Source organism: Neofelis nebulosa, chromosome 7 (genome assembly GCF_028018385.1).
Source record: "Neofelis nebulosa isolate mNeoNeb1 chromosome 7, mNeoNeb1.pri, whole genome shotgun sequence".
NCBI lineage: Eukaryota > Metazoa > Chordata > Mammalia > Carnivora > Felidae > Neofelis > Neofelis nebulosa.
Window position 1 is genome coordinate 23314980 of NC_080788.1, and position 72089 is coordinate 23387068.

At 41.7% G+C, this 72089-nt stretch overlaps 1 long non-coding RNA gene and 1 pseudogene across 1 annotated transcript; both read left to right on the plus strand.

The window, feature by feature from the left end:
* Positions 1–24226: 24226 nt before the first annotated feature.
* LOC131517896 (ATP synthase subunit gamma, mitochondrial-like) lies at positions 24227–25383 on the plus strand (annotated as a pseudogene).
* Positions 25384–39441: 14058 nt separating this feature from the next.
* Positions 39442–59386, plus strand: LOC131516172 (uncharacterized). The gene is made up of 3 exons (XR_009263924.1): positions 39442–39555; positions 56337–56430; positions 59232–59386. It is a non-coding gene; the product is annotated as an uncharacterized LOC131516172 (long non-coding RNA).
* The last annotated feature ends 12703 nt before the right edge of the window (positions 59387–72089 follow it).

Below are 72089 nucleotides of genomic sequence, written 5' to 3' on the forward strand. Positions count from 1 at the left end.
GGTTCTGGTTGGCTAATATCTGGTTGAGGATTTTTTCATCCATTTTAATCAGGGAAATTGGTCTATAATTCTCCTTTTTAGTGGGGTCTCTGTCTGGTTTTGGAATCAGGGTAATGTTTGCTTCATAGAAAGAGTTTGGAAGTTTTCCTTCCATTTCTATTTTTTTAACAGTTTCAGGAGAATAGGTGTTAACCCTTCCTTAAATGTTTGGTAGAATTCCTCTGGAACGCCATCTGGCCCTGGACTCTTGTTTTTTTTGGAATATTTTTGATTGCTAATTTGATTTCCTGTTTATGGGTGTGTTCAAATTTTCTATTTCTTCCTGTTTCACTTTTGCTAGTGTGTATGTTTCTAGGAATTTGTCCATTTCTTCAAGATTACCCATTTTATTGGCATATACTTGCTCATGATATTCTCTTTTCATTGTTTTCATTTCTGTTGTGTTGGTTGTGATCTCTCCTCTTTCATTCTTGATTTTACTTATTTTACCTTTTTATTCTTGATCAAACTGGCTAGTGGTTTATCAATTTTGTTAATTCTTTCCAAGAACCAGCTTCTGGTTTCATTGATCTGTTCTACTGTGTTTTTGGTTTTGATAGCATTAATTTCTGCTCTAATCTTTATTATTTCCTGTGTTCTGCTGGTTTTGGGTTTTATTTGCTGTTCTTTCTCCAGCTACTTAAGGCGTAAGGTTAGGTTGTGTATCTGAGATCTTCCTTCTTTACGAAAGCCTGGATTGTTATATACTTTCCTCTTATGACCGTGTTTGCTGTGTCCCAGAGGTTTTGGGTTGTGGTGTCATCATTTTCATTGACTTCCATATACTTTTTAATTTCCTCTTTAGCCCATTCATTCTTTGGTCGGATGTTCCTCAGTCTCCAAGTATTTCTTACCTTTCCAAATCTTTTTTTGTGGTTGATTTCGAGTTTCATAACATTGTGGTCTGAAAATATGCATGGTATGTTCTCGATCTTTTTGTACTTACTTAGGGCTGATTTGTGTCCCAGTATATGGTCTATTCTGGAGAATGTTCCATGTGCACTGGAGAAGAATGTATATTCTACTGCTTTAGGATGAAATGTTCTAAATATATCCGTTAATCCATCTGGTCCAGTGTGTCACTTAAAGCCATTATTTCCGTGTTGATATTTTGATTAGATGATATATCAATTGCTGTGAGTTCGGTGTTGAAGTCTCTTACTATTATGGTATTTCTGTCAATGAGTTTCTTTAAGTTTTTGATTAATGGATTTATATATTTGGGTGCTCTCACATTTGGCACATAAATGTTTACAATTGTTAGGTCTTCTTGGTCTATACACCCCTTGATTATGATATAATGCCCTTCTACATCTCTTGATACAGTCTTTATTTTAAAGTCTAGATTGTCTGATATAATTATGGCTACTGTGGCTTTCTTTTGCTGATTATTAGCATGATAGATGGTTCTCCATCCCCTTACTTTCAATCTGAAGGTGTCTTTAGGTGTAAAGTGGGTCTCTTATAAACAGCATATAGATAGGTCTTGTTCTTATCCATTCTGTTACCCTATGTATTTTTATTGGAGCATTGAGTCCATTGAGGTGTATAATGAGTAATGAAAGATATGAATTTATTGCCAGTCTGTTGCTTGTAGAGTTAGAGTTTCTGGTGGTGTTCTCTGGTTCTTTCTAATCTTTGTTGCTTTTGGTATTTATTTATTTATTTATTTATCTATCTGTTCTCCCCTCAATGAGTACCCTTTAAAATTTCTTGCAAGGCTGGTTTAGTGGTCACAAACTCCTTTAAATTTTCTTTGTCTGGGAAACTTTTTATCTCTCCTTCTATTTTGCATGACAGCCTTGATGGGTAAAGAATTCTTGGCTGCATATTTTTCTGATTCATCACATTGAATATATCCTGCCACTCCTTTCTGGCCTGCCAAATTTCTGTGGATAGGTCTGCTGCAAACCTGATCTGTCTTTTGTAGGTTAAGGACTTTTTTTTTACCTTGCTGCTCTCATGATTCTCTCCTTACCTATTTTGTGACTTTGACGGTGATATGCCTTGTTGATGGTCCGTTTTTTTGTTTTTTTTGTTTTTTTTAATCTAATGGGAGTCCTCTGTCCTTCCTGGATTTTGACGTCTATGTCTTTCCCCAGGTTAGGATAGTGTTCTGCTATGATTTGTTCACATAACCCTTTTACCCCCATTTCTCTCTCTTCATCTTCTGGGACCCCTATGATTCTGATGCTGTTCCTTTTTTTAGATTTGTTTTTAACATTTATTCATTTTTGGAGAGACAGAGAGAGAGAATAAGCAGAGGAGGGACAGAGAGAGGGGGAGACACAGAATTCGAAGCAGGTCAGCACAGAGCCTGATGCAGGGCCTGAACTCATGAAACATGAGATGACCTGAGCTGAAGTCAGACACTCAACCAACTGAGCCACCCAGGCTCCCCATGATTTTGTTCCATTTTAATGAGCCACTGATTTCTCTACTTCTTAAAACATGCTCTTTTGCTTTAATCTCCCTATTTTTTTTTCTGCTTCATTCTCTATAAGTTTGTCCTCTATATTGTGGATTCTCTCTTCTGCCTCATCCATCCTTGCTGCCGTGGCATCCTTCAGTGATTGCAGCTCAGTTATAACATTATTTATTTCATCCTAACTAGTTTTTACTTCTCTTATCTCTGTAGAAAGGGATTCTAATCTATTTTCGACTCCAGCTAATATTCTAATTATCATGATTCTAAATTCTGGTTCAGATATCTTGCTTCTATCTGTGTTGGTTAAGTCCCTGGCTGTCATTTCTCATGCTCTTTCTTTTGGGGTGAATTCCTTAATTTAGTCATTTTGAAGGGATAAAAGGAATTAATGATGTAGAAAAAATTAAAATTAAAAATATTAAAATTAAAAATTAAACACACACACACAAAATCGAATAAGTGGTGCTAGATCCTTGTGTTTTGGTCTGGGTGTTGAAAGTGTCTTGATAGATTAGACACAAAAGGGGGCAGGAAGAAAAAAAAGGAAATCATTTGAAAATTTGAAAAAAATGAATACACCAAAGTAGACTAAAATGATATGATGGAAGTAAAGTATAATTTGAAAAATTTACACAAAACTAAAGCATGTAGTAGAAAAAAAATTAAAGAAAACTATTTTCAATAAAAATTTTAAAAAAATGATTTTTTTCTCTTTCTGTATTCAAGAAAAAGAAAATAAATGAAAAAGAGAAAAAAGAAAAAAGAAGTTATTTAAAAATTTGGAAAAGTGAATACAGTGTAGTAGACTAAAATAAAATGATGAAAGTATAATAGAATATGAAAAATTTTTCACAAAAGTAAAAAATATAGTAAAAAAAATAAAGAAAAATATTTTTAATAAAAATTGAGAATAAAAATGAATTTTTCTTTCTGTATTCAAGAAAAAGAAAATAAATGAAAAAGAAAAAGAAAAAAAGAAATTGAAAATTTGAAAAAGTGAATACAGTGAAGTAGACTACAATAAAATGATGGAAGTATAATAGAATTTGAAAAAATTTACACAAAAGTAAAAAATATAGTAAAAAAATTAAAGAAAATATTTTTAATAAAATTTGAAAATAAAAAATGAATTTTTTCTATTTCTCTATTCAAGCAAAAGAAATGAAAAAGTGAAAAAAATAAAGAAAATGGAATAGATGGATTTGCTAACACACTGAAATATCACTGAAATTACTTCACTTTCCCCTAGAAGTCAGACCATGAAGCACTTTATACTCCATAAACTAAGCAGGTGGTGAGACTTGTGTTCTTGAAGAGTGAGGTTGGACCAGTTGGGCGGAGCTTAGAGTAACATCTCCGTTCTCCACTAAATGGCGGTGCTAGCCGACTGGGGTGGATTGTTGTGGTGCTGGTAGGTGTGTGTGTGTGCATTCCCAAGAGCAGTGAAAATGGCGTCACCCAGCTACCCAGTCTCTAGTATCGGAACTCTGTTCTCCCTGATCAGCAATCGTGCACCTGCCCTTTGTCTTCACCTCTTGTCCACTCCCTGCTTTTACACTGTCCATGACCAAGCCCCAAGTAGTACCTCTCTCCCAAGTTTTGTCTCAGGTGTGGCTGTTTTCCCTGGCCCCTTACTTCTGAGGGACTGTGGCTTTGACCCGTTCTGCCCCTCTGTGGAGGGTCTCACCAAGCAATGGCCAAATGCCAGCTGCACCCAGGAATTCTTGTGGAACTGTGCTGCTGCTGATGCACAGAGACTTGGCCAGGTGGCAGCCAACCCCAGAAAAAGTTTGCGAGATAGTGTAGCAGCAGAGTTTCAGGGATTATGGAAAATCACAACACACATCTGGCACCAGGCTTCACCCTTCATGACCTTGTTCCAGCACGAATGAATGTGGCCGTTCTCTGGGGTCTGCTGGGATGAGGTGGCCTCAACAGTCTCTACCAAATGTCCTTCCAGCAGTGGAACCGTTTTTCCCCATGTGGCCCAGGAAACTCCCAGACCCCTCTGCTCCTGGGGATTCACCCTTCCCACCAGTGCACCACCAAGTATGGAGCTGTGGAGTTGCAGACTCTGTGCTCCCCTTGTTTGTAGTCTTAATGGAATTTGAACCCTCTCTTTTCTCCTTTCTCCATTTTTAGTTTAGTCCCTGTGGCTCTTTCCAATTTTCCACTTTCTCTCCAAGCTGCTTTTGGGGAGGGGTGCTTTCCCCATTTTCTGCCCCTGCCTTGTCTCCATCCTCTCTCCACATGCAAAAGTGCCTCCCTGCCCTCCACGGCTTCTCTCTTCCCAAGTTTGCCTCTCTGTGCTGCGTACCTGCTGAATTCTGTATTTCAGGTTGTGAAGATTGTTGTGTTAATCCTCAGATCAGTTTTCTAGGTGTGCAGGATGTTTTAGTGTTGGTATGGCTATATTTCATGGATGCAAGACACACAAAAAACTTCCATCCAGTTTCCCCATCTTGGATCCCCTCCATTTGGCTATTTTTAATGAATGCCTTGGACAACAGTTCTTAAATGAAGAAACAGAGATAGTAAAACAGTCCCGTGTATTCTTAGAATGTATTTAGGGGCCCAGAATACTGCCAAAAGTCCCTGATCACACTGTCTCTACAGTCTGAAGTCTTAAAGGTCAGCAGGCTTGTATGGGAGAGCCTGGAGGACACTGTGCTGCTCCTAGAAACAAAGTTGGCAAAACAAACAAAGAAACCTGGAGGCTGGAGGCTGGAGGCAGGCTGCATGGAAACAGTGATCTGAAAAATGCCTGGGGGCACACAGGGAGATTATTTGGTTTCTTGGAGTGCTTCCCTGAGAGGCAGTGTTCACAGAGATACTTCTCAGGGGACAAAGGAGCTGGCTGGTGCCATTCCCCACCTGCTCCATAGCATAAACACAGAGCCACCTGTGGGAAGCAACACAGAGTTGACACTGTCTACCTAATTTACTCACACCAAACCCCCACCCTTGTGCTCTGGTGGAACTGGTCTTCTCAGTCAAGCTTCCCTCAGCCCCAGTACACAGAAGGTCCCTGTTTCAGAATACCAACACAAAACTCTTTCTACACTGTGTCTCCCAATCAGAGAGTTTTGCAAGGCCTCAATTCTAGTGGAAGTATTATCGGGTCTCATTTCACAAGCAGACTATAGCACACTCAGTTAAAGCTTGCAAAAATCTGGGCAGGGACCAAACACTGCCTACAGCAAATAAGGAGAGTTTCTGAAGAAAATTTGCTTGAAGGATAGAGCAGCCCAAGCACAACATCAGAACACACAAAAAACACACAAGATACACTCCCTGAAGCAACAGACCTTAGACATTAAATGATCTCACTTTCATAAAGCCATTATTTTCAAGATAAGGAAACATAACAGGCTTTTCTAACACAGAGAAGAAGGCAGAGCCTAGGAAAAAAATGCCAATACAGAGGGATTCATCCCAAATGAAAGAAAAAGATAAAGCCATGGCCAGATATATAAATAAAACAGATATAAGTAACATGCCTGATTAAACATTTTTTAAAGTTTATTTATTGTGAGACAGAGTGAAAGAGAGGGCATGCAACCAGGGGAGGGACAGAGAAGAGAAGGAGAGAATGAGAATCCCAAGCAGGCACCACACTGTTAGCACAGAGCCCAACTCAAGGTTCAAATACGTGAACCATAATAAGATCATGACCTGAGTCAGAATCAAGAGTCATATGCTTAACCAACTGAGCTACCCAGGTGCCCCGTCTGATGGAGAATTTAAAGCAACAACCATAAGGATACTTGCTGAGCTTGAGAAGAGAATGAAAGACTTCAGGGAGACCCTTACTGCAGAGATAAAGAGTTAAAAAGAGTCAGAAATGAAAAATGTATTGAATTAAATTGTAAACAGTCTTGATGCAATAACAAGCTGTAAGACATGGAGGAACAAATTAGTGATATGGAAGACAAAAATAATAAAGAATAATGACACTGAACAAAAGAGAGAAAGGAAAATTATGGAAAACAAGAAGAAACAAAGGGATTTCAGTGATTCCATCAAATATTATACCATTCATATTATAGGAGTTCTGGGAAAAGAGAGAAAAAAGGGGGCAGAAAATTTATTTTATCAGACTTCAGAGGAGTTAAGATGGCACAGTAGTAGGAGGGCCTTTGGCTAGTCTCATCCCTTGAACACAGCTAGATCAACATTATACCATTCTGAATGCCTAGGATATTGATGTGAGGATTAAGAGAACAATCTGCATAATCTGAAGGAGAGAACATGGCAGGTATGAGGTGTAGAGAGGAGAATTGGGGGATAGAGAAGCCACAGTGCTGCAGAGGGATGGGAGTCCTTTTCACAGAGGATAAAGAGAGAGAGCAGCAGGTCAGTTTCATGCAAGAAAAGCACTCCTCCAAAACCACTGATGGGGGAATCGTGAGGAACTATCACATGGTTTTGCAAATAGTGGAGCTGAACTTCTGAGTCTTTGGAAGTCTGCACCATTTGCTGGAGTAGATCTTGGAAGGCAGCAGTGTCCCAGGAGAGAAGCAGGGGAGGTCTGGGAGTGGATAGAAAACAGCACGATATGGGAATATCCTGGGTTTCTCTGCAAGAGAGCATTTTTCTTAATGGAATGCACTTGGAAGAGGGTATATTGCTTCTCCAAGGATAAAAGACCTGACTGTCACCTTTGAGCAGCCATTCAACAGCAGGGGACAGAGGAACATACAGAGGGCAAATAAAGTGGTCACAGTTTTTGCTGTGCTTCTTTATAAGCTCTAGGCACCTGCATGGCCTTGGGCTACTGCTTTCCTGGGACAAAACAGCTCTAGAGAAACAGTGCTTTGAGACTCTCCTCTGAAGGAGGAGAGTTGGTCTGCCCTTTGCTGGTTTCTTTAAGATTTGGAAATTAGAGTCAGTGGGGGACCAGAGATAAAACACAGGAGAGCTATGGCACTGGGTGTGTCAATAGCCTGGGCATAGAAGGGCTGAGGGAAGAGATCTTATGGAAGCTTGGGACACAGAAAGGAAAATTATTCATTTGTTTGTGAAGGCTACTTGAACAGTAGTGGATGCCAGCTCCCCTACCCAGGATGAAAGAGCAGTGTGACACCATTTTCCCCTACTCCCCAGCACGGTGGAACTTCAGCGAGCAACACAGAGACCCCAGTCAAGGCTGGGGCCACTTACCCCTAACCTCACCCTCCCTGGGCCCTACATGGACATCTTTACAAGGGCAGGTCTGATTTTGAACCAGCACAGAGGGCCTCTCCTACAGAGGACGGACACAGCCTTCCACCACATGCATCAAGTCTACTGATCATAGCGCACTCTAAAGCATCAGCTTCAATTCTTGTGGAAATAGGACTAAACTTTTTCTTTTTTCTTTCTTTCTTTCTTTCTTTCTTTCTTTCTTTCTTTCCCTCTTTTCTTTATTTTCTTTTTTTTTTCTTTTCTTTCTTTTTTTCATCAGGCTTATAATTCTTTGTTCATTTGGGTTTTCTTTGGTTAACTTTCTCCTTTGTTGGATAAGGCTTTTTCTTTTCTTTTCTTTTCTTTTCTTTTCTTGGCTTGGCTTTTTCTTTCCTTAGCTTTTATTTTTTTCTTCTTTTTTTTTTTCTTTCTTTTCCTTTGGAATCAGGCTTATAGTTTGTTGTTTGTTTTTTTGTTGTTCCTTTCCTCTCTCTCTCTCTCTCTTCCTCTCTCTCTCTTTCTGTCTCTCTTTTTTTGAACCAGGTTTTTTTTCTTTTGTTTTAAAAACAAGCTTATTTTACCAAACAAATCAAAGCACACCTAGTTAAAGGTCCAAACACTCCTCACTGCAAGCAAGAAGGAACTCTACAGAGGACTGACTTTAGGGAAAGAATAGCCAAAACACAACAGCAGAGTAGCAGAGTGCACATAGCACACACAAGAAACAGTAAAGTGCCATGTCATGGACATTGTATAACCCCTTCTTAATATGGTATTACTCTCAAAAACAGCGTAACAAGCTTTCATAGCACACAAAAGACAGAAACCTAGACAAAATGACAAGACTAAAGAATTCTCCCTCAAAGAAAGATTAAAAGCCACAACCAGGGATTTGCTCAAAACAGATAGGAATAATATATATGAAGAATTTAGAACAACAGTCATAAGAAAAGTATCTGGGTTTGAAAAAAAAAAAGCATAGAGGACGCCAGAGAAACCCTTGCTGTGGAGAAAAAAGACTTAAAAACTAGTCAGGCTGAAATAAAAAAATGCTATAACTGAGATGAAAAACTGACTGGAAGTAATCACAACAAGAATGTAAGAAGCAGATAATCAAAAAGGCAAATAGGTGACATAGAAGATAAAATTATGAAAAATAATGAAGCTGAAAAAGAGAGTGAAAGAAAACTAATAGATCATGAATATAGACTTAGGGAAACCAGAGATTCTATAAATCACAATAATATCCATATCATAGGAGTCCCAGAAGAAGAGAGGGAAAAAAGGACAGAAAATTTATGTGAACAAATTATAGTTGAACTTCCCTAATCTGGGAAAGGAAACTGGCATTCAAGTCCTACAGGAAAAGATAACTCCCTTCAAAGAAAAAAAAACACAAAAACAAAACAAAAAAACCCTCAATACCAAGACATATCAAAGTGAACTTGCAAAATACAAAGATAAAGAGAGAATATTGAGAGCAGCTAGGGACAAAAGGTTCTTAGCTTACAAGGGTAGACATATAAGGTTAGCAGCAGACCTGTCCACAGAAACTTGGCAAACCAGAATGGAGTGGCATATACATTTAATGTGCTGAATGGGATGAATATGCAACCAAGAATGCTTTATTGAGCAAGGCAGTATTTCAGAATAGAAGGAGAGATAAATAGTTTCCCAGACAAGCAAAAACTAAAGAAGTTTGTGAACACTACACCAGCTATGTGAGAATTATTAAAGGGGACCCTTTGAGCGGGAAAGAACAAAAGCACAAAAAGGCTAGAAAGGAAGAGAGACAATCTACAGGAAGAGCAACTTTATAGGTAATGCAGTCCAACTAAATTCATATCAATAATTACTATGCATGTAAGTGGGTTTATTGCTCCAATCAAAAGACATAGCATGTCATAATGGATTAAAAAAGGATCAATTGATATGCTGCTTACAAGATACTCATTTTAGACCCCAAAACACCACCATATTGGAAGTGAGGGGGTGTAGAACCATTTATCATGATAATGTGCATCAAAAGAAAGCTGGAGTACCCATACTTATCTCAGACAAGCTAGGTTTTAAACCAATGACTGTAATAAGAGATAAATAAGGTACTAAATCAAAATAAAAGGGGCTATCTAACAAAATCTAACAATTATAAATATTTATGCCCCCAAATTATGATAATCAAATACATAAATTAATAAAAACTTAAAGAAACTCGATCATAATACAATAATAGTAGAGGTATTTAACACTTCATGTACAACAATGGACTAATCATCTAAGCAGATCAACAAGGAAACAATGGCTTTGAATGACACACTGGACCAGATGGACTTCACAGATATATTCATAGCATTTTACCCTTAAGCATCAGAATACATGTCATTTTCTTTCTTTTTTTTTTTAATGTTTATTTATTTTTGAGAGACAGAGAGAAACAGAGCATGAGCAGAGGAGGAACAGAGAGAGAAGGAGACACAGAATCCGAAGAAGGCTCCAGGCTCTGAGCTGTCAGCACAACGGGGTTGAACCCACAAACCACAAGATCATGACCTGAGTCAAAGGTGGATTCTTACCAACTGAGCCCCAGAGCCCTAGAATATGTTCTTTTCAAGTGCACATGGAACATTCTCCAGAATTGTTCACATACTGGGTCATAAATCAGCCCTCTACAAGTACAAAAATATCAAAATCACATCATGCATATTTTTAGATCACAACACTATGAAACTTGAAATCAACCACAAGAAAAAATTTGGAAATCCCTCAAGTACATGGAGGTTACAGAACATCCAGCTAAAGAACGAATGCGTTAAGCAGACAATTAAAGGATGAAAAAAATATAGGTAATCCAATGAAAATGAAAAGACAACAGTAAAAAAAAAAGAAATAAAGAAAAAAAAAAGAAAGAAAGAAAAAGAAAAAGAAAAAATTAAAAAAACCTTTGGGCTGCAGCAAAGGCGACCATAAGGGGGAAATATATAGCAATACAGGCCTTACTCAAGGAAAAGAAAAGTCTCAAATACACAACTAACCTTACCTAAAGGAACTGGAAAAGGACAGCAAGTAAAGCCCAAAACACCAGAAGAAAGGAAATAATAAAGATTAGAGAAGAAAACAATGAAATAGAAATTAAAAAACAGAGTCGAACAGAATAATGAAACTAGAAGCTCTGGTTCTTTAAAAAAAATAACAAAATTGATGAACTCCTAGACAGTCATATCAAAAAGAAAAGATAAAGAACCCAATAAATAAAATCACGAATATAAGAGGAGAGATCATAATCCACATCAAAGAAATACGATTGTAAGATAATATTATGAGCAATTATATGCCAAAAAATTGGGTAATATGGGAGAAATAAATTCATAGAAACATATAAATTACCAAAACTGAAACAGGAAGAAATAGAAAATTTGAACAGACCCATAACCAGAAAGAAATTGAGTCAGTAATCAAAAATCTCCCAACAAACAAAAGTACAGGGCCTGATGGCTTCCCAGGGGGAATTCTACCAAACATTTAAAGAATTAATACCTATTCTTTTGAAACTGTTCCAAAAAATAAAAATGGAAGGAAACCTTCCAAACTCATTCTATGAGGCCAACATTACCTTGATTTAAAAGCCAAGACCCCATTAAAAATGAGACTTACAGACCAACATCACTGATGAACATGGTTGCAAAAATTCTCAACAAGATACTAGCAAATGAAATCTAACATTACATTAGAAGAAATATTCACCATGATCAAGTGGTAATTATTCCTGGACTGCAGATCTGGTTCAATGTCTGCAAATCAATCAGTGTGATACACCACATTAATAAAATCAAGGATGGGAAATGTATGACCCTGTCAAGAGATGCAGAGAAAGCATTTGGAAAAAAAAAAGCATCGTTTCTTGATATAAACCCTCATGAAAGTAGGAATAAAAACATTCCTTGACATCATATATTAAAGAAACACAGTTAATATCATTTTCAATGGGGAAAAACTGAGAGCTGTTCCCCTAAGGTCAGGAACACAACAGGGATGTCCACTCTCACCACTCTTGTACAACATAGTACTGGAAGTCTTAGCCTCAGCAATCAGACAACACAAAAGATGAAGGGCATCCAAAATGGCAAAGAAGCAGCAAAATTTTCACTCTTCACAGATGACAAGATGCGCTACATGGAAAAATGCAAGATACTCTACCTAAAAACTTCTAGACCTGATGCATGAATTTTGCAAAGTCGCAGGATACAAAAGTAATGTACAGAAATCAGTAGCATTTCTGTACACCAATAATGAAGCAGCAGAAATAGCAATCAAGGAATCAATCCCATTTACAATTGCACCAAAACCCATAAAATACGTAGGAATAAACTGAATCAAAGGGGTAAAAGATCTGTTATAGAACACTTATGAAAGAACTTGAAGACAGAATGAAATGGAAAAACATTCCATGCTCATAGATTAGAAGATCAAATATTGACCCAAAGCCATTTCCACATTAAATTCAATCTCTATCAAAATATCAACAATAGTTTTCATAGAGCTGTTACAATTTTAAAAATATATATATGAAACCAGAAAAGACCCTGAATAACCAAAGTAATGTTGGAAAAGAAAAAGCAAAGCTGGAGGCATCACATTTCCAAACTTCAAGCTGTATTACAAGCCTGTAATCATCATGAGAGTATGGTACTGGCACAAAAACAGACACAAAGATCAATGGAACAGAATAGAGAACTGAACCCAAATATGGACTCACAAATATATATAGTCAACTATTCTTTGACAAAGCAGGAATGAATATCCAGTGGGAAAAGACAGTCTCTTCAAGAAATAGTGTTGGGAAAACTGGACATCTACATGAAAAAGAATGAAACATTTCCATTTTTTTACACCACACATTTAAAAAAAAAAGCTGAAAAGAAGTGCCTGGGTGGCTCAGTTGGTTAAGTGTCCAACTTTGGCTCAGGTCATGATCTCATTACTCATGAAGTTGAGCCCTGAGTTGGGTCCTGTGCTGACAGCTCAGAGCCTGGATCCTGCTTCAGATTCTGTGTCTCCCTCTCTCTTCCCCTCCCCTACTTGTTCTCTCTATCTCTGTCTCTCTGTCTCTCTGCCTCTCTGTCTCTAAAAAATGAATAAACATTATTATTTTTTAAATAAGCTGAAAATGAATTAAGGACATAAATGTGAAACCTGAAACCATAAAAATTATAGAGGACAGCACAGGCAATGATTTCTATGACATCAGCCTTAACATCATTTTTCTATATATGTCTCCTGAAGCATAAGAAACAAAAGCAAAAGTAAACTATTGGGACTATATCAAAATAAAATACTTCTGCACAGCAAAGAATGCAATCAGAAAAACTAAAAGGAAACCTACCGAATGGGAGAAGTTATGTGCAAACGTAACATCCAAGAAAGGGTTAGTATACCAAAGTATATAAAGTAGTTATACAACTCAACAATAACATAAAACAAATAATCCAATTAAAAATGGGCAGAATATATGAACAGACGTTTCTCCAAAGAAGACATCCAGATGGCCAAAGATACATGAAAAGATACTCAGTATTGCACACCATCAGGGAAATATAAATCAAAACTACAATGAAATATCACCTTATTCATGTCAAAATGGCAAAATACACACACACACACACACACACACACACACACAAGAAATAACAGGTGGTGAGGATGTGGTGACAAGGAACCCTCTTGTGCTATTAGTGAAAATGCAAACTGATATAGCCACTTAGAAAACATAATGGAAGTCCCTCAAAAAATTAAAAATAGAACTACCATATGATTCAGTAATTACACTATTTACTCGAAGGATTAAAAAAAAAAGCATTAATTAGAAAGGATAGATGCACCCCTGTGTTTATTGCCACATTACTTACCTTAGCCAAATTATGGAAGCAGCCTAAGTGTCCATGGATAGCTGAGTGAATAAAGAAGATGTAATGTATAAAGGGATGTTATTCAGCCACAAAAAAAGGTATGAAATATTTTAATTTCCAACAAAATGGATGGATATATATAGTAAAATGCTAAGTGAAATAAGTCAGTCAGAGGAAAATACCATATGATTTCACTCACATGTGGAATTTCAGGGGGAAAACAAGCAAAGGAAAAAAAAGAAAAGACACAGAGAGAGAAACCAAGAAATTGACTCTTAACTATAGAAAACAAATAGGTGGTTACCAGAGGGGAAGTGGGTGGAGGGATGGATAATATAGGTGAAAGGGATTAAGAGTACACTTCTCTTGATGAGCATGGAGCAATACATGAAACTATCGAATCCTTGTATTGTACACCCAAAACTAATATAACACTGTATGTTAACTATGTTAAAATAAAATTTAAAAAGAAAGGTTAAAAAAACACAGCTCCACAAAGACTCTTGAACCTTGCTAAAATTTCTAAGTCTTGGTAACCAGCCCTTATTTTACAAATCTCCAGGGAATATACTCTTAGATTCACATGACACATTTAAGAAAGCACCAAACCGGGCATGCACACCATCTTGTGATCTAAAAGTAAAGATGTTCTGGAATTGGAGCAGACAGCATCTGATAAGACAGCTTTCCCAAAATGCATGAACCAGGCTTGTGTACTTTTTTCCACTGTTGCTTATACTCTGTCTCTTTTGTAGAAAGACCATGCCCTTGTCCATATTTACCAAACACTGTAAAAGGAGAAACCTTTCCCTTTCATTGAAACCTTTCGGAAATAGCCTCATCATAATCCCATGACCAAGTAATCTTTTTACTTCCTTTCTTATAAAGTGTTAAAATATTCAGAATTCACAAAGGTTTTTCTTTCATCTTGATTATTAATGCACTCTAGATTCTTATCCAAATTCATGTTTTTTAACTTATAACTTTATAGACAGTATTATTGATAATGTATTTTGTTTCAAAACATTCTTTTATTTTTTTTAAAGTTGATCTATTTTTGAGAGGGAGAGAGAGACAGAGCATGAGCAGGGGTGGGTCAGAGAGAGAGGGAGACACAGAATCAGAAGCAGGCTCCAGACTCTGAGCTGTCAGCACACAGCCTGATCTGGGCTTGCACCCATGAACGAGGAGATCAAGAGCTGAAGTCAGACACTTAACTGACTGAGCCACCCAGGCGCCCCACCAAAACATTCTTTTGAGATAACAATACTTATGTATTTGTGTTTATGTTTTAAAACATCTTTAATATTTTTGTTTTGCAAAAAGTGTGTCAGTTATTGCTTTATTTATACTCTTGTACTGTATCTTCTGAACTTGTTCTTCTCTTGCTGTATTCAACTGTTCTATTTTCTTTTTATAACATATCAGAAAACTCCCATTGGTTCACCTAGTTAACCCTCTATTTATCTGGTGACCTACATGTTTGAGTTCTTGGTTTATAACCATCCTGCAATTTAGAATTCTCATTGTATTTTGATTTAATACTTGTTGTCTGTCAAACATTTGTAAAAATGATGTACTCAATAAGAGATGCTGGTGGAACAATTTGACATAATCTCCAATCCTTACAACCTTGAGAAACTATAGGTTTTACATAAGAAGTGTCAGAGTGTCCCCCTTAAGCTTCTTTTTTACTTAAATATGGTCTTTAGTGGTTTACAACTGCAATGTACTTTGCCTCTGACATGACGACCAGGAAAATCTTCCCTGGAACTGAAGAAAAAAAACACTAAATAATGAAAACTTGACACTTTATCAGTGATGCTTTTGAGGAAAGATCTTGATCAAAAGGGGTAAACATAAAAATTAATAGAGAAAAATCTCACTAAAATGGACTCAGGAGTTCAGACCAGGGAGAACTCATACCATACCACTGCTTATCAACCCTTTGCAGACCCAAGAAGAAAAGGGGTGTCTTGCATTCCCAACAGGAAAAAGACTATAATGTACCACTACAGGAGGAGGAAAGGTTTATTTGTTTTCCTGGTGAGCAATAACTCAGCGAGTTTGAGACCTTCACAACTTAACCAATGAAAAGCTTCTGCACTTTGAACTCCCAGTTTATTCCAAAGACTTTCTGTTAAAAAATAAATAAATAAAAATAAAACCTCTTCCAATACCTCCTTTCTTCTATAAGAGTAGCCCTTTTGGGGTTCCTGAGTGGCCCAGTCAGTTAAGCATCCGAGTTCAGCTAATGTCATGATCTCATGGTTGGCGGGTTTGAGCCCCATGTCTGACTCTATGCTGACAAGCTCAGAGCTTGGAACCTGCTTCAGATTCTGTGTCTCCCTCTCTTTCTGCCCCTCCCCCTCTCTTTCCCTCTCTCTCTCTCTCAAAAATAAATAAACATTATATATTTTTTAAAGTAGCCCTTTTGCTGTTGTTGTTGTTCTCCAGATTCGTCCATGGTTTTGCAGTAACTTATATGTCCCAAATTGCAATTATCTGTTATTTCTGAATAAAATGTTTTTTTGCTGGTAAAATAACTACTATTTTTAGTAGTTATTAGAAGTAGTAGTAAAAATACTACCATTTTTTATGTTAACACCACAAACTGGTGAGTGGGGCCATTTGGGCAAGCAATGAGGTTTCTGACATGGTTACATGTCCCTGGAATGTCATCTCTACTGACAGCTCTACATTCTTGAGGCATAGGAAACTAACAGAAAACTTTTGGGCTTGGGTGATGTCATCTGAGATAGTGTCCCACCAGTATTGAGTCTTTCTCACTCAAAGGGAAGGTCCTCCAGAGTGTTGTCAAAATAGAATATGTGTGATCCATGTGGTTATCCAGTTGGGGTATTGGTCATGGGAGGGAGGTGGGCTGGCATAACATAACTTAGAGGCTTCCCTGAAGAATGAGCTGCATATCTGGTACAGATGATTATGAGCTTTCTGGGATCAAAGGTATATTCAGCAACAGAATCAGTGGCTTCTAATTCATTTCCCAAGGAGCTCACCCAGGGCATATAAAGATTCTGGACACGTTTATATCCCAGACTAAGAGAGATGTGGAGATGCTATTTAGGAAATCCTGGAAACAAACAGTGATGGCGATGGACAAATCATGGGGGCACAGCCACTGTAACCAGATAGGTTTTTGTATGGACAATCATAAAGCCACTTAGCTTGTAGCAATATTTGATGTACAAAAAACAAGGGAAAGTCATTTACACATTGCTGCCTTTAGAAAGCCCATTGCCTGAAAAAGAATTCAATCCATCTGCTCTCATACTCAGTTGTATACTTTCCTAAACCCTTCTTTGTTGTATTTTTTTAATGTTTATTTATTTTTGAGACCGGGGAGGGGGGCATAGAGAGAGGGAGACACAGAATCTGAAGCAGGTTCCAGGCTCTGAGCCTGTCAACACGGAGCCTGACATGGGGCTCAAACCCACAAACTGTGAGATCATGACCTGAATCAAAGTCGGACACTTAACTGACTGAGCCTCCCAGGCACCCCCTCAGGCATTCTAACAGGGCTTTCCAACATTCCTCACTTTTCTACCTAGTGGGTGCAATTGTGGGCTGGAATGATGTTCCAGCATTATATCTGGGTGATTGTTAGGCCTGAGGTATTTACCAACAACCCTATCGCTCAGGCCATATAAAGCCGTAAGAATAGCCAAAACCAAATCAAGTATTTGCATTATATGAGCTTGGGTTGATTCCCTTCTGGCTGAGCTATTTGTATGTTGATTGAGGATGAGTGTGGTTGCTCTCAGGGAGAAAGTCATGGGTTACCTCATTCAGTGTGGTGTAAGACTTGCAGGGCTTGTAGCTGTCTTGCACACTCTCATCTCCAAATATGGAGAGTTTCTTTCCCTCTTTAGACACCCTAAAGACACCCTCTTTAGACAACTGTACCACTTGGTCCCAGGGTAATGGCTTCCACTTTTTGTAAATCTGTAAGGGAATTTAGTGTCATTAGCCAGCCCTTGCAGTAACTATATTTAAGGAGAGTGGCTGGCATGAAGAAGGCTCCCTCTGGAGAGTCCTCATCATTTTCAGTGTTTCCAAAGAAATTATATGACATTAACTTGGTGGGCTTTTGGCCTGGAGGCATCCAATAATGAGTGGATGATATTGGGTTATCTAGTCTTAATCAGGTTATGAAGCATGAAGCAGAATATAAGATAATTGGGAAATCAGAGCAGAAGGGGGCAGTGGAGTCAGAGAATAAAATAAAAAGGACATTGTATTAGATAATAAAAGCTTGAGGCTTGCCAGAGATGACCCCAAGTGGAATTTTGAGGGATACATAATAATTAATATGTGGGGTTAAAGGCCCTGGGGTTGAGAGCTAAATAAGATGTGGGCTTGAGAAAGTTTAATTTATTTCAGAGACCACTTGTGTAGAAGTAATTTAAAGAGAGTCTCATTAAGGATGCCATTATGACACTCAATCATGCCAGCTGCCTGGGGGCAGTAGCCTAGATGAAAGTCCAAAGAATATTAAATTTGACATCCCACTGTTGAGTTTCCTAAGAGGGAAAGTAGGTGTCCTTGTCATAGGCAATAATTTTTAGTGATACAAAGCAACCAAGAATAGGGGCACCTGGGTGGCTCAGTTGGTTAAGCATACAACTTCAGGTCAGGTCATGATTTCATGGTTTGCGGGTTTAAGCCCCATGTCAGGCTCTGTACTGACAGCTCAGAGCCTAGAGCTTGCTTTGGATTCTGTGTATGTATGTCTCTCTCTGACCCTCCCCTACTCATGTGCTCTCTCTCTCTCTCTCTCTCTCTCTCTCAAAAATAAACAAACCTTAAAAAATTCAAACCAAGCAAGAATAAATTTAGTAAAGGAAGTTATTATTTCCTTTGAGGAGGAATTCTGTGTAAAGTTTACCAAATAAATCTTATGTAAAAATTGATGATTGTGCCTACATACCTGGAAGCCTCAGCTGAAGGGGGCAGTGGGTTGATGAAATCAATTTACCAGCTGTCGTATGGTCATTCTCCCTAGGGAATGTGTCTCTATTTAGATAGTCTCCATCATTGGGTTTGGGAGTAGAGAATAGACTAATTTGTCACAACCTTGCCTGCCCCTGAGGAGAGGGGAAGGACCTTGCTTGTGCCCTGTTAAGGTATGGGTTTCCTGGTAACTCCTGGTTGTGTGAGACCATTTTGTAAGCTGGTAGGAAGGGTTGGTACCCTTAGAAGTCTGTGCCAGGCGGATTGTAGCAGGATAGTGGTGAAATTTGCAATATTGTTGACAATGGCTTCCAATGTAAAGCAGTTATTGTGAATAGAAATATGAGTAACAATGATATGAATGGGGAATTTTCTTATTCCATCTATATCTGGGTACCCTTCATGTGAACCTGTCTTTTATGAAATGATCTTGCTTTGTATAGCTAATCCCCCCTTATTGACCAGATCAAACCAAAAGATCATTAACCACAACCCAACATTCTGTGAAAATGTGGACCTTCAAAAGACCCCTTTTTATGATCTTCTTAAAGGCTAGGTGAATAGCTACAAGTTCTGCCAATTAGACTGAGCCAGGATGGGAAGGAGGAGGGCATCCTTGACTAGAGGTGACCAAGGCCTTGTGGAATGCCATGGTCTTCCAGCAAGCTTCATTGTGTACAATGATGGCACTATCATTGGGGAAGAACAACAACTTCCTGAAAATTTCAGAAGTTGGTCTCAATGGGATACCCAAGTAGCAAGAGGAGGAGGAAGTTGGAGTTCCCTAATGCTTCCAAAGGAAGCTTCCTAAGTCCCTAAGGAAAGGGGCTCAGCATGAGGGAAGCCACACCCTCCTGTATTTGGAAAAGTCTTGGTAAGGGGTTTATCCCTGTCTTGAAGGTACCATTTCAATTTTAGCAAGGAGGCATCAGTAGCCATGATGAATTCCATTGGGAAGTGTCTCTAACCCATGGCATTATAGGAACTTTTATAGGGAGTAAGTAGTAACAGGAAATTATAGTTAGGAAATTCTACACCTGAAACTAATATTATACTGTATGTTAACTAACCGGAATTTAAATTAAAACATATATATATATATATATATATATATATATATATACTCTTTAAATAGAAAAAAAAAAGAGCCCAATAGAATGCCAAAATTGACTCAAAGGGAGTTTATCAAGTTTCCCCTGGAGTTAGATGCTTAGTCCAGAATTCCTTAAGAAGCCAGGTAAACTCATGTTTGTTCCAGAGACTCTATGGTATGGACAAGGACGGCTCAGAATATGGAGACAGGTGGGACTAAAAGTTGGGCCTGTTAGACTGCCTGCTGGGCAGCTTCCAAAACACACTATTGGGCTTCACTCTAATTGAAAGTGGCAGACTTGCATGTGCTTGCATATATAGAGCAAATAATTAGTGAGAGATGGGAGATGTTGCTCCAGAACAGGAAAAGACCTAGTATGCCATTATGCCTATCTAAGTGCAGTGGATGGTTTAATGGTGCATAACTGATTTTTAAATTTTGGTAGGGGAATTTAGGGCCCCTAGAGGATCAGATGATACCCAGAAACTTGACAGATGAGACTAGACTTGGATCTAGAGGGGATGATTGCCCAACCACATTCATGCAGGTGGTTAGTGAGACTAGGCAAATAGGGCTATACCACTTCCCTTGAGGGATCTCCAAACATCATGTCATCAATATAATGCCAAAAACGGCACTTTTCAAATTGTGATATATTCAAATCCTGATGGAAGAATTTATGTGACACTGCAGACTGGTTTAAATATACTATTGGGATCTATGTAAATGTATATTGAGCTCCTTCAAAAATTAAAGCAAATAGGGCCTGAGATACCTTTATGATATAAACAGAATACATCAGCGATGTCAATGACCACAAAGGATGCTTATTGGGCCTAATATACGTTTTCAATCAATTCTATGATATTAAGAGTTGGAACCTTGATTTGGGAAATCTGAGCATTGAGATTTCCATAGTCAGTAGTCAGGTGACATTCATTAATGGCTGGCTTAACTACTGGCTAAATAGAGCCATTGAAATGGTATATTGTGGGATTAATAATTCCTTAAAGCATATTTTTAATAATGACAGGGTGTAGATCTTCAACGTTTTATTTAAGAATTTAAGTTGAGGGGGGCCTGGGTGGCTCAGTTGGTTAAGTGTCCAACTTTGGCTCAGCTCATGATCTCATGGCTTATGAGTTCAAGCTCTGCATTGGGCTCTGTGCTGACAGCTCAGAGCCTGGAGCCCACTTTGGATTCTGTATCTCCCTCTCTCTCTGCCCCTCCCCTGCTCATGCTCTCTCTCTCTCTTTCAAAAATAAATAAACATTAAAAAATAGAATTTAATTTGGTACTGTGGAGTGTTTACGATCTTGACCAGGGGAAGATGAGATAACAGAGGCCATTTGGCAAATCCCACCAGGAAAGCCAAGAGTGGTATGGCATCATGTCAATGTATCCATATGTATAATTAAAAAATAAAAGAGCCATCTGGGTGGCTCAGTCGGTTAAGTGTCCAACTCTTGGTTTTGGCTCAAGTCATGATCTCAAGGTTAATGGGATCAAGCCCCGAGTTGGGCTCTGCACTTGCTGAGTGGAGCCTGCTTGTGAATCTCTCTCTCTATCTCTCTGTCTCTCTGTCTCTCTCTCTCTCTCTCTCTCTCAAAAATAAACAAATAAACAAAGAAACAAACTTAAGACAAAGAAAAAGCCAAGTAGACATCACCAGAGGTATCCATTAAATAGTTACATCCAAATGGGTGTGTTCATCTTTGATTGTTTTACTGGAGTAGGTAGAAGAAATCTCTATTGGGGGAGCTACAGAAATTTTCTGGAATGCCAATAGCTTGAGCCCTGGTGTCTTACAGGGCCAAAAAGCACTGTGCACTTTTATTGTCCCACTGAACCACCAATGTAGTATAAAGGTGATTATCCCCAGGACATGGGACAGGCTCCAGGGAGCTACTAATTTTCTAGAATAGGTACATAGGTTCTAACTATCCTGGAGGTTAGGGAAGGGGGCAGAGGAAGTGGCAGGGGATGGGTTAGACCCAGAATGGTTAGTGTGTGGCTGTGGGACAAGAGAATGTATGGCAGAAGGGGTTATAAGCTGTTAGAATGCTAGTTTCAGAGCCTGGAGTTAAGAGACTAGCTGTTTAGAAATTCAGTGACCAGTAACTCAAAATTTTGTAACTCAGTAAAGGTTGCCTGTGTGTTCTCATAAGGGGCAAAATTAGGTTAGAGGTTTATTGGAAAAAGAATGGGGAGCCCTTTCCACTGAGAGAATTTTGTTGGAGGGACCTTCCTGGGGAAGTGGTAATGGAGGGGCAAGAGGCTGAAGTAACTGGGTGTCTGGATAAGAATCTCCTTTACACCTGGCAGCCATGTCAATGCCTTCCAGTACCTTTCGGATAGTTTTGGCAGTCCTAATAAAACCCAGTATTGATGTCCTATAATTAAGAGTAGAACCCTATAAAAATAGTTCTCTGTACTGAGAGTAAAGTGGGTCTTCTTCAGGGTTAAAAATAAGAGAGATGATTGAGCTTGGGAAGATGGCAGACTAGGAGAACCCTGAGCTCAACCCATCCCATATTTACAACTAGATATCATCCACATTCAAGTCAATAACCTTAGGAGTGATCCAAAGACTGGCAGAACTACACGAGTAAATACAGAGAAGAATCTGCATCTGAAACATTATGAAGGTCAGAAAGGTATAAGAGTGCTGTGTGAAGGAGGGAAGGAGCTAGCTATGAGTGAAGAAGGCAGAGAAATGGACCCCTGAATCATGGAGCTCACATGTGGAAGACAAATCCCTATAACATTTGGCTTTAAAAACCAGAAGTGCTGGGAGGTGGGGAGTTAAGATGACAGAAAAGCAGGGAAATCCCAAGTTTGTCTCATCCCTTGAACACAGCTAGATAGTTATCAAATCATTCTGAACACCAAAGAACTCAATTAGAGGTTTGAGAGAACAAAAACTGCAAGTCTGCCTGTAAAAAGGTGAGCATTTCCTGGAAAGTAGGAGGTGTGGAGAGTTGATTTGTGGGAGAGAAACCTGCAGGTATGGTGGCATTGAGGAAGCCTGCTTACGGAGGCTACCACAAAGTATTATAAGCAGTGGAGCACAAAATCTGAACTTTTAGAAATCAGCTACAGTAGGGGATGTATCTAAAGGTTCTCAGGTGGAGAAGTAGGGAGGAATCCCAGGAGTGACAGCGTGGTCTGAGGATCCCCTGTATCACAAGACAGGTGGCCCCAATGTGCTATGCTGTTTCCAGGAATAGGAGTGGGTTACTGGTGCCCACAGGGGGGCCAGATTTCTGCTCTGTTTTTGACATAAACCGTGAACTATTGGGCAGTCCTGTGACCACTTACCTCACAGGGGCTGGCAAAAACGTGCTGAGACCCTCCCCCAAAGGAACAGAGTGGATCCACACCAGGCAATCCCTAAAATTTGGAGTTTTGAAACTCAGTAGTGCACCTGAGATAAATAAAAAAAAGCTTGGACACAGGCAAGGTGAATGCAGTGTTCTGATGAAAACTGGGGATACAAGAGGGGTGACTGATTTCTCTTCTGTGACCATTTCCTAGAGAGTGGCGGGGCGGGGCCACTCTCCAGAGCTGGAGGGTGGGGGGCCTCCATGTTCATCCTCCCCACTAGCACTGAAAAACTTCAGGAAACAAAACAGCGCCACCTAGTGGAGGCTGGAGCCACTTACATAAACCCCAGACCCTGCACCCTGGAGGCACATTTCCACTGAAACAAATCAGCCTGAGAATCCATGCAGCAGGCCCTCCACCAGAAGACCAGCACAAGCAACTTGCCTACACCAAGAGGCTGAGTAATATTCCATTATATATATTAAAATAAATAAATTAACTTAAAAAAAAAAAAACAGATGAACATAGGGAAGGGGAAGGAAAAATAAAACAACATAAAAAAAAAAAAAGAGAGAGAGAGAGAGAGGGAAGGTTCCTGTATGGCTCTGTCAGTTAAGTGTCTGACTCTTGATTTCATCTCAGTCATGATTTCATGGTTCCAGAGTTTAAGACCCACGTTTGGCTCTTCACTGACAGCACAGCAGAGCCTGCTTGGGATTCTCTGTCTCCCTCTCTCTGCCCCTCCCCAATGCGCTTTCTCTCTGTCAAAAATATATAAATAAACTTTAAAAAAAAACAGAGAGAGGGAAAAGCCATAAGACATTCTTAAGTATAGAGAACAGACTGAGGGTTGATGAAAGGGAGATGGGTGGGGGGATAGGCTAAATGGGTGATGAGAATTAAAGATGACACTTGGGATGAGCACAGGGCATTATATGTAAGTGATGAATCACTAAATTCTGTTCCTGAAACCAATGCTCCACTATATGGTAATTAACTTGTATCTAAATTGAAAGAGAGAAGAAGAAAAAGAAAGAAAGAAAGAAAGAAAGAAATGAAAACTTAGGCTCATAACCTGCAAAAAAATTCTATCAGTAATCAAAAAACTTCCATGAAACAAAAACCCAGAGCCAAATCGCTTCACAGATTATTTCTACCAAATATTTAAAGAAAGTTAATGCCATTATTCTCAAAGTAATAAAAAAAAACATAAAAGAAAGGAAAACTTCCAAATTCATTCTATGAGTCCAGCATTGCCTTGATACCAAAAGCAGATAACACCACTAAAAAAGAGAACCACAGAGGCCTATCTGAATGACCTTCATCATGTCTGGTACGACCATGTTCTCTCAGATGAGCATCACTGGGCTATTGGCCTGGGCTGTGCAGATGCAATGGATCCAAGTTCAAAATGGCAACTTTAAAATGTACTGCCTGTAGGGTTAAATTTTAGGGCTAAGCTGTAGCCTTGAGAAATAACAGCTTTGTTTTGACACTGTAGGTTAAGAGATAACAGCCTTGTCCTATCAATCAAGGGGACAAAGTTCAAGGAAAATCAACTGGATTAGTGTTTGATTGGATTGGGGCAAGGGCATGTTGAGAACTTTGAAAAAGTGGCCCCGGAGGCAGGGTCAAGGAGGTCAACTGGTTACGGCTTAACGGCAGAAGGTCTGAACTGTTTCCACCCCCATCTGGGAACTATTTCTTTGTTCTGTTCCCAGGTGATGATAAGACGAGGTGGTTGGCTATAAAAACTATGTACCCAGGCTGTTCGAGGCCACACTCTGATTAAGAGTGTCCCGATCGGTCGGCCTTGCCTCTCATTGCAATAAACTTTTGCTGTGACTGTCACTGGTACCCGTAGCATTGTTTCAGGAGTTGTGTAGATGCAACAGTGCCAGGTAATTAAAGTCAATCAAAAGCATCCAGAAAATTACCAAGTCTATGAAAATGGTTTCAGCAGCAACATATACCCAAGCAGATAGGGAGCTAAAACCAGCTCAAGTGTATTGAAGTAGGATCTTTGGCTCTCTATGAAAAAGCTGATATTAAGGTGCCTGAAGACAAGAAGTAATACCTTCTTATTGATATGTCCTCAGATTGAGGGTACTGTGGTAGTATTCATTCCTCAGTTCCTAAACAGATGAAAACTGAGGTGGCCACATTCACAGCAGCTGAGAAAGAAGTTACACTTGTTGGAATTTGTGGTAAAATCATCAATATACTTCATAGGACTCACTCTGACAAGTTTGTGGTGACCTTCAAAGAAGTGGGAAGAAAACTTCCTGTGATTGGAGATGCATCTGTCATTGCCCTTGAATTACTAAATTCCAGATATGAATTTGGTGGAGTATATCATCTTTAATCTGTTTAGGTCTGTTATCTCCTACAAGATAGAAGAAAAGGTCATCTTGTCCCTTGATATCATTGCAAGTGCTGAGAGCACTTCTTGAGGAATGGCCTTAGATACTTCCCCTAGGTTCTTAGTTGCCCAAGAAGTCCTTTCTGTGGGAAGGAACAAGTGTCCCTTATTCTTTAGAAGTGAAAATCAGTCTCTCATAAATGCTACCAGCCTGGTTCCCAGTAGATCAGGAAGAGAGAGTAGAACAAGGAAAGTATGGTTCCTAAGCAACTCTTCAGCACAAGAGAAGAAAGAGTTGAAGACTCACCAATGAAGAGTGCTGCTCAACATACAGTTATCTGGTCCCTTGTGGTCACAAAAAAGATATTGCTGGGTGGACTGGGGAGACTCTCAGGCCCTGAGCTCTCGACCCAATCTGCCCCCTGGGACTTCACTGGAAGATTGTGGTCTCCTGGCAAGAAAGAATTCAAGAATGGACCAGACAATGGTTGAGCAGTGCAAGTGAGAAAGTTTATTAAAGTGAGGGTACACTTAGAGATGTGAGAGCAGGCGAGTTCAAGGGAGAGGTGTGCCCAGGGTTTGGGTCTTCTATCTTGTATTACAGGTGTTAACTCAGAGGTAAAACAGTTATTATTTGGGGAGAAGATTACTTTGAGAGCAAGGTTTCTTTCCTTTTCTCCATTACTTGGTCAGGGTTTCTGCCCTTCTTTGAATTGGCCTGGGTAGTTTCATCTGGCTTTTTTGTAGGATTGTTTGTGGAATGTGGCAAACACAGGTTGCTAACTTTCCTAATAATAGGCCTTGACCGACCTTTTGATGGCCTCAGGCGTCCTGTTAAAGCCTAATTAACTTCTTGCTTTAATGACAGGAAGGAAAATCCTGTAGAGCCCTATATTTGTACTAGGGTTCACTCTCCCCTTACCTGGGTATTTATTGCCTGCCACTGAGCCCATCCTTCCATCACAGCGATTCCTGCTAAGGCTCACAGAGAATGGAAAACATTAGATTTGGATATCTCCTATTGGCAAATTTGGCATGGTCCAATGAGTTTATCACTTCTATGGCCATAGTGACCCAAAGATCCTCTCTATTTTTAATTTTTCTTTTATTTTAAATCCAGTTAACTGCCAGTGTTTTATTAGTTTCAGGTGTACAATATAGTGATTCAACACTTCCATAAATCACCCAGTCCTCAACATAAGTGTACTCCTTAATTCCCATCACCTATTTAACACAACCTGCACCCCCTCCCCTCTGGTAATGATCAGTTTGTTCTCTATAATTAAGAGTCTGTCTCTTGGTCTCTCTCTCTCTCTCTCTCTCTCTCTCTCTCTCTCTTTCTCTCTCTCTCTCTCTCTTTAATACCCTTGTCTCATTTGTTTCTCTTTTGTTAAGTTTATTTCTTTATTTTGAGAGATGTAGAGAAAGGGCGAGCTGGGGAGGGGCAGGGGGGGGGGAGAGAATCCCAAGCAAGATACACACTGTCAGTGCAGAGCCCAATGCTGGGCTCAATCCCATGAACTGTGAGATCATGACTTGAGACAAAATCAAGAGTCAGATGCTTAAATGACTGAGCCACCCAGATACCCCTCATTTCTTTGTTTCTTAAATTCTAGATATGAGTGAAATTGTATGTTATTTGTCTTTCTCTGATTGACTTATTTCATTTAGCATTATGCTCTCTAGTTATATCCTTGTCATTGCAAATGTCAAGATTTTATTATTTTTATGGATAACTAATATTCCAGTGTGTGTGTGTGTGTGTGTGTGTGTGCCACATCTTTGTTTTTTTTTTCAAGTTTTTAATTCCTGTTAACAAACAGTGTAATATTAGTTTCAAGTGTACAATATAATGATTCCACACTTCCATACAACACTTCCATATGTATGTTCCATACAACAACAATATGTTGCTCCATACAACAAGTGCACTCTTTAATCTGCATCACCTATTTAAGCCATTACCCCACCAACCTCCCTTCTGGTAACCAGCCACTTATTCTCAATAGTTAAGAGTCTTAACTCTCTCTCTCTCCCTTTGCTCATTTCCTTTTTTTCTTAAATTTCGTGTATGAATGAGATCATATGGTATTTGTTGCTTCTCTGATTGATATATTTTGCTTGTCATAATACTCTCTAGCTCCATCCATGTTATTGAAAATAGTAAGATATAGATAGATAGATAGATATAGATATAGATATATAAATAGATCACATCTTCATTATCTATATTATATAGATGATATATATATATATATATAGATAGATAGATAGATGTGATATATATGTGTGTGTGATGTATACATGTATATACATATACATGTATATGTATATGTATACGTATATGTATATGTATATGTATGTGTATATACTCTGTCCCAGGGGACAGATTGGGTGGAGAGCTCAGGGCCTGGGAGTCTCCCCAGTCCACCCAGCAATATCTTTTTTGTGACCACAAAGGGACCAGATAACCGTATGTTGAGCAGCACTCTTCATTGGTGAGTCTTCAACTCTTGCCTCCCTTGTGCTGAGAGTTGCTTAGGAACCATATTTTCTTTGTTCTACTCTCTCTTCCTGATCTACTGGGAACAGTAGTAGTCTGTTAGTATTTATGGGACACTTATTTTCACTCCTAAAGAATAAGGGGCACCTGTTGCTTCCCACAGAAAGGTTTTCTTGAGCAACTAAGAACCTAGGGGAAGTATCTAAGGTCATTCCTCCAGAAGTGCATTAGTCCCATGGGGAACTCCCTCTCATGGTAATTAATTTCTGGTGACCCAGGCATGCACACACACTCTGAGTACTCCAGTACTCCAAGCCCCCTGCTTATTTCAGACTTCCAGTAGGAGAAACTGAGACACATAAAAGAGTGATTCATGGCCATTCATATGAGTGATGCTTACAGACAGCACCCTGAAATCCATCACATTGATCCCTAGGTGACTCTTGATATTCCCAGTCTATCTCTATCTCTGCAAAAATCTCTCTTAGTTATGGGACACTCTGACCACCTAGGCCTCGGCCCTGGGTCTAGCTTCAGCCATTTCCTCTCATACCTTTCTGAACTATCCTTTGTTGAAGGTGGGGCACTAGGACCTGTGAGATGTTTTGCCACCTATAACAAAGGTCTTGCAAGAGGGCCAAGTCAAACTGTTGTATCTGTGTAATATAATGTAAAACAGACTATAAACTGTTTTACTCCCTGGAAAAGGACCCCACTTATTGAGATTTATCCCTGTGGGTCTGTCTTAGTTGGCACTTAATTAAATGTAATGCAACCCAAATAATTCAGGGATAAAAAGAGAATTGGAAAATAGAGGTTAATTTCACCAGAACTGACTGAAAAGTGGGAGAGATCAACAGATACCTATAGACAAGTAATAAATATTTAAACAATCAAAAAGACCCCTGCCTTTTGGTGGCAGTTGTCTGCCACCAATTGTTGAACACCTGATCAGAACAAGGAGAATGGTGGGGCGCCTGGGTGGCGCAGTCGGTTAAGCGTCCGACTTCAGCCAGGTCACGATCTCGCGGTCCGTGAGTTCGAGCCCCGCGTCAGGCTCTGGGCTGATGGCTCGGAGCCTGGAGCCTGTTTCTGATTCTGTGTCTCCCTCTCTCTCTGCCCCTCCCCCATTCGTGCTCTGTCTCTCTCTGTCCCAAAAATAAATAAAAAACGTTGGGGAAAAAAAATTTAAAAAAAAAAAAAAAAGAACAAGGAGAATGGGACATTAAGAGATCTTAGAGTCATGATGATGCCCATTCCTGAGGGATTTACCCCAGCATGTCAGGGATAATTGTTTAGCATCATCTATACTGAGGTCTTCAGGAAGCCTTCTTCTCTCAGGACCAGAAGGCTGCCACTTAAGGCTGTGCTTAAGATAAAGCACAGGCTTTGGGATTCCAGGACTGGCAGGGCCATCACACAGCATGCTAACCACAGCTGTGATTACAGGGTGATGTGTGGACAGCAGGTTAAGGACAGCCATGGTCCACTCATCATTGGAACTCTCTGAAAGAGATCCCACCTGAGATCCTACCAAGTTCATGATAAAGAGAGAGATAACTCTCTTTGGAAGAATAGAACTCAAGTCTTCTAATAATGGGAACCCTTATTCACTTGCTCCTTTTCTCATTACAGGAGTCAACTCTCTCCCTGAAGACAATGGGAATTTCCACCTCTATCCCCAAAGACTCCCGGGATACATTTTGACATACTAGGATCAGCTCTGATTAAAAAGCCTAAAATGGAAAATTCTTTTCTTCTTTTGTAACACTGTTTGGCTTCAGTATAAGCTAGGGAATGGGGAAATCTGGCTGGAAAATGGTAGTCTTAACTATGACACTATATTGCAACCTGATCTTTTCTGTAAGCAACTAGAAAAATGGGTAGAAATCACTTATGACCAGGCCTTTATGGTCCTCAGGGATGACCCTAACAAGTATAAAACATGCACAGTGAGGAGGAGTCATTTAGAAATTGGTCCCAAGAAAGGAATTCTCACAGTTGCCCCCCACAGGGAACAACCCAAGACCAAGAGTGACACCCCAGATCCATCAGCTCCATCAGAAGCAACTACTCACATCAACCACATCAACCAATCTATTCTCCTTTACCAGATTCATGCCAAGAGAAAGACCTCTTCTGCCCCCTACATGGAGTGGTGGGTGGACCTTAGGGGACCACAAGAGTATATGTTCCATTTTCAATGTCAGATTTCAGGGAGTGCCGTGAGCACTTAAGCCAGCTTTCTGAGGATCCCAGAAAATGTACTAGGAATTCAGGAACCTGACGCAGTCTTTTGAATTAACCTGGAAGGACCTTATGGTCAATCTCTTTCATTGCTGCCAACACAGAGGAGCAATTCCACATCCTGGCAGAAGCACGAACCTTGCAGATGCCCTTCATGATTCCTAGCCTATCCAATAGGAATGATGGAAGTACCTCAAATATACCCCTATTTGAATTATCAGCTTGGGCAGCAGGGACCACATGGTCTATGCGTTTTGGAGGGCATGAAAGATGTTATCATCTGTTGGGGTTATTACTGAGGATGACGAGCTTATACACAATGCTTGGCTAGCTAAAATGTAACACAGAGATTTCTGATGGGCTACATTTAAGTTTGGGAGGGGCTTGGGTCTCTTGGAATGTCAGAGGCTTGTAACTGCCCTGATTGCAGAATGCCCAGGGGCCAGCCCTCCCAGAAGTTTCTGCAGTCCTTGGGGAACTCGGTTATCTATACATTGTGTACAAAGTTTAGCAAAACAATAGGACATATAGACACTTGCCTTTGGCTCTGATTTGATTAGTTTCTTGTAATTGCTCACCTTTAAGTCATACACCCTTTGTTTTTGCATGCCTAAAAAGTTATATGCCCTCTGTACACAACAAGCCAACTGAGATTTGTGACTGACCCAGCACTGCAATAAGTGAGAATATGAGTGAGGCTAATGGGTCTTCTACATCTGCAAACGTTGACCCCCATGCCTTCTCCTCTCTTTCATAGCAAAGTGTGGAGTAATCTTTCATCCACTGTTTCAGTGTTTGCTGGCCATTCCCAGCAATAATCAAGCCAGTGAATTATTACAAGGTTAGGGAAATCACCCAAGACCCTGAAACAGCGGACCTACGCTGGCCGACTCCATCTTGTTCTGTGCCCTCCACCTTGAGTGACTATGTCCCCGACATGCCCCCTTTCTGAGAAAATCGCAGAAACCTCAGACCATGCCTCCTCCCCTTGAGTAACCTCCCGCTCACCGTTCAAACTTCCTGATCAAAACACGCCAGGCAACTTACATAACCAGACTCTGACCCTTCCCCAGCCAATTAGCTGAGGCCACGACCCTTCCCCAGCCAATCATCTAAGGCCACAGCCATTACCTCACCAACTGCCCCTAGACCCCTATAAAACCTTTGTGCTTTTGAAACTCGCTGGCTCTCCTTGGGATCTCACCGCTCCGTCGGTGCAGGTAGGGGATTGAGCTCGAGCTAGCTCGAATAAAGGCTCTTTGTTTTTGCATTGGACTCGGCTCCCTGGTGGACTTTGGGGATCGTGAATTCTGGGCATAACATTTGAGGGCTTGTCCCAGGATCCCCAAGACCCCCGAGGGAACCCCGACCCGGAGAGCCTGACTGGCCACGGTTAGTGTATGTTCATTCCGTCTGTTCTGTGTGAGCTCATTTCTGAAATTCTGGTAGTGTCCGGCGCAGTCTAAGTGGACACACTGGAGGACCATGGGCCAGGAGTTTCGGAAGACATTCTGATCCTCCCTTCTGCAGGGATGTGGATTCTCCTCAAAGGTCTGACACGAAGCGGGTTGCTCCCGCCAGTCGGCGCGAGGCTATCATCTAGCTTTCAGTTTTGCTTCCACGGAGTTGGAAGACTGTTTCTAGGGGCCCTCTATTTGTCTGTTTCTGTGTTTCTCTGTTTTGTTCTGTGGACTTACTGGACAGACATTATGGGACAGACTCAGACTACTCCTCTAAGTATTATGATTGATCACTTTAAGGATGTCAGGGGAAGAACTAACAACCTCAGTGTGGAAGTCTGAAAGGGTCGGTGGCAAGTGTTTTGTTCTAGCGAGTGGCCAGCTTTCAATGTCGGATGGCCACCAGAGGGGACCTTCAACCTCTCTACAATCCACCAAGTCACGGGTATCATCTCTCGGCCTAAGACGGGCCATCCTGATCAGCTCCCTTACATTATCACTTGGCAGGACCTTGTAGAAGACCCACCCTCTTGGCTTAAGCCCTTCCTAGCCCCACTCCATCCGGAGCCAAACGCATTCTTGCTTTTCAGGGGTCAGAGAAGAAGGAGAACAAGAAAAGTCTTACCCAGCCTTCAACACCCCTCTACCCTGTCCTATGGGGGGGGGGAGGCTGAAGAAGAATTATTCCCCCCCCCCGTATAATCCTCCTAGGATGCCAGAAGAACACCATCCTCCCCCTCTGGGGGAGGCAGACGCTGTTCTGAGAGCAGGAGGCGGAAACACTCCAGTGGGAAGCCCGCCCTTTAGCAGACAAAGGGCTCAGAAGGAGCAATCCACCTCCGCCACCGACTCCACTATTCTGCTCCTGCAAGCCACCGGACCCCCAGACGCAGAGGGTTATCAGCCCATCACTATTGGCCTTTCACCACTAGTGACCTCTACAATTGGAAAGCTCAGAATCTTACGTTTTCTGAGAAACCAGCAGGGCTTATTGATTTATTAGACTCTGTTCTTTTTACTCATCAGCCTACGTGGGACGATTGCCAGCAGCTTTTTCAGGTCCTGTTCATGACTGAAGAAAGAGAAAGAATCCTCAACGAGGCCCGAAAACTAGTTCTGGGCGCAGATGGGAATCCCACCACCAACCAGGCTCAGATAGATGCCTCCTTCCCCTTAACTTGGCCCCAGTGGGATTTCAACACGGCAGAAGGTAAGGAGAGGCTCTGGGTCTACCGCCAGACTCTAATGGGGAGTCTCTGAATGGATGCTAGGAAGCCACCAATTTGGCCAAGGTAGGAAATGTGCAACAGGAAAAAGATGAATCTCTGGCTGCCTTTTTAGAATGGATCATGGAGGCATTCCGTACCTATACCCCCATGGATCCAGAGGCTCCGGAAAGCAAGACAGCTGTTATCATGGCCTTTGTAAACCAATTGGTCATAGACATTAGGAGAAAATTACAGAAAATAGATAGACTAGGAGAAAAAAAGTCTGCAGGACTTACTGGTGGTAGCCAAAAAGGTATATAATAACCGGGAGCCTCCTGAGGACAAGCAGGCTCATGCCATGGCGGCTGCCAGCAGTAAGCAGACTCGAGACCTGGCCAGAATACTAGTAGCTACCACTGCTGACTCCCCCAAGGAACAAGACCGCCGTCTCCCACAGCTGGTGGACGATGTAAGAAAAGGTAAAGGAACCACCAAGGGGGGGAAGCAGAGGCTGCAGAAAGATCAGTGCGCATACTGCAAGGAGATAGGGCATTGGGCCCGAGATTGTCCAAAAAAGGCCAGCGGGAAGGGAAGCAAGACTGATTGAGTAAAAGTCCTAGAGTTAGATGAACTGAGTGATTAGGGGAGTCGGGATTCAGACCCTCTCCCCAAGCCCAGGGTAACTCTTAAAGTGGAGGGGACCCCTGTTGACTTCCTCGTCGACACCAGAGTGCAACATTCGGTCCTCCGCACCCCACAAGGAAAACTATCCAGCAAGAAGTCCTGGGTACAAGGGGCAACTGGTATGAGCCAGTATTCATGGACTACCTGAAGAAAGGTAGATTTGGGGCCAGGCCGGGTATCCCACTCCTTTATGGTAATACCAAAATGCCCCTACCTGCTGTTAGGACAGGACTTACTGACCAAGATTGGAGCTCAAATAACTTTCAGACAAGGGGGGCCTCAGGTCACCGATGGCAAGGGCTACCCCATCCAGGTCCTGACCATGAAACTGGAGGATGAATACCGCCTCCACCAGGAGGCGCTCCGAGAGAGGATAATATAGACAGATGGCTACAAGAATTCCCCTCGGTTTGGGCAGAGACGGGGGCGGGGATAGGACTAGCTGCTCACAGAACCCCGGTCCTGGTAAAGCTCAAGCCACGAGAGAGTCCGGTAAGGATCAAACAATACCCCATGTCTCAGGAGGCCCGGAAGGGGATCCAGCCACACATCCAGAGACTACGAAGCCTAAGGGTACTAGTTCCTTGCCAGTCTCCCTGGAACACCCCCCCCCCCCCCCCACTGCTGGTCAAAAAGCCTCACACAAATGACTACCGACTGGTACAAGACCTCCGGGAAGTAAATAAGAGGGTCACGGACATACACCAAACAGTTCCCATCCCATATATTCTCTTGAGCTCCTTGGCGCCCTCCAGGGTCTGGTATACTGTACTACATTTAAAGGACATCTTCAGTCTGCTGCTGGCACCCCAGAGCCAACCCTTGTTCGCCTTAGAGTGGCATGATCCGGAGGAGGGCCACAGTGGGCAACTCACCTGGACACGGCTGCTTCAGGGATTCAAAAATTCGCCCACCATCTTCGATGAGGCACTACACGAGGACCTGGGTGAGTACAGAAGGGAGCACCCTGGCCTCACCCTCCTACAGTACATAGATGACATCCTGATTGCTGCTGACATGGCCAAAGACTGAGCGAGGGACCCAGGACCTGCTGGCTACCCTGGGGGCCTTAGGGTACCGGGCATCCGCGAAGAAGGCTCAGATATCCAGGGAGAAGGTAAGTTACCTGGGATATATCCTGGAGGGTGGACAGTGGCGGTTATCAGATGCCAGAAAAGAAACTATCCTAAAGATCCCTACTCCCACCTCCCAAAGAGAAGTAAGGGAATTCCTAGGATCTGCCGGCTACTGCCGCCTCTGGGTTCCGGGTTTTGCTGAGATCGCCAGGCCCCTATATGAAGCTACCAAAGAGGGGAAAACATTTAAATGGGCTAAAAAAGAAACTGCCTTTAATCAGTTAAAAAAGGCCCTTCTAAGTACCCCAGCCCTGGGCCTGCCAGACATTATGAAGCCCTTCCACCTCTTTGTAGATGAACATAAGGGAATAGCAAAAGGGGTTCTAACTCAAGCCTTAGGCCCCTGGAACAGCCCGGTGGCTTACCTGTCCAAGAACCTAGACCCAGTGGCTGCTGACGGGCCACCATGCCTAAAAATTTTTGCAGCGACCGTACTCCTAGTCAAGGACGCAGACAAACTGACCCTACCTAGGACAGGAGATCTGGATCACGACCCCACACGCCATTGAAGGGGTCCTGAAACAGCCTCCTGATAGATGGATGAGCAACACACGTATGACTCATTACCAGAGCCTCCTACTCAACCCTCCACGTGTGCGGTTCCACCCCAGTACGGCCCTCAATCCTGCAACCCTGCTGCCCAACCTGACCTAGGTGCTCCACTACATGACTGTTGGAATACTGGAGCAAGTACAAGGATTATGGACAGACCGACCGACCGGCCCCTCCCCGATGCCGAGGCTACTTGGTTCACTGATGGCAGCAGCTTTGTGCGGGACGGACACAGGTATGCGGGTGTAGCGGTGGTCACTGAAACGGACACCGTATGGGTGGAGGCTCTACCCTCCAGAACGTCAGCCCAGCGAGCAGAGCTCATAATCCTCACCAAGGCGCTGATGCTGGGAGCTGGAAAATGGCTTAACATCTACACAGACAGCCGTTATGCATTTGCCACAGCTCATATTCATGAGACAATTTATCAGGAGAGGGGGTTACTGACGGCAGAAGGACGGACTGTAAAAAATAAGCAGGAGATACTTGACCTTCTTATGGCCTTATGGCTTCCTGCCAGGCTAGCCATTATCCACTGTCAAGGGCACCAGAAAGCTGATAACCCGGTAGCTAGAGGTAATCAAAAAGCTGACCAGGCAGCCAAGGCAGTAGCCCTTACTTCAGTCCCCACCATGACCATACAACTACCAGATCCGGGAGACCCAGGTTTACCAGACCAGTCCAAATACTCCCTGAAGGAGTTACAGCAGATCAAGAAACTCCCCATGGCCCAGGAGATAAAGGGATGGTGGTATACACCTAACAAGGAGCTCGTGCTGCCAGACCAGCTCGGAGTCTCAGTATTAGAGCACATGCATCGGTCTACTCACATGGGGGCCCGAAAATTAAAAGACTTAATCCGACATGCCAGAATCAAGATTCACCAACAGGACACCAAAATAGAGCAAGTTGTATCTGCCTGCAAGACCTGCCAACTCACCAACGTGAGAGCCACATCAAATGAAAAAGGAACCAGGCTCAGAGGCACCAGACCAGGAGCCCAATGGGAGGTTGACTTCACTGAAGTCAAACCAGGAAAGTATGGTTATAAATATCTTTTAGTATTTATGGACACCTTCTCTGGCTGGGTGGAAGCATACCCAACCAAGTATGAAACGGCTCAGATGGTGGCTAAGAAACTACTAGAAGACATCTTACCCAGGTATGGTTTTCCTGCCATGATAGGATCAGACAATGGACCAGCTTTTATCTCGCGGGTAATGCAGGCAGTAGCCAAGGCAGTGGGGGCAAACTGGAAATTACATTGTGCTTATAGGCTCAGGACAGGTAGAAAGAATGAATAGAACCCTAAAAGAGACCCTTACCAAATTAACCATGGAGACTGGCGGGGACTGGGTGACTCTCCTACCATACGCCCTTTACCGGGTTAGGAACACTCCTTACACCTTGGGTTTTACTCCCTATGAGATCATGTTTGGCAGGCCACCCCTTATTATTCCCAACCTTCGAGCTGAACTTCTTGCTGAGTTTAAAGATCAAGAACATTTTCTTTCCTTGAGAGGGCTCCAGAGGGTGCACGAGGACATTTGGCCATGCCTCCATGCCATCTTCGAGGCTGGCCCAACCCTGACACCTCATCAGTACAGGCCCGGAGACTGGGTCTACGTCAAGAGGCACCACCGAGAGACTCTTGAGCCACGCTGGAAGGGACCCTACATCGTGGTGCTGACAACCCCCACCGCTCTCAAAGTAGACGGCATCGTGACCTGGGTCCACACCGATGTTCAGCCAGTGGACCCCTCCTGGATCCAGAAGGACTTCGTCATGCAATGGGCCATCAATCGGGACCAACACAACCTGCTCAAGCTCAAGCTACAGAGCATTCGACCCACCTAATATTGGTAACTCTGTTAGCTCTGCTTGTCACTGCTCATGCTGCTGAGAGTCCCCATGCCCCCCAAAACATCACCTGGCAGATCATAGACACCAGCTCGGGGACAATACTTAATCAGACTTCCCAGAGCCACCCCAGGGACATTCGGTTTCCAGAATTTTGCGTAGACCTCCAAACTCTGTTCCCCTTGTCACCATATGCCCCCGGATTCCATGCGCAGAACCTTTATTTCTATGTCTGCCCTGGCCACTCTTGCTCGAGCACATGCGGGGATGCAGCTGACTACTTTTGCGCCTCCTGGTCATGTGTCTCAACGGGGCACATCTGGTGGACCCCACCATGCACCAGAGATCTCATTGTGGTAAAGCGGCCCAGTGGCCCCGACCACCATATGTCTGGGGGCATGGTAATCCCATAGTTATATCCTTTACAAGCCAAGGTAAAAAAACAACAGGATGGGAGAGTGGAAAAACCTGGGGACTCAGGATATACGACCAGGTTAGGCCAGGAGCCAAAGACAAGGGAGTGTTACTTACTCTCTGAATGCAAGCGACTCCCCTTACCCAGCAGTCCCCCACAAGGGTAGGACCCAACCAAGTACTAGTTCCCCGACCTGCCCCTACCTGGACAGCCACGCCCAGAAACACCCAGGCCCCAGCCACACCACCCTCCACATTCCCTGTCCCTACCAGAGCGTCACCCACATCTCCTGCCCCGGGTCACAACTTACTATCTGATGCAAACCTCCTGTGGAGCATGGTTGTCAGAGCATACCACGTACTAAACACTTCTAGGCCCAACCTGACCAAGTCCTGTTGGCTCTGTCTAGATGTCCGTCCCCCATATTACGAAGGTATTGCCATTACAGGCAATTATACAACAGCCTCCAACTCTAGCTCCTGCAGATGGCAGCAGGCTACTGCAAGACTAACCCTCCAGGCGGTAACAGGGCAAGGCACTTTTTTAGGCCACGTACCCCCTGAGCAGTCACATCTCTGTAATGAAACCCAAACAGTTCCCAGGAATACAGTGTATCTACTCCCTCCCAAAAATGCATGGTGGGCCTGTTCCAGTGGCCTTACTCCCTGCGTCCACTCCCAGGTCCTTAACTCCTCGAAAGAAAGCTGCTGCATACTCGTGCAGTTGATCCCCAAGTTAGTATACCATTTGAGGGGAGAAATACTTAACAGTTTAGGCTCTGCTAACCCCCGAAGTAAAAGAGAGCCTATTACAACCTTAACTCTGGCTGTGCTCTGGGATTGGGATTAGCGGGGGCGGGGACCGGAATATCCTCAGTCGTCATTCAGGACAAAAACTACGGAACGCTAAGGGCAGCCATTGACTTAGACATAGAAAGAATTGAAAAATCAATTTCTCATTTACAGGAATCCCTTACTTCTTTATCAGAAGTAGTACTCCAAAACAGAAGGGGATTAAATTTATTATTCCTGCAGCAAGGAGGACTATGTGCAGCCCTAAGGGAAGAATGTTGCTTCTATGTTGATCACTGGGGGTTGTAAAAGAATCTATGGCCCTCATAAGGGAAGGGCTGCAAAAACGGAAGTTAGAGAGAGAACAATCTCAGTCTTGGTACGAGTTTTTGTTCAACTGGTCTCCCTGGTTAACTACCCTCATCTCGGCCCTTGCCGGACCCCTCGCCATCCTGCTCCTACTAGTAACCCTTGGACCCTGTATAATCAACAGACTGGTCCAGTTCGTCAGGGACTGCGTGGGGGCCATCCAACTAATGGTCCTCCGTGCTCAGTGCAAGCACCTAATAACAGAAGAGGACAAAATAGAAATGCAGCCATCCCATGATTGGGTCCGCAAGCTAGATGACAAGGGGGGAATGAAAGAGCGGACTTACGCCGGCTGACTCCATCTTGTTCTGTGTCCACCTTGAGTGACTATGTCCCCAACATGGCCCTTTTCCAGGAAAATCACAGAAACCTCAGACCACGCCTCCTCCCCTTGAGTAACCTCCCACTTACTCGTTCAAACTTCCCGATCAAAACACGCCCAGCAACCTGCATAATGGGACTCCGACCCTTCCCCAGCCAATCGGCTGAGGCCACAGCCATTGCCTCACCAACTGCCCCTAGACCCCTATAAAACCTTTGTGCTTTTGAAACTCGCTGGCTCTCTCTGGCATCTCACCACTGCATCGGTGCAGGTAGGGGATTGAGCTCGAGCTAGCTCAAATAAAGGCTCTTTGCTTTTGCATCAGACTTGGCTCCCTGGTGGTCTTTGGGTATCGCAAATTCTGGGCATAACAACCCATGCAATAATCCTGTCCTTTTCTAGTCTTGCTTGGTGGAAAGACTACAAAAATCCACTAATGTAGACCCAGACACTCCAGAAAAGCAATTATCCTGGGGACCCTCTTCATAAGCCCATCAGCCCAGATATTTTTAGAAAGCTCCAAAAGATGGCTTTAGGGCCCCAACTCCCTTTAACCAGCTTGTATATGTGACTTTCTCTGTCTTCAAATCGAGATCAGGCTGAAGAAGAAAGGAAGGAACAAAGGGAATGAAGACAGACTAAGGCTTTTAGCCACTGCCATTAGGCTGCCTGACCACCTCATGGCCACCCAAACCAACCCCAAAGAAGAGCACAAGGTAAAGGAGCTTGTTTCTCCTGCGGGACTCCAGCCCACTGTAGACAAGAATGCCCTCCAAATTATCCTCCAGTAAAGTGTCCTGCCCTCTATTTGGGTGCAAAGGGCATTGGAAGAGGGACTGACCTCATGTCTGAAGGCAATCAAGATCTGATTCCTTACCAGTTATTGCCCTGAATGACTGGTGGGGTCTGAGTTTCCTGCTGGCTCCCACGAAAAGCATCACCATTTTGGGAAGGAACCATAGGTAACTCTTGATGTGGTAAGTAAACTTGTCAGATTTCTGAATAACATGGGAGCGAGCTGCATATTCAGTCCTTACTTCCCATTCTGGATCCTTGAACTCTGAATCATGTTCTATTGTTAGGGGAGAGGGAAAGCCAAAATCAAAATATCTCACTGAAACCCTACCTTCTTTATGGGTAAATTGTCTCATAACTCAAAATTCCTGGCCATGTCAACATGCACAAGCCCTCTGTTGGAAAAGGATTTCTTATCCACCCTTGGACATACTATCAACTTCCCAGAAACAAAGGGCCTCTTCCTAGTTAGCTTGTGCCCCCACACCAGGAAGACCCTTCTGATAATATTGCACCATAAATCTAAGACTGAGTCAATCCCTACATGTGGGACAAAGGAATTCCAGGGAAAGCAGTATTTGCAACATTTGCAAAAATTACCTTAAAGGACAAAACTACTTACACCTGCAAACACCAGTACCTCATTAAACCTCAAGCCCAACAAGGTTTCCAGCCCTTAATAGAAAAGTTCCTAAAACATGGCCTCCTAGTTCCATGTCAGTCTCTCTGTAATTATCCAATCCTACCACTTTTAAAACCAAGTAGGGAGTACCAGAGGGTCCATGACCTCCAAGCTATAAGTGAGGCTGTCATTCCCATACACCCTATTGTGCCTAATACCTACACTCTCTTGACCAGATACCTGAAGGTACCACTTGTTTCACAGTCTTGGATCTTAAAGATGCCTACTTTTGCATACCCTTATATCTAGAATCTCAATACTTGTTTGCTTTTGAATGGACTGACCTATCTATCAATGTAACTCAATAGTATGCCTGGAAAGTCCCACCACAGAGCTTTAGGGACAGTACCCTCCTATCTGGTAATGCTCTTGCCAGAAAACTCAGAAAGTTCACTTTAGCCACTGGAGTTCTCTAACAATATGTAGATTATATACTCAATCCATAGCCCCTCCAAGGAAGAATCAGATAAAAACATCATCCTGATTCTAAACCTCCTGGGAGAATAAGTGCATAGGGTTGCCCCAACACAGGCCCAAATTTCCAAACAGGAATTAACTTATTTGGGGTATATTCTGATCCCAAGAAAATGGGAACTTCCTGTGAAGCTCAAAGAAGTCATACCACATGTAGGCCTACCACAAATGAAAGAGTAGCTTAAGATGTTTCTAGGTATGGTAGACTCTTACAGAATCTGTGTTCCAGGGTTTGGATTGATAGCCAAACCCCTGAATAAAGTTTTGAGAGGCCTAGACAACGACCTGCTTGAATGGATGGGAAAACAACAAGAGGCTTTTCAAAGAATTAAGAACCTGCTCACAAACGTCCCTGTACTGGGAATTCCTAATTTTGAAAAGCCCTGCACATTATTTGTAGCTAAAAGGCAAGGGGTAGTTCTGGGGGGGGTAGTTATTAAAAAATCAGTACTGGCCTAAGAGTCAATGGCCTATTTTTCTAAACAACTGGACACACTGGCAGCCAGATGGCTGGGATATTTGAGGGAAGTCGCTGCCACTGCACTTTTGATGGAAGAAGGCACCAAAGTAAACCTAGGTCAGTCCCTGGAAATACGAACTCCACACTAGCTACAGAGAGTCTAGGAATTAAAGGACATGTATGGCTAACAGAAGGGCACCTTACTAAGTATCAGGCTCTATTCCTAGAGTGTCCAGAAGTGATCCTTAAAGTGTGCCAAATTCTTGGTCTGGCTACCCTTCTGCGATCCAAAGGAGATGAAAACTTAGCTCACCCCTGTGTAGAAACCATAGAACAAGTCTACTCCAGTAATACAGATTTAAAAGACCAACCTTTGGATAACGCAGACAATATAATATTTACCAATGGCAGCAGTAGTATAAAAGAAAAGGTTAAAAGAGCTGGATATGCCATGGTAGACCTTCACCAGGTCATAGTGGCAGGAGGTTTGTTCTCAATACATCAGCACAAAAGGCTTAGATTATTGCTTTAACTAGAGCTTTAAAACTAGGAAAAGGCAAAAGAGGTAATATGTACACTGACTCTACACCCATGCTGCATTTGGAGATAAAAGGGACTTTTAACTGCCCCAAACTCCCCATAAAACATAGCCAAGAGATCCTTGATCTCTTACAAGCAGTACAGGAGCCTACAGAAGTGGCTGTAATCCATTTCAGAGACCATCAGTAGGGAAATACTGATATTTAAGTATTGCAGGAAACAATTTAGCAGACAATGTGGCTAAAAATTTATCCCTGACAGCACTCTCAATACAACATATTTATTCTCTCTTAAGACAGGCCTCCAACAAGGCCCCAGCATACAGAAAGGGAAATAAACTGAGCTCTGCAGAAAGGCTACCAACTAGATCCTGATGGATGATGAAAATAATATCAAAATGTGATGCTTCCCCAAGCATCCTGATGGAAAATCATCAGGGCAACACACAACTCTCATTTGGAAAGAAAAGCATTAACATTGTTAGTTGATAAAGTCTTTTCACGAATTGGCCTGTAATGTGTGATCAAAGAAGTCACCAGGGCCTGTGATTTACATTACAAAAACACCTCTGGGGAAGGGCATAGACCATCTCCACTCCTCCAGCCCACCCTGAAGTGAGGCACATACCCTGGAGATGACTGGCAGATAGACTTCACTCAGATGTCCCCATCTCAAGGATATAAATACCTCCCTTGTCTTTGTAGATACCTTCACTAGTTACATAAGGTTTATCCTTCTAGAACAGAAAAACAAAACAAAACAAAACAAAACAAAACAAAACTCAAGTAGTAAAAATCCTACTAAAAGAAAGTATCCCATGTTTTCAATGTCTTTGCATAGAGATAATAGTCCATCATTTATTGAAAAGTTTACTCAACATATGTCTTCTGCCCTGGGGAGTAACCACTACCTCCATGCTGCCTGGAGACCCCCACCATCAGGAAAGGTCATGAGAGCTAATCAAAGCCTTAAAACAACAACAACAACAAAAAAAAAAAACAAAAACAAAAAAAACCTCTTGGCCAAACTTTGCTGGGAAACTGCAGAATCCTGAATAAAACTTATGCCTATAGTCCTCTTGAGAATTAGAATGACCCCTAAAAGAGACCTCCAACTCAGCTCTTTGGAAATCCTATATGGGATGCTTTCTTAACAGCAGATTTGCTGCTTGATTCAGAAACCATTAACTTATAAAAATTTTAGTCAATCTAGGACAGGCACAGAAGCTTATCATGGACCATGGCAACAAAATTTGCTTGTGCTGGAGAACGATCCTGTCCCAAGATCAAGCCAGGGGGGGACATGGTTTTATTAGAAAGCTGTAAGGAGTGATCAGCTTCAGATAAATTAGACCCCAAATGGAAAGGACCCTATCAGATTCTTGTTAGCACCCCAATAGCAGTTAAGCTTCAAGGTATAGGCTGGGTTCATTTGTCTAGGGAAAAACAACAACAACAACAACAACAACAACAACAACAACGGGTCCAAACTCCCCACAACTAAACGCTGAGGAAATTCCACCTTATTTCTTTGATTCTGTGAAAGATCTAAACTGCATCTTCAAAAAGATAAGTGATTGATGTCTCACTGTGAATATTTGTTTTGTATTGTTAGCCATTTCCTGGGTTTTTTATTATACTGCTTCTCCTCCTTGCAAACCTTTGCATATTTGGACCTTTAAATTGGCTTTCTTATTAATAAGAAATTATTTCTTCTTCTTCTTCTTCTTCTTCTTCTTCTTCTTCTTCTTCTATTATTATTTCTTACTAATTTCTTATTCCTCAAACCTAGTCATCAAAGTCATATTTTCTCATTTTCTCATCACTTCTCAACCTAGGCAGGAGTGGAGTGAAAGCTATCTTACAAATCTTTCCAACATAATCTCCCAGGATAATAACTTGTCTAGCTGTTGGATCCATCATTTACATCTTCAAGCAGACACTTCTTACCCCTTTTTAACCCTTATTTTCTCCTGCTCATTTTCCAAGTATAGCTTTCCTAAACAATACAAAACAAAAACTATACTGAACCTAGTTTCCCTGCCCTAGAAGGAATGCTTATTGACACAACTTGGGCAAGTGTAGACTTGTTCATTCCCACCACTTGAGATATCTCGGGGATTAGTGCCCAATTATACTTAAGTCCAGGCTGCTAAATAACACCAAAGACAAACAAAACAAAACAAATAAAAAATAAAAAATGTTCAGATGCCAAATAACACCTCCTCATGGAGAAAGTCAAGATTCTTGGACCACCAAACAATTCTCCAATCAGTGCTGCGCTAAGTACAAAGTGTGATGTGCCTACTTAGAAAACAGAAATAGCACAGACTGTAATACTACCCATTGGTGGAAGATAGCCAGATCTAGCTATCCACATGGAACCCCAATAATATACCCATGTTTTGGATCATGGCCCAGGTGAACACCACTCCACATTGACAATTACTCTGATTTTACCTTCCTTAAGCATACTCATAAACTCTCCAGAATAAAATGAGGACCTCTGCACCCCAATTTAACACATAATAACCCTTCCAGGGGGGCCCAGAAGATCAAGAAACTGGAAACAGTGACTTATCCCATGATTCTATGTGCCCCTCTCAACCATATTCTTATTTGTAGACATCCTTCTCACAACATACAGGGGCCAGTGTTTACCCACCGGCTTGAGGGTTTTTATGCATTGATAACCTTGAACTTTGGGCAGTTGCACCCTGAGGCATGTAGTTCCCCCAGGAGTATGCATAAATAATTCTACCTGACCTCACCCTAAAGCCTGGAGGGCAATAAGCCTTAATGTCTGCAATACCAGGTACCATGCTGTGTTAGCACCTTGGAAGGGTTTGCACATAATGAAATCACGCTACAAAATCTGACAGCAGTGTAAGATAGACTAGTTTTCACTTTTACCACATCCACTTTCTCAGATCTCTCTAATTCACACCAATCTTTGACCAGTGTGGTTATGGACAATTAGCTGGCTTTGGATTACTTATTGGCTGAACAAGGTGAAGCTTGTGCTGATTAACAGAACATGTTGCACCTATATCAACACCACAGGACAGGTGGAAGAAAACATCTAAAAATTATGACCAAGCCAAATGGCTCCATCAAATACCAAAGGGACTGACCTTACTAATAGTATTTTGAAGGCTGTGTGTGAGGCACTTCCATCTGTAACCTGGTTGTTGCTGCTTTTAGGTCCAATATTGGCTATATTGCTACTTTTGTTTTTTGAACTTTGTTTGTTTAATTTTCTTGTCAAATTTATCTCTTCCATACTCCAACAAATCCATTTACAATTATGATATTCCAGGGATTATAACCTATTCCCTGTGAAGATGAAACTTACCAACACTCCCTGGACCAATCCACGACTTCCCTTTACTCTTATCTGTCCATCCAGATTTCCTAAAACTTAGATAGCAAGTACTTCTGAAGACCTCAGGCAGGGTCAATGTCCTACACCAGGATGAATTTGTTATGGAAGATGGACCATCACCCCTTTTTCCCTAAAATATTTTAAGGGCCTAAAGTATTTTATAGGGAATGGTGGTTAGTTAGGCTTTAACAGGATTCCTGGAGACCAGAAAAAAGGGAGTCATGGCCAACTACTAGGAAAGTTAGAGATCTATCCTGGCAGCACTCCAAAAACAAAGCCACAAGAAGCCAGATCAAACCAGACATTCCCAAGACAAAGAAAGCCAGAAACACTGACCAAGTAAGGAAGAAAAAGAAAGAAACCTATCTTCCAAAGAAATCCCCTCACCAAGTAATAAATATCCCACTCCAATTCCTAAGTTAACAACTGTCAATAAAGGCTAGAGACCCATGCCTTGGGTGTAGCTTTCCCTTGTGCTCACCTGTTTTCACATCTCCAGAGTGTGCATTCACTTTAACAAACCTCCCCACTTGCACTGTTCAACCTTTGTGTCTGGTCCATCCTTGAATTCTTTCTTCCCAGGAGACCATTATCCTCCTGGGACATCTCAGAGACAGGTTGGGTGGAGGTCTCAGGGCCTCAGGTTCTCCCCAGTTCAACTGGCAACACTTTCTCCCCTCTTTAAATTCAGTAGATGCCTCCATAACCTCTATATCCAGTCAACCTTTCCAGTTTCTTGATTTTTCCCTCTTCAGGAGAAAGCCAAGGGGGCTTCAATCCATCCCATAAAGGTGTCTACAAAGACCAATAGATTCCTGAACCCCTTACAAGGAGGCATGTGCATAAAATCTATCTGACAGTCTTCCTATGGTGGAGTCCTTCATCCTTGGATAGGTTGAAGAAGTGGAGGAGGTTTATGGGCCCCCTCCGGGTAAATGCCATGATAGGTAGAACACACATGGGAGACAGCCAACGGGGTTTGGGGAATGTCCTTGCCAATGAAAAGAGGTCCCACTAGGTATTGAAGGGCCTTGCCCCTGAGATGGGTTGCCTAATGTAAGTTATTAAGAAATTTCCATTGTAACATTCCTGGCAGTACCAGTTTGCAATTGGGGTCTTGCAGTCAACACTCTGAAGTGAAGGAAAAGCCCCTGTTCAGTGCCCTTTGGGTTTCTTCCTGAATATATTGTGGAGAAAAGGGACTTACATTGGGAACCAGAGATGCTTGAAGGAGCAGCCTAGAGGCTACCTTTGCATATCTTCAGCTCTGTTGTTTCCAACAGAGACCAAATCATTATATTTTATATGGGCCTTGAAATGAATAATAGTTATTTGGGCATGGAGCATAACTGCCTCTAGCAAGGCCAAAATCTCAGAGGCATGTTTAACCAGGGTATTTTGGGCTGGGGGGGAGGAGTGGAGGGCTCTTTCTCCAAGTAGAATCATGGCATGGACCATGTGGAAGGAATAAGTTGAATAGGTATATTGTTTAGTTTCATTTTTGTGCCCAGTTGGAAGGCTTGAGTAAGAGCAATTAGTTCTAATTTTTGTGCTGAGGTAGTGGCAATTGTCAGAGGTCCAGACTCAATGACTTTGGTTAAGCTAACAATAGCGTACCAGAGACCCATAGTCCAACTATGAAGCTGCTGCCATCCCTGAACCATATAGCCTCTAGGTTATATAGAGGCATATCCTGAAGATCTGGCCTGTCACTGCAAGTTAAATCTAGGTTTTCTAGACAAGAATGTTCCAAGGGGGGATTTCTTGTGGGATCTGGCAGTAAGGTGGCAGGATATAGGGTCTGACATGGCCAGATATTTGGTTCAGGTATTTCTAATAAAAGCGTTTGGTATTTTGTAGTTCTACTATTGGAGATCCAATGAAATGCCCTAGAATTGAGGGTGTCCAATACCTGATGGGGTATATAAACAGTTATGCCTTCTCTGAGCCTTCTTCAACCAGTAGGGCCACAGACCCCAGTGCTCAGAGGCAGGGAAGCCATACTTATGCTATAGGATCTAGATTCTTAGATATGTATGTAACAGGATATTCAGAGGATCCCAGCATTTGTATCAAGACTCCAAAGGCCATTCCCCTCCTTTCATGCACTTATAAGGAGAAGGGCTTCAGGAGGTCTGGCAGAGCTGAAACTGGAGCCATTGTAAGTGCCTGTTTTAGGGCCCCAAAAGCTTTTGTCATTTCAGGGTCCCACTCAAAAGGCTTCTCCTCAGGTCTCCTCAGGGACTCACAAAGAGACTTTGTTATTAATCCAAATTGCGGTATCTATATTTGACAAAACCCAGCCATACCCAAAAAGGAATGCAGCTGCAGTTTTGGAGAGTGAGATTTCATATTTAAAATGAGACTTATGGTGGTCAAAGAAGCTCTTAGTCCCAAGAGTCAATATTAGTCTCAGGAACTGATCTTTCTGAGACGAAATTTGGGCCTTTGAAGGGGAGAGCTTATAGTCCCAGGAAGCCAAGGTCCAAAGAACAATTTGTGTTGGAGGTATTCTCATTAGGGATGCTGATAAGCAAATCATCAACATATTGAAGTAAGTCACAGCCTCTGGAGAGCTGAAGAGTGGACATATGCTTGGATAGGGCCTGTCCAAATAAATGTGGACTGTCCCTAAAGCCCTGAGGGAGGACAGTTGAAGTTAGCTATTAGTAACCTGGGTGGAGGGTCCTGCTACTCAAAGGCAAAAAGGACCTGGGAATCTGGGTTCACTGGGATGCAGAAGAAAGCACATTTTACATATAGCACAGTGTACCTAAGAATGTCCAAGAGGAGAGATTTAAGATGGCAGAGGGTTAGGGTCACCCTAAACTCACCTCATCCCCTTAATAGCTAGATGAATATAAAATCATTCTGAACACCCAAGAAGTCAATCAGAAGTCTTAGAGAACAAAGCTGCATGTCTACAAACAGAAAAAAAAAATGACCACTGGATAGTAGGAAATGCAGAGAGTTGATTTCTAGGAGAAAAGAATCTGGGGTGCAATGGTGGGGAGGGATCCTTATTGCAGAGAGGTGAGCTAAAGAGAGAGAGTGAAACACACACAAGGGACTTCACAAGAACACTGTTTCCCAAAGCAATTAATGGGGGAAAAGGGGATGGTTTCCACACCCCAAGTTTTTTTATTGACAGCAGAGCATAGAATCTGAAGTTTCAGTGATCAGCTCCTGGTGGTGCTCCAGTGAGGAAGCAAGGCAGAGCCCCCGGAAACAGTAGTACTGTCTGAGGATCCCCTGGGTCACATGGGGAGAAGCAGTTCCCTTGCTTGGAGTGCACTTGGTAGAGGTGACACAGCCTGTCCACAGGCAAAAGACCCTGTGGGCACCATTGAGAGGCTCTGTTTACCAGTACAGGAACAAAGACATCAGTTGAGGTCAGCAAACCCTGGTGACAGATGTGTGTAGTGATTTATCGTAAACTCCAAGCCAATGCCACTGCATGGTTTTGTGACTGTTTCCTGTGACAAGCTGACACCAGCCAAGGCACAGAAAAACCCTCCCCCCAAGGGATCAGCGTGTGTCCAAGTTGCAGGGTTCTCTGAAGTTTGGAGTTTTGAAACACAGCTGTGCCTGAGATAAAACCCAAGAGGGCAGCACCACCTGGCAGGTGGACAGTTCTGACACAGACAGGGTGATTGCACTTCTGTGACGGTGTGAACTTGACACTCCAGAGACTAGAGAGCAACGTGAAACCATTTTCACCCCTAGGCCACCAGCACTGATCCACCTCAGTGAGCTAAACAGCACCACCAAGTGGAGAATGGAGTCATTACACCAAACCTAGCCCCCATGCACTCTCCAAGCACATTTCTACTAGGACAAGGCAGCCTGAAAATCAGACCAGCAGGCCCCACCCACAGAAGACCAGAACAAATCCCTTCCACCCACAGTCTACTGTTCACAGGGTGCTGCCAAGCTTCATCTCTAAGGAAAACTGGACCTAGCTTCCTTTGGTTTTGTTTTCTTTCTGTTTTGGTTTTTATTTCTTTGTTTTCTTGAATACAGAGATAGCAATTTTTTTTATACATTTAATTAATTTATTTATTTTTAATTTTTTTCTCCCAAGATGCTCCTAACAAGCAGACCAAAATACACCTAAGATCTAGCTTCCTTTATTCTTTTAAATATTTTAAATTTACATTTTTATTATTTCCCATGAAAATGACAAAACAGAGGAATTCACCCAAAAGGTAAAAAAACAAACAAACAAAAAAAAAAAAAACAGGAAGAAATGATGACCAGGGATTTAATCAACATAGATATAAGCACAATGTCGAAACTAGAATTAAAAGCAACAATTATAAGGATTCTAACCGGGATTGAAAAAAGCATAGAAGACACTAGAGAATCCCTTACGGCAGAGATAAAAGAGCTTAAATCTAGATTTAAATTAAAAGTACTATAACATAGATGCAAACCTGAAAGGAGGTCATCACAGAGAAGATGGGTGAAGCAGGAGAATGAATGAGTGATATATAAAATAAAATTATGGAAAATAATGAAGCTGAAAAGAGGGAAACAAAGGCAATAGGTCCTGAAGGTACACTTAGGGAACTCAATGACTTACTAAAACATAAAAACATTTGTATAACAGGAGTCAAAGCAGATGAAGAGAGAGAAAACGGAGCAGAAGGGTTATGTGAACAAAAAAGAAGCACAGAGAACACCCATTAAATTCAACAAAAGCCAGCCACTGTCAATGCATATCACAGTCAAACTGACAAAATACAGACAAGGAAAGAATACTGAAAACAGCAAGGGGAAAAAAAAAGGAACAAGGGAACAAAGGAAGACAAATCATCAGGTTTGGAGCAGATCTGTCCACAAAAACTTGTGAGGCCAGAAGGAAATGGCAGGATATATTCAACGTGCTGAATGGGAAGATATATATAGCCAAGAATACTTTATCAAGCAAGGAAAGCTGTTATTCATAATATAAGGAGAGGTAAAAACTTTCCCAGAGAATAACATAAAGAGTTTGTGACCACTAAACCAGCCCTACAAGAAATGTTAAGGGGGGCACTTTGAGTGGGATGGGGAGATTAAAAGCAAAAAAGAGTAGAAAGGAACAAAGAACATCACAAAAACACCAACTGCATAGTAACACAAAACACTAAATTTATATCTTTGAATAATTACCCTGACAAAAATGGACTAAATACTCCAATCAAATGATATAGGGTATCAGGATGGATTAACCCCCTCCAAAAAAATAAATAAAAAATAAAAAATAAAAACAAAACACCAAGATCCATGCATATGCTGCCTACAGGAGACTCATTATAAACCTAAAGACATCAGCAGATTGAAAGTTAGGGGATGGATGGGGTACCTGGGTGGCTCAGTCGGTTAAGTGTCTTATTCTTAGTTTTGGCTCAGGTCATAATCCCACAGTTTGTGAGTTCAAGCTGTCAGTGCTGAGCCTCATTGGGATTCTCTCTCTCTTCCTCTCTCTGGCCCTTCCATGTTCTCTCTCTCTCTCCCTCTCAAAATAAATAAAATAAACATTAAAAAAAAGAAATTGAGGGAATAGAGAATCATCTATTATGCTAATGTATGCCAAAAGAAAGCTGCAGTGGCCATATGTATAGCAGACAAACTAAATTTAAAACCAAAGACTGTAACAAGGGATGAAGAAGGGCATTGTATCAAAATTAAGGGGTCTATCTATCAAGAAGATCTAATGATTATAAATAGTTATGTCCCAAATTTGAAAACACCCAAATATATAAATCAGTTAATAATAAGCATAAAGGAACTCATTGATGATAATATAGTAGTAATACTGGACTTCAACATCCAACTTACAGCAATGGACAGATCATCTATGCAGAAAATCAACAAGAAAATAATGGCTTTGAATGACACACTGGACCAGATAGACTTAACATATATATTTAGAGCATTCCATCCTAAAGCAGCAGAATATACATTCTTTTTGAGTGTACACAGAACATTCTCCAGAATGGATTATGTACTCAGTCACAAATTAGCCCTAAATAAGTACAAAAAGATTAAGATTATACCATGAATATTTTTAGACCAGAATGCTATAAAATTTGAAGTCAACCACAGAAAAAATTAGAAAAAAAACCCCACAAAAGATGGATGTTAAAGAACATCCTACTAAAGAATGAATGGGTTAACCATTAAAGTAAAGAAGTAATAAAAAAATACAAGGAAGCAAATTAAAATGAAAACATGCCACTCCAAAATGTTTGGGATGCAGCAAAGGCAGTCCTAAGAGGGAACTACATTGCAACACAGACCTACTTCAAGAAGCAAGAAAGGCCTCAAATACACAAACTAACTTTATACCTAGAGGAATTAGAAAAGAAACTGCAAATAAAGCCGAAAGCCAGCAGAAGAAGGAAACTAATAAAGACTAGAGCAGAAATAAATGACATAGAAACAAACAAACAAAAACCAGTAGAACAGATTGATGAAACTAAGAGCTGGTTCTTCAAAAAAATTAATACAATTGATAAACCCTATCCAGACTTATCAAAAATAAGAGAAAAGATCTGAATAAATTAAATAACAAGTGAAAGAGGAGAGATCACAACCACCACCATGGAAATACAAACAACTGTAAGAGAATACTATACAAAAATTATATGCTATCAAACTAGGAAATCTGGAAGAAATGAATAAATTCCTAGAATCATATAAATGACCTAAACTAAAAACCTAAAAACAGGAAGAAATAAAAAAAATCTGAACAGACCCATAACCAGTAAAGAAATTGAAACAGTAATCAAAAATTTCCCAACAAACAAAAGTCCAGGGCCAGATGGCTTCCCTGGTTAATTCTACCAGAAATTTAAAGAAGATCTAATGCCTATTCTTCTCAAAGTGTTATAAAAAATAGAAATGGAAGGAAAACTTCCAAAATTATTCTACAAGGCCAACATTACCTTGATTCCAAAATCAGACAAAGACCCCACTCAATAGAAGAATTATAGAAGAATATCCCTGATGAACATGGATGCAAAAATTCTCAACAAGATACTAGCAAATCAAATCCAACAGTATATTTAAAGAATTGTTTACCACAATGAAGTTGGATTTATTCCTGGGATTCAGGGCTGGTTCAATATTTTCAAATCAATCAATGTGATACACCACATTAATAAAGGAAAGGATAAGAACCATATGATTCTCTCAATAAATGAATGAAAGTATTTGACAAAATACAGCATCCACTTTTGATATAAACCTTTCACAAAGTATGGGTAGATGGAACATACCTCAACATAATAAAGGCTATATATGAAAGACCCACAGTTATATCATCATCAGTGGGGAAAACATAAAAGCTTTTCCCCTACAGTTAGGAACAAGACAAAGATGCCCACTGTCATCATTACTATTTAACAGTACTGAAAGTCTGAGCCTTAGAAACAAGACAACAAAAATAAATAAAAGACATTCAAATTGGCAAGGAAAAAGTCAAACTTTCACTAATTCCAGATGGCATGATACTCTATGTAGGAAACCTAAAAGACATAAAAATTGCTGGAACTAATACACAAATTCAGCAAAATGGCAGCATATAAAATCAAGATACAGAAATGTGTTGCAATACTATACACCAATAATGAAGCAACAGCAAAATAAATCAATAAATCAGTTCGATTTGCAATTGCACCAAAAAAATAGATATCTAGGAATAAACCTAAGCAGAGAGATGAAAAATCCCCACTCTGTAAACTATAGAACACTTATGAAAGAAATTGAAGAGAACACACACACACACACACACACACACACACACAAATGGAAAAGCACTCCAGGCTCATTGATTGGAAGAACAAACATAGTTAAAATGTCTATAATTCCCAAAGCAATCTATACGTTTATTGCAATGCTCATCAAAATGCCACCAGCATTTTTAACAGAACTAGAACAAACAATCCTAACATATGTATGGAACCACAAGAGACCCCAAATAGCCAAAGAAATTCTGAAAAACAAACAAACAAACAAATAAAAAACTGGAGGCCTCATGATTTTGGATTTCAAGCTATATTACAAAGGTGTAGTCATAAAGATAGTGTGGTACTGGCACAAAAACAGACACAGAGATCATTGGAGCAGAATAGAAAACATGGAAATGGACCCACAACTCTATGGTCAACTAATCTTCAACAAAGCAGGGAAGAATGAATATCCAATGGAAAAAAGACAGTCTATGCAACAAATGGTGTTGGGAAAACTGGAAAGCAACATGCATAAGAATGAAACTGGACCACTTTCTTATACTATACACAAAATAAATTCAAAATGGATAAAATATCTAAATGTGAGATAAGAACACATCAAATTCCTAGAGGAGAACACAGACAGCAAACTCTTTGCATTGGCTGCAGCCACTTCTTACTAGACAGGTCCCAGAAGGCAAGGGAAAGAAAATGAAACAAGAATTATTGGGACTTCATCAAGACAAATAGCTTCTACACAGCAAAGAAAACAATCAACAAAACCAAAAGGCAACCTACAGAATGGGAGAAGATATTTGTAAATGATATACCTGATCAATGGTTAGTATCCAAAATCTATAAATAACTTATCAAACTTGACAACAAAAATCCCCTAGATAATCAGTTAAGGAATAGTCAGAAGACATGAATAGACACTTTTACACAGAAGACGTCCAGATAGCTAACACAAACATGAAGATATGCTCAACATCACTCAAAATCCTTGATGTGATACTACCTTATGCCTGTCAGAATGTCTAAAATTAACAACACAAGAAACAACAGGTGTTGGTGAGGATGTGGAGAAAAGGGAACCTTCTTGCACTCTTAGTGGGAATGCAAACTGGTTCAGCCACTCTGGAGAATAGTATGAAGGTTCCTCAAAAAGTTAAAAATAGAACACTCTATGATCCAACAATTACACTACTAGGTGTATATACCCAAAAGATACAAAGCAAAAAGGGCGCCTGGGTGGCTCAGTCAGTTAAGTGTCCAACTCTTGGTGTCGGCTCAGGTTATGATCTCACAGTCGTGGGACTGAACCCTGCATCAGGCTCTGCACTGACAGAGCCTGATTGGGATTCTCTCTCTCTCTCTCTCTCTCTCTCTCTCTCTCCCTCTAGCCCTCCTCTGCTTGTGCTCTCTCTCTGTTTCTATAAAATAAAATAAAATTCTGGGGCACCTGAGTGGCTCAGTTGATTAAATATTCCAACTCTAGATTTTGGCTCAGGTAATGATTTTATGTTTCATGAGTTCCAGATCCATGTCAGGCTTTGTGCTGACAGCACAGAACATGCTTGGGATTCTCTCTCTCCCTTTCTCTCTCCCTCTCTCTCTCTTCTTTTCTGTTTGCCTCTCTCTCTCTCTCAAAATAAACTTAAATAAAATAAAATGATTAAACAATACAAATTTAAAGGCGTACATGTACCCCAATGTTTATATTTTATTGCAGCATTATCAAAAAATAGCCAGACTATGGAGAAAACCCAAATTTCCTTCAAGTGATGAATGGATAAAGAATAGAACACACACACACACACACACACACACACACACATATATACACAATGGAATATTACTCAGCCATAAAAAAGCCATAAAATCTTACCATTTGCAAGGATGTCAATGGAGCTAGAGTGTATTTCATAAGAGAATTTAATCTGTCAGAGAGAGATACGATATGATTTCATTCATATGTGGAATTTAAGAAAGGAAACAGATAAACATATGGAGGGGGATGAGGGAGGGAAACAAACCATGAGAGACTCTTAAAGAACAAACTGAGAATTGATGGAGGGAGTTGGGTTGGGGATGGGCTAGATGGTTGTGGAAGGCACTTGTAATGATGAGCACTGGGTGTGTGTGTAAGTGATGAATCACTGATTTCTCCTGAAACCAATGTTGTGCTATATGTTCACTAATTATAGTAAAAGTTTCAAAAAAATCAAAAAACAAAAATCAAACAAATAAAATTGTCTTAAGGGATCTGTCCTAGGAGGCTATAAGTGTAGGAACAATTGGGTAAATAGGAATTATAGCCTTGTTGATAGACCTTAGGTCCTGAAATATTCTACATGAACCATTAGACTTTTTAATTGCCAAGATAGGGGTATTATAATGTGAATTTCAGAGATGCAAAAGTTCTATCACTAAGAATTTTTGTACGGGGGACTGTAATTCCTGTCTGGCCTATGGACGTAAGGAGTCGTGGGATTTACTATGGAAGAAATGTGAATCTTCACGTTGTATCTTTACAGGGGTTTCTGATGGAGCACCCCAGAATGGAGGTATTCTATAACTGAGGGGCACCTATCGAAAAATAAAGACCTTGCTGTTTGAAGGGGTGGAGGGCTCAAGAAGACAAAAATGCCAGCAGGAGGTGGTCAATTTCAGAAACACAAAGATTAGTTTTCACCTTTTATAGTATGTCCCTTCAAGTAATGGTGCGGGGTAATCAAGTAAAAAAAGGAAGGGGTGGGTAAAGTTATTGTTACCCAAAGAAAAAATTAAAGGGGAAATGAAATGTCCCCTCTTTGGGTGCCTATCTATGCCAGTGGTGAGAATCAAGGACTGGAGAATGACACCTGAGTATTTTATAAGGGCAGAATAAGGGCTCCCATTTCTATTAGATATTCAATTTTGTCTCTTCCCACACCCAGGGTTACCCAATCCTCTGCCAAAGAGATGGAGGACATGGGTGCTTGCACAGCCTGTGGGCCCCATCAGCCAAAGGAGAGGAGATCATCTGCTCCTGCTCCATTGGGCTCCTCATAATCAAGGTAGAGAGCTAATTGCAGCTGCTTTTGCACAGAGTGGCCTTTGCCTGAGGCTGTCGATTACCTAGGATGGACTGTGCTTGGGACTTTGGGGCTCAGGATGACCCTCCCACACATAACAAGAAGGCGAAATCCCACCTCCAATGCCCTGATTGTTTGAAGGCCAGACAAGTCTCTGAGAGAGGGAGCATTTGACACTCCTGGGCCAGATGTCCCAATTGGCGACAAAGAAAGGAGGTTTGATGAGCCCCTTGGGCACAGGGATGCTTAGCAGCTTGTACCTTTAATGGCTTTTGCCCTGGGTGGATCCAGAGAATGTTGGGGAGCTAGCGATAGCTGCAGCTATATGTTGTGCTTTACCATTTGTTTTCCTATTCCCTTTCAGCCCTTCAGACTACCTCTCAGTTATTGAAGACCTTGAAGACCATACCCAGAAGTGTGAGGATGTAGGTCTGAGGTCCCTGATTGAGCTTTTGAAGGTTTGTTTGATATAAGGGGAGGCCTGGATGATAAAATTCATTGCTAACATTGCTGTGCCCTCTGGGCTTTTAGGATCTAGGTTGGTGTATTTTCTCATGGCCTCTATTAGGCAGGAATGAAATATAGGGTTTTCATCTGGGTCTTGGATTATTTCTTTAAGTCTTGCATAATGTACAGGTTTTATGACTGCTTATTGCATACCCTAAATTAGGCAGGTTATCATGTAATCCTGATTAACTCTATCAGGGTCTCTTGCCTGATAATTTAATCTATGGCCAGCATTTGGCACTGCCTGTACTGTCACTGGAGCAAGGTCATGATTACAGGTATGGGCCTCATCATCCCAGCTCTAAGCCAAAGACCAGATATGGGTTTTTCCCTCATGGTTGCTGTACATAGTAACGATGATCTGAACATCATGACAGGTGAGATAGAAAGCAATTGTGAGGCTTTTGAATTCCTTAATGAAATGGGAAGAATGCTGGCTAAAGGAATGAAGTTTTGTTTCTATGTGAAACAGATCAGACATTGGAAAGGGAATGTGTACTCTAATTGTCCCCACATCCCATTCACTACCTCTGGAAGAGCCTGACGTTTTGTGGAGAAACACAAGTCAGGTCTTTAGGCTCGTGCTTAATGCCAGATTGAGTATGGGATGGAGACAGGAGGCCTTGGTAGGGTGGTGTTGTGGTGGTGGCAATGGTCCTAAGGTGTTAATAGAATCCAGGGGAGTCTCTGTGTCTTCAGGAGGAAGGGGAAGATGCTGGCGCAGAATAAAAGAAGGGTCATCTAGAATGTCCACAGGGTCAGATAGATGGGCTATGAAACAGAGCAAGACACATTCTAAAGTTTTTTTTTTGAAGGTCAGGGTCTGGGGAAAATGCCATGAAGTCTTGCACATATGAGACCTCTGGTTATTTGGAGGAGTTCTGGCAAAACTCAACCTGGCAAATAGTATTATAAGAAAGAGTTCCACGGAGGGACCATAAATCTTGATCTTGTAGTTTGTACTGAGGCCAGGAAACATTACATAAAAAGATGAGATTTTTTTTCTTCAGGCTTCAGGGATCCAATCCAGTTTTTAAGAATGCATCTCAAGGGTGAGTCCAATGAGTACAGGGGGGTTGTCCCACAGTGAGAAAAACCAGCTGTCAATTCCCAAAGCCGTGTCCTTCCAAAGGGAATGGGGTTCCTACTCATGATCATGATTTCAGTCAGGACAGCCCACTGACCTGAAAAAGGACTGGACCTTATATAGGGTGACTGATTCTACTGGGGCATCCCACCAAGAAGAGGGATCTGGCAAATCCTCGGGGCACTTCCTGTTGGGGTGTCTCCTGCAATAGCAAAAGGCAGACACAGATTGGCTGAACCAGGTCAGAAAAAGGAGGGGGAGAACTCACCACTATGATGTGTACGGATGTGTTTGTCCATAGATCAAGTGGCTCCTGGATCGATGGGAACAAAGGAAAAAGGGAAGGGAACCAACAGATATAAGGTGGTGGCTGAGAATTAGCCATTGTCAGGAAAGCCTCCCAGCCAAATCTGTAACATTTTCAGATTCGTCCTGGTTAAACTTCCCCTTCTAGATATGCCATTTATTGGGAACAGACCTTGAGGGGTAGAGTGAGATAGCAGAGGAAAGGGATTCTTTGCCCTCACAGGGGCAGGCAGTCCAATCCATTCAATGTCAGACCTCCAGACCATACCAGGGAGCTGCCTTGGCCAGTTGTCTGGGAAGTACTAGGTTTAAGTTGCTGCAGGGCTTGAAAGAGAAAGGAGAGGGAGGGAAAGATCCCTCCAAAGGGCAAAGAGGAATCCCTCACCCTTTCAGGAAAAGGTGGTCCAGCTGGTTTTCCCTGGAGCTTTCATTCTTCACTAAGGAGTAACATCTCTGCTGGAGGTTATCAGTTTCCCAAGGAGTTGTAGAGTTAGTCCACTGAAGGACAGTCCCAATAAATTTCCAGAGAATATGGGGAGAGCCCTGGGCAGGCAAATGTTCTCCATATGGGCCATAAAATGTGGAGTTTCCTGATCAGATGGGACCACCAAATATGGGGCAACCCAATCTGGTGGAGGTTAGTGGCACGGGTAGTGAAAGAACTCCCCAAGGCAAAACAAAGGAAATAGAAATTTATTGTTGAATACTTCCTTGAAGTGGTGGGCAGGACAGCAAAAACAGAGACTGCCTGCCACAAAACAGTGATGGGGGGGGGGGGGTTCCATAGTTAAAGGGGGAAGGTGAGGACATATGGAAATGTATGGAATTTTCCTTTTTTGTTAACTATATGTCCAGGTGTAAGTAACTCATTAATCAGCTAGGACTTATGGATATTTTGAAGTGCATCACCTAAATGGGCTTCTTTGTATTCAGCCAGGTGGTCACTGTGGGCCTTTCTACCTTACTCAGGTTTCCATTTTTCAAGTTTACTACCTAAAAGCAGCCTCTACAGGCCACACATCAAGGCCTGAAGTGAAGAGAATGAGAGAGAGAGAGAGAGAGAGAGAGAGAGAGAGAGAGAGAGAGAGAGAGAGAGGAGGCGGGGAGAGAAATTGTACCTGGGGTTTTGCTTTTATTTGGGCACACAGTGTTTTTGAAAAGGAAGCTTTTATGAGTGGGGTTGCCAGGCTTCTTACCTACTTATATAGCTAGTAACTCTGTCACAGAGCTGTCAATATGTTTGAGGTGAATGTCTATGAAATGGATGCCTTGGCAATCAAAAACTTAACATAAGGCACTTACATTATAATAAAAAAGCTTATTGTCAGGCATTTACATTATATGTGTCTATTTCAACAGCCTCTTGGCCTCATTTTGCCTTCCTCTTTGAAATGGATACAATCTGCCTTCACCTGGATTCATGGGGTACCTCATTCATGGGGTACCTCAACAGCTTTGCCATTGTACCCAAACATTGCAGACAAGATCTTAATTGCATCCACCTTTCTCCGGGAGCACAGGTATGACATTGCATTCGTGGCATACTCTTCTGAGACGAGTACTCATTTGACACACTAATCACGTATATTATAAGTCAAACATGTTTTAGTCCTTTTTGGGTTCTAGTGGCAATATATTCCTCATTTACAAAGTTTGCTTCATCTCACTGATACTGCTCCTTACAAATCAGCCCAACTTTAATGGGGCCACCTCCAACAAAAGTCTCTAAAATCCGTCCAAATTAAAATCAATAGGTATTCCCCTCAGCACCTTCAGAAGCTCCTTCACTATAGAAGCTTTATGAACCTTTCTTGTGTTTCCTGGAATCTCTGAGCTACCTATGATGGCCATAAATTGCCCAAAGGCTTTAAAGCTCCTCTTGGCCTCATGCTATACACCATTAAAACAAAAACTGCTTGGGGCGCCTGGGTAGCTCAGTGGGTTAAGCCTCGGAGTTCAGCTCTGGTCAAGATCTCACCATTCATGAGTTTGAGCCCTGCGTCAGGCTCTGTGCTGACAGCTCAGAGCCTGGAGCCTGCTTCGAATTCTGTGTCTCCCTCTCTCTCTGCCCCTCCCCTGCTCATGCTCTATCTCTCAAAAATGAAGAAGCATTAAAAAAAAATAAAATAAAAAATTGCTAGTCCAAAGCCTGTGACCCTCCATATCCAGTCACCCATTATATTTGTTACTGACTTGGGTTCTTGGGCTCTCCATGCAGTAGAAATTGACTTGGGCCAAATGGGAATTTCCAGGCAAGGATTTTATTCAGGCTTCTGCTTGAGCACCAAGGAGACAGCACAAAGGAAAAGGTCCTTCATGATGGATCTCTGAACAAAGTCTGGGGAAAGTATTTTTTTTTAATTTTTTAAAATGTTTTATTTATTTATGAGAGAGAGAGAGATAGAGACAAAACAAGAGTGGTGGAGGAGCAGAGAGAGAGACACACACACAGAATCCAAAGCAGACTTCAGGCTCTGAGCTGTCAGCATACACCCTGATGCAGGGCTCAAGCTCATGAACCATGAGGTCATGACCTGGGCCGAAGTCAGACACTTAACTGACTAAACTACCCAGGTGCCCCTACCAGGGAAAGTTTTTTAAAAGACTGAGGTGATAAAGGAGTGATGTCCAAGCATGTAAAGGCAGGGAGAGACACAGAAAGTTGGGCGTATAGGCACAGTGGACAGAACACAATTTGTCATGGATCACATGTCTCATTAATGTGTTAAATCTCCATCCCTGGTTGTAACTTTTAGTCCTGTAATGAGAGAGAAAGTCAGAAAAAGATCAGCACTGGGGCCCAACTTGACACAAACTGGTTTGGTCTAGTCCTCACCAGTCTTTGTAGTTGAGTCCCACCTCTAGTAAGTATCCTGGTTCTGCATTCCTGCAAGATATGCTACTCAAGAGGCCTGGAGATACAGCTGTCAAGGAAAATGCTGGTTTTTATAGTCAGGAGACCTGAGTCTAATCTCTGCCCTGTCTCATGTTTGCGTCATGGAAATAATACTTCACAGATCAGCACAGCTATCAAAATCTCCTTAATAGAGCCAAACCTGGGACTTCTGGAATATTACACCTCTAGGAGTGAGTAACCACCTTTGTCCCCAATTCCTTGCAAAATGCCATGGTTCCAGAGCAGGAGTTTGTCTCCCATAGGTTCCTTGGCTATAGAGGGAGCCCCATGGGATTAACTGAGTGAACAGCAATGGGAGTTCATAGATGATACACACAGCACTTCCAATCATCATAAAAGTGATGGGACTCAGTGGAATGTTGCTGCTTTCCATCACTTAGCTAGGATGTCCCTGATAAAAGTTGAGAACAAAAAGCCAACACACTGGGCCAAATTTTAGGCAGTTATCTCAGCACTGGATGCCCTCGCCTCCTAATGACTCCATCTTCATATTTATTATAAGTTGGTGGGCCATTGCGGAAGAGTTGTTCCCTTCAAGGTTAAAAAAGAAAACACCAAAGGGTGCCTGGGTAGCTCAGTTGGTTAAACATCTGACTGTTGATCTCAGTTTAGGTCTTGATTTCAGGGTCATGATTTCAGGCCCCACCCTGGGCTCTGTGCTAGACATGAAGCCTACTTGAAGATGAAGAAGAAGGAGAAGGAGAAGGAGAAGGAGAAGGAGAAGGAGAAGAAGGAGAAGGAGAAAGGAAAGGAAAGAGAAGAAAAGGAAAATAACAAAAAACAAAAAACAAAACAAAACAAAATACTCTGGGAATCTGTTGCCTCACAGATACACAAAATATAAATCAAGGTCACACATGACTTTACATGTACTAAGGCCATGGGCTGCCATAAAAAAATACCATAGACTGAGTTAAGCAACAGACATTTATTTATTTCTCAAAGTTCTGTAGGCTGGGGAGTCCAAGACCAAAGCATTACCTGATTTAGTATCTGGTGAGAGCCTGCTTACTGGTGTGCAGACTGCCTTCTCATTGGGTGCTGACATGGTATTTCCTCAGTTCTTACACATGGAAAAGATGAGTGATGTCATGTCTCTTCCTTTGTTTATAAAAGCAATGATTCCATCCTGATGTTCCCACTCTCATGACCTTATCTAAACCCAATTATCTATCAAATTCCAGTATACCATCCTGCTACTATCAGTTCCGGATACTATCACACTAGGGAGTTAGTGCTTCAACATATGAATTTGGGGGAACACAAACATTCAGCCCATAACAGTAACAAAGGGCACACATATACTTCTCAGAATACACAATTCTGGGCCCTTGGAAAAATATTCAATAGATGGGGCACCTGGGTGGATCAGTTGGTTAAACGTCTGACTTCAGGTCAGGTCATGATCTCACGGTTGGCAGGTTCGAGCCCCGCATCAGGCTCTGTGCTGACAGCTCAGAGCCTGGAGCCTGCTTCGAATTCTGTGTCTCCCTCTCTCCCTGCCCCTCCCCCACTCGTGCTCTGTCTCTGCCTCTCTCAAAAATAAACATTAAAAAATATTCAATAGAAATGTTATATTTCTGATAGGTTCCAGATAGCCAGTTTAATTGTGGAACACAATGTTCTCCTCAAACAACTTTTTTTTTTCTTTTTTTCAGATTCCAGTCCAGCAAATGGATCCATACATGAGGGTCTATCTTACCCCAGTCCTTAATTTCTCAAAGCCCCTTGTCTGGACTCACACCTTGCAGTAACTTGTTTAAAGCTTTTTTGTCTGTTTTTTTTGTTTTTTTTTAACATTTAAAGAGAGATATATCACACTTTCATGTATATAAAGACTTACTTTGTATGACCCATTCATAGAATCTTCTGTTCTTTATACATTTTTGATCCAGCCCCTATTTCAGGATATATAAAGCATATTTGCTGGATGGTGCAAGTAGCCACATAAATGATAAAAGGAAATGATAACAAATGATAAAAAGAAAAAAAAAGATTAATGGTTAGGAAACCTATTTGTGAATCCAGAGGGCAGCCAGTTGAAAGATTTCTATACATTAAACTTTAAGGATATTTAGATGATGGAGTAAGAACAGCAGTGGTAATCTGATGAATTTCCTGGTTTGCAGCCTGTCTGTGGTGATGGCATCAGGTATTCCAACTTTCTGCAGGGCCCACCCTGGAGTAGTCATGAGAGTTTCTCATATATGATCTGTTGTGATTTATTTGAAGATTATATCAAGTCATCCAGCTCAGCTTGTAGGTCTTGGAGAAAGGGGTAGTTGTAACCATCAGTGATGGCATATCAGAAGGGTGGGAGAAAAACTGGAAATGTCAATTTGGAGAATTGTAATAAAATATTTGAGAAACCAAGAATTGAGCACACAGAAGAGTATGCTACAGTTTTCCATTTAAACCAAGAATTTATCTCTACAATCACTCTTCTTTTGATTTTCATTTACAAAATTTCAGTTTCACTAGATTTGGACTGATTATTTACATAAATGCAACAAGAATGCTAATTAAACACATATGTCTTTTGGAGTTTGCTATCCTGGAACTTTTCATGAGGAATCTCAGATTAGATATTTAAAAGCCTGAGCAGCTCTGTGCTGACAGCTCAGAGCCTGGAGCCTGCTTCAGATTCTGTGTCTCCCTCTCTCTCTGACCCTCCCCCGTTCATGCTCTGTCTCTCTCTGTCTCAAAAATAAATAAACATTAAAAAAAAATTAAAAAAAAGCCTGAGCAGCCAGAGAGCCAAGTCAATAACTCACCATCAGGCTTCAATTTTGGTGCTTATAGATATGGATGAATCACTCTCACCTGGAGGTCCCCAATATATTGTGTTTCCTGGGCCTGTCTGGAAGTGAAATTCCTTACTCCCCTGTATAGCTAGGAACCCTGTAAACCATGCACCAGGCCAGGTTTTCCAAGAGGCTTTGTAAGCATTATTTCCATAAGTTCAGCCTTAGTTCTTGAAAACTGTCTGATCATATCTGATTTCATGCACACCATGCTCAAATATGACATTCTAGTCAAGTCATGGGAAATAACAAATATTTCCAATTGTACCTGATACAAGGAAGAAAAATTCTTCTTTTTAATGTGTATTTATTTTTGAGAGAGAGACAGAGAGGCAGAGTGTGAGAGGGAGAGGGGCAGAGAGAGAGGGAGACACAGAACCTGAAACAGGCTCCAGGTTCTGAGCTGTCAGCACAGAGCTCAACTCCACATAGGTTGGGGTTTGGGGCTCAAACCCACAAACTATGAGATCATGACCTGAGCTGAAGACAGACACTTAACCACCTGAGCCACCCAGGCACCCTGGAAGACAAATTCTTTTTGAAATTATAGAACATCAGTATTGTCACAGAAATAAGAATATTTAATAAGAGTTTCTGAGTTCTGAAGGGGTCAGGAAGAAAAAGATACATGATTCAATTTTTGCTTATAAAGATGTGGTCTATAACATTGCTATAAGATATTGATATCTCAAGAGTGCAAATGTTTTCTTAAATCTGAAAAACAAAATATTAAAGGACTAGCAATATTTCAAGCAAAAAGTTATTAAAAACTGTAATCGTTGCTGTGACTTTGCTAATACAGCGTTGGTTAAGTAGAGCTCTGCGGTATCTGATGGTGATCCATGGTTTAACAAAAGGCCGTGAAAGAAACAAAAATATAAAATTTATTACTCATGGGTCTTGGAGGAGTTACACACAGCATACCTCAAGGATGCTGTGGGGAGGTCGAGGCAGGGCGTTGGTAGAGAGAGAAAATGCCAAGATCTGGGGCTCATCATTCTATTAGGGTCCTTGGTTTTCTGGGCTAAAGCTGGATTGGTCAATTCAAACAAACAAACAAACAAACAAACAAACAAACAAACAAAAAAACAGGGTTTTAGTAAGCTTCCTAGAGGTCTTATCCAAGAGCTACAAAAGAGGAAGGCCCAGGGAGGCAAAGGAGACTATTTATCACAAGGGCTGTTGGGAAAGTCATTTAGGGACCTTACATTTACTCATGACTCTACAGGCAGTTAAGTCACACGCTTGCATGAAAGGGGATAGTGTCAGCTCACAACACTCCAGGCCACACAAAATGGATGCCAAGGCAGCAATACCATGGAGTAGCCAAGGTAAATCGTCTACAGTCTACCCTATGATGCCTTGCGATCAGGAATAGCAACCGCTTGTGTAGCAGATGAGTTAAAGGATATAATACATTGTTTTCTGAAGCCATTGTAAAGCACAATTGACCAAAGTAATAATGATGAAGCCTCTGATGAATAGACTCACTACTACTTCAAATCCCATTCTCATCATTGGCCCCAGGTGGATGGCAAGAGCCATGAAAACAAATTGGGAACCCCAGAGAGTGTGGGAATTTGTTGATGTATTTTAGGTATCTTATGCATGACCTCTATAACTTGAGATATTTTCTGGAGGCTGGCCTGTACCTGTTTTGAATTGTTAATGTACATGCAGCAAGAGGGACTCTATATAGAGCAGATTTCACCCCATTCAATAGGAAATCCAACACCAGATACTTATCCATCACTGTTTGTGCTAGTGAGTCATGCTATTGCTGTGCCAGACTCAGAGTATAGCATAGTGTCTACATGTGGTAGGTTAGAGTGGCTGATGATTTCTGAATAGCTTTTAATATTTGATCTTATTGAGCTATGATGGTAGCACTTCTTCCTATGCTTGCCTGTCCAGTAATGATGACCAGTGCCAATAGCAAAAGGATGTAAAAAAAAAAAAAATCCCTTTTTGAATGGTCATGAAATGTCTCCAGGTGAGGTAACAGGAGGCTAATGGGTAGTGAGAATAGTAAAAGCAAAATAGTGTAATAAGTGTCATCTTTGTGGACACCTTGTGAATGGGGCAGGGTTATGTGCACTTGCTCCTTTCCCCGAGTCAGGTCCCCAGTAGAATCAAATAAGACATTATTTACCAGTAAGGGTCAGTGAGTGCACATAGTGAGGTCAAGTCTTTGTACTCAATTATAGTTGGTAGAAATTTCCTCCATGGGTGGTTAGTTCTATGCTCACCCACAGGTGCCCTATTTTTGGAGTATTGAATAGAGATTTGGTCTAGTCTAAATGAGGCTTGGTGTGCTTTGGAAGGCATTAGCACAAGGGATCATCACTAAGAGCAGTGGGACAGACAGTGACATGGGGCTGTAGGTCTGGCACTGCATGGGAATAGATCCAACATAATTTTACTTGTAAGGTTTAGGCTGCTATCTCAAAGGTTTGTATTAATATATTTTCCATGTCCAATCTGGCCTACTTGCCTGTGGTGTGAGGCAGGGTCATGGTGTACAACAGGGAAAGACTTATGAATAAGATGTGGAGAAGAGCAGAGGTGGAACTTTGGGGTATGAAGGTGGCACTGGCAGTGGTGATGGAAATAATGAGGGAGAGGGTCTGTCATGGATACATGGGGCAGAAAACAAAAAGCTGTAATCTAGAATCTAATAGTCTGAACAGCAAACACTGTAGCAAGAGGTCCCTGACCATAAGGTGTAGGAAGGTCAAGCTAAGGATGTTATAAAGAAGTATCTTATTGTGACTAGTGTAGGTTAGAATACATTGTTCATCTTGCCATAAAGGTGAAATGATTTTTAGTGCTTCCCAGAAGTCAGCAGGGAAATTACAGTTTAGTAATCATTTTGACAGAGGTACTGTTCATGCAACAGTTAGCTATTTTAGAAATATAGGACTCTATAGGGTTACCAGAATTGATCAACCGGAGCCACTTTTGCCATTTGGTCTTAAAGTTGACAGTAATTTCCCTCCTGGTACAAAACAATCTGAGGGTGGAAATTCTAATGTCCAGTGAGGTTGGAGTGCATTATCTTTTGTCACTCACTTGAGCCAGGACAACATTGTCTGAAGAGTTAGTGTGCTTAGAGGTAAGGGAGGCCAGGCTGAGGAAAGGTGGACTGCCCAGGTGGAGACTTATGAAGTGTAGGAGTGACTGATTGGTTGTAAATTCTGAATGTTTGCTAGAGGTCTGGCTCAGAATGGAGATAAAAGTATAATATCTATAGCCTGTTGAGCAGATCTCAGTGAGCTCCATCAGATTACCAGGGGTACACCTTGCAAAGGAGCAGGTGGTGCTTGCAAGTGAGCTTTGTGGGGACTCCATCCATAATGCATATAGATTTTGTGCACATTGATGTCTCATTGTAGATACATTTTGTGGATGGCAGTGTTACGATCAGAATGCCCCCATTAAAGTACAGTAAGATCATTAGAGTACAAACCTGCCATCTAGATGGAAAGGATTTGGTAACATTGGGAGGGCCATTTTGCCAGGATATAATTTCAGGTGTAGAATGAGGAGGGAGTGACTCATTTGAGCATTACGTCCATTGGAACTCTTTAATGTAGTTAGAAGTGAGCTCCTAACAGGGCCTGCCAGCACCTGGTGCTTAGCCATCCTGTGGTACAGAAGGGCACCTGGCTGATTTTATTCCAGCACATCTCCTGATACAGGGTTAGGTGCAAGTTATCTACTAGAAACCTTGTTATTCAAGCTTTACACTGTAAGAGTAGCTACCACAACAAAAGAGGGCAGATACATTTGACTACCTTGAAGGGGCCTCTTTGGACCAAAAAATCTGGAAGCTGAACAAAGGCAGATTCTTGTTGCTTTGGATCAAGAGATTTTTCACCTCCTTCTCTAAGGTGGTTAGAGACCTGGACATCCTCTGATTGTCACTGGATTCCAGGGTTCCTCTGTGGATTTCATGTCTTAATGTGACTGGCATCCACTAGGTGGAGGGCTTCTTTTCTGTTCTCTGAGATTCACACAGTTCCATTAGTGGGTCCTGAAGATATAATTTCCATCTCCTATAAAATTTTTGACAAATTTGGTTTAATTAACCAGATTTTATGACGTAGAAAAAGAGGCAGAGTTGGTGATGTTAGCACTGCTGGTACTGAGCCATCATATATGGGCCAAGAAAATCTGTATAATAATGATCTCTAAGCAATTTTGCAGGGGTTTGTTTCTTGGGCTCTTTATTATAAGGGGGTTATATTGCACAGTTTGCCCTCAAATGGGTCCTCAATATGTGGAAGGTACTGAGATGATAAAAAAATCAAAATGACAAAGGAAACATCCACTTGGTGAGGAGATGTGAATGGCATCCTATTTAAGGTCAGAGGAATAGGTCTTCACTATAAATACCAGCAGGGAAGTATTTGGAGAATACTGGTAGTTTGTGTGTAGTAGTAAGGAGTTAAGCAGTATTGGGATAAAATTTCTGTCCATTTGGGGGATGACTTACTGTTTAAAAGCTTGAGGAGCATTCCTTGAGTAAGCCATTGTGCCTCTCTATAAGGCCAGCTACTTGGGGCTGGTAAGTTAGGTGGAAACTCCACAAGGTGCCATATTCTAGGGCCCTTGATTAAACTGCTTGGGAAGTGAAATGGGTACCTTGATCTGAATCTATAATATCTGGTGAGCCAAAGGGAATCAGCACATATCTGGTTAAGAAGGAAGTTACATGACGAGGGGTGTCTGGAGGACTCAGTCTGTTAAGCCTCTGACTCTTGATATCTGCTCAGGTCATGATCTCCAGGTTGGTGGGTTTAAGCCAGAGCCTGTTTGGGATTCTCTGTCTCCCTCTCTCTCTGTAACTCACCCACTAGTGTTCTCTCTATATATGTATCAAAACAAATAATAAAACTTAAAAAAAAAAGAGATTACATGATGAGAAATAGTGAGAAATAGCACTTCTGGAGAGAGTGTCCTGCTGGAATTCAGTGACAGCCATTGATGATAGTGGTTGCATACCTACTAATTCCAGCAGAGGGCAGCAGAGAACTGATAAAATCAATTTGCCATCTAGACTAGGGTCTGTTGCCCTGGGCAACATGTCCCCAACTGGGTGCCTTCCAGACTTTGAGAACAAAGTGGGTAACTATTGAACACAACTTTGGCTACAGTCAGGATGAAGGGGATGCACACCTGTATGCCCTATCTGTGAATGCAGTTGTTCTCCTATGGCCTGATGTAATATGGGCCCATTTCTGCTAGTGGGGATGGCATCTCTGGAGGAATAGTTGTGTTTAGTACTCTGAGAAGTGGGTCCTGTGGGTCTTTGGAACAGGTATGTAATTTGAATAAGCAATCTGCAATGTTATAGTGTGCTCTTGGTACTTGTTGGCATATGTATGCACAGACATGAGTGACCATAATTGGCATGTGTGAGTTGGATTTTTTTTCCCAAATGATGGCACCCCAGAAAGGTTTTCCTCCAATCATGGAATTATCCTTTTGCCGTTGTTCCAATCAGACTGTGAGCTCATTGGCTACTTCCAAGAAGGCAGTAAAAATATGTGTCCTCAGGAGTCAAAAAGACTTTTGTAGAGCCAGTGACATTACCACTAATTCTCCTAAGTTGGGCAGAGCTAGGAGAGTCACACTAGCAGGATGATATGCCATGGCCTTCCAGCAGGGCTGCACTGTGTAAAGTGGTTGTCCTGCCATCATCAAGAATAACTCCTTTTCAGGGGCACATGGGTGGCTCAGTCAGTTAAGTATCTGACTTTGGCTCATGATCTCATAGTTCATGGGTTCAAGTTCCGCATTGGGCTCTGTGCTGACAGCTCAGAGACTGGAGCCTGCTTTGGATTCTGTGTCTCCCTCTCTCTCTTCCCCTCCCCTGCTCATGCTCTCTCTCTCTCTAAAATAAACATTAATTTTTTTAAAAAAAGAAAAACTCCTTTTCCATGTCAGAAAATTGGTCCCAAGTACCCCCCAAATGCTGAGGGGCTGGCAGTGGAGGTGCCATTAGCTGCACCTCCATGCCAGTGGCAATGGGCTGAGTATGGGGGAAGCCACATTCTCCTATAATCTGAGAGGCCCTTGACATTGGGTTTAGCCCTTTCCTGAGGTATCAGTTCCATTTTAGCAGTGAAGCCTCAGTGGAGCCTCAGTGGCCATGCCAACCAAGCCTCTTCTGGGTTGAATTCCTGAACCAAGGCACAAAGGAAACTTGTGTGCAAAGCAGCACAGGCTATGAGCCCATTAATACCTCTTTTTTCTAAAAGGGCTTAGCAGGCTGCCAAAATTTGGCATTCTAGTGGTATATGCTGGCCTGCTCTTTGGAGAAGACATTTGGTTCAGAAACCAATGGGCAGCCAAGTAGAGCAGTGCTTAGTCCAGAAATCTGTGAGACAGAATCAGAAGTGTCCAGTGATTCAACTCAGAAATCTGAGCCTGCAGTACTAAGTGGAGGACCTGCCATATGGGTCACTGGGCCAGCCACAAAGCAGTTTGTCAAGGTTCTCCCCAGTGGAAAAAAGAAGCTGATTTGTGTATAAAACCATAAGAAGGCTTAACTGGAATAGGTAAGTGTAGAATGTGTTTCCTCCAAAAGTAAAGAGACCTAATATGTGCTGTGCCTGCTGTACTGTAGTGGGAAACTTGATTGTAAGGAGTTGATGTCTTACAGTGAGACTAATTTCTTAGCCTTTAGCTGACCACACTATACCAAGAAACTTGACGGAAGTCTGGTCCTTGTAACCTATTTGGGACAATAAGTTGTTACTAGGTGTAAATTTTCCTGCATGGCATCCTTAGAAGGTCCCCATGGTACAATGCCATCTATATGTCAAAGGTGGCAATGAATTAATTTGAGTAAATTTAGATCTTGTCTGTATAGGTTATGTGCAGTGGCAGAACTCTTTAGATAATCCATGGTCAGCCAAGTTAAAGGTATACTGAGTGCCCTTGAAACTAAAAACAAATTGAGGCTGTAAGTACAACATGTTGACTAAATAGGATAGCAAAGTAGAGGCTCTGAGACTTTTTTTAATGTTTACTTATTTTTGACACAGAGAGAGAGACAGAGCATAAGCAGGGGAGGGACAGAGAGAGAGGGAGACACAGAATCCATAGCAGGCTCCAGGCTCTGAGCTGTCAGCACAGAGCCTGACATGGGGCTCAAACCCACAGACCGCGAGATCATGACATGAGCTGAAGTTGGACCCTCATCCGACTGAGCCATCCAGGCGCTCTGAGGCCCTGAGATTTTTAATGTCATCTATCATCTCTATATATTGGAAATGAGAGCTTTAATGGAAAAAAATTACACACTTACATTTTGATAGCCAATTGTTCATCTCCATTAATTGGTGGCCAGTTTGTTTTGTTTTGTTTTTTTGTTTTTTTTTTCCCAAGAGGATATAAAATACTTTATTGTTTTAGTTTTTTTTTTTAAATATGAAATTGTCAAATTGGTTTCCATACAACACCCAGTGCTCCTCCCAACAGGTGCCCTCCTCAATGCCCATCACCCACCCTCACCTCCCTCCCACTCCACATCAACCCTCAGTTTATTCTCAGTTTTTAAGAGTCTCTTATGGTTTGGCTCCCTCCCTCTAGAACTTTTTTTTTTTCCTTCTCCTCCCCCATGGGTTTCTGTTAAGTTTCTCAGGATCCACATAAGAGTGAAAACATATGGTATCTGTCTTTCTCTGTATGACTTATTTCACTTAGCATAACACTCTCCAGTTCCATCCACATTGCTACAAAAGGCCATATTTCATTCTTTCTCATTGCCAAGTAGTATTCCATTGTGTATATAAACCACAATTTCTTTATCCATTCATCAGTTGATGGATATTTAGGCTCTTTCCATAATTTGGCTATTGTTGAAAGTACTGTTATAAACATCGGGGTACAAGTGCCCCCATGCATCAGCACTCCTGAATCCCTTGGGTAAACTCCTAGCAGTGTTATTGTTGGGTCATAGGGTAGATCTAATTTTAATTTTTTGAGGAACTTCCACACTGTTTTCCAGAGCAGCTGCACCAGTTGGCATTCCCACCAACAGTACAAGAGGGTTCCGGTTTCTCCACATCCTCGCCAGCATCTATAGTCTCCTGATTTGTTCATTTTAGCCACTCTGACTGGCATGAGGTGGTATCTGAGTGTGGTTTTGATTTGTATTTCCCTAATGAGGAGTGACGCTGAACATCTTTTCATGTGCCTGTTGGCCATCTGGATGTCTTCTTTAGAGAAGTGTCTATTCATGTTTTCTGCCCATTTCTTCAGTGGATTATTTGTTTTTCGGGTGTGGACTTTGGTGAGTTCTTTATCGATTTTGGATACTAGACCTTTGTCCGATAAGTCATTTGCAAATACCTCTTCCCGTTCTGTCAGTTGCCTTTTAGTTTTGTTGATTGTTTCCTTTGCTGTGCAGAAGCTTTTTCTCTTCATGAGGTCCCAATAGTTCATTTTTGCTTTTAATTCCCTTGTCTTTGGAGATGTGTCAAG